The 72089-nt window shown below is 44.8% G+C and overlaps 1 long non-coding RNA gene across 1 annotated transcript; it reads right to left on the reverse strand.

Moving 5' to 3' along the window:
• Positions 1–33116: 33116 nt before the first annotated feature.
• LOC309648553 lies at positions 33117–50528 on the reverse strand. Its single transcript, XR_014256706.1, has 2 exons — positions 35264–50528; positions 33117–35229 (listed from the first exon to the last, which is right to left on the reverse strand). It is a non-coding gene; the product is annotated as an uncharacterized lncRNA (long non-coding RNA).
• Between the last annotated feature and the right edge of the window lie 21561 nt (positions 50529–72089).

Below are 72089 nucleotides of genomic sequence, written 5' to 3' on the forward strand. Positions count from 1 at the left end.
GATTGAAGAGTTAAGTTTACTGAGAGTAGATTCTGAGTCTGCCATTTACAGGTTCCGTGGCCCTGAGTCTTTGTGCCTCAGTTTCCTCATTTATAAAATGGTGATAAAAATAACACCTGTAGGGTGGTTGCTATGACTGAATCAGACAATAGAAGGAGAGCGTGCAACCGTGTCTGGCACCCAGTAATGACTCCACACTGTCAGCCATATACCCGGTCTAGAAACACAGGCTGGCAGAGAAGCCAGCTTCTTTAGTGTAATTCCCTCTGCCGTTTGGCCATCTGGCCACTAAATCGGTTCCATGTGTGTTCATCAGGGGCTCCCAGCCCAGGGAATTAAGATCTGAGCCTTGGGGACTTGGGTAGGGCCACACCCTTGAGCCTTACTCTTTTGATTGAAATAAAATTGCAAAATGAATGATAATCACAAGAGCAGATCATTATCCATCGTATGCAAGCTGGGCCATCACGAAGGATATTGATATAGCCACAAAAATGAGCCCAGGTCCAGAGGCCAGTCTCCTGAAAGAAGCCAGTCTGGGGAAGAGTGCGAACTGCCTTCGCAATGGAAAACATCACCGGTCGTACTAGGATCCTACAAGATCTGATGCTTTGCTACCATCACTGCTCCAGGGCGAAGGAGAGGCTGATCTGCGAGCACTCACTGGTGAAAAAGAGTGGCCAATTGGTTCTCTGTTGACACTTCTCATCCCTGGGATTTAACCGAACCCCACTTACTTTATTTTGGGTAGATTCATCTATGAATGGTGATTACTGGGCCCTGTAAAAGAGATCAATAAATATTTGTTGAAGAGTGTAGAATCAACTGGACTTTCATTTACTCTTTAATTCCCAAAGCTAAGTGCTAGTCCCTTTGTAAACACTACTTTGATATGCTAAAGAGTCTGAAACAATTAATAAGTTTGAAACTGGATACGTCAACATGGGAAGTTACGAATTTGCTGATCATTAATGAGTGGGAATTGGTTGACAAATATGAGTCATGACTATAGGGCTTGGTTGGAAAAAAGAAGCTGCATTCAGCTCTGGCTGACTGATTCCATCTTCTTCTGTGACTGATCTGAACGCTGGGTCCTGTGCATCTCTTAGAGAAGACTCTTTAACAGCCAGGGTACTGGGTTTCCCCGCCTGGCTCCTATTTTTACAGGGAAGCTTTTGATTAGTTTGCCAGTGCAAACCCTTTTGGGAGCCCATGAAAAGCTGTAAGTTCACGTGATTTCTATACTCTTTCATCCCTATTTCAAAACAGAACTAAATTTTGTTTGTTTTTGCCCGAATTAAAATGTGCCTTAATTCACTTTGCTGGTTATCATACATTAAAAATCAAAAGCACTTTCCTGCTGTTTAAAAAAAGGCCAAGAGGAGAGAAGAAACTTAATGGCAAGATCAAGTTCCGACTGTTACAGTTATTCATTTGCTGTAAGATAATCAGGCTATCAATTTCACAGAACCATGAAAGCATACAGCTAAAGGAGGGGAGAAAGAAAGCTGCATTATATAAATTCCATCGTACCTCTTAAGCAGCCTATAGAAGGAGAAGGTAGCAATCCTCTGTCAATCAGGATAGGCTAGGTTATGCTGCAGTAACAAACAACCACAAAATCTCAGCAAAAAGTTGATTTCATACTAATGCTACATATCAAACTCATGTCAGCATGGGGCTCTGCTTGTGGTTATCACTCACAGACCCACCGCAGTTGTGGGAAGAGAATATGGGAAGCAAGGATTGTACTTGTTCTTACATTTTTCTGCCAGAAGTCAACTTCTGCTCACATTTCACTGGCCAAAAAAAGCCACATGGCCAGCCTAACTTCAAAGGAGGCAAGGAAATACAGTCCTTTCTTGAATCAGGAAGGAGGAGAGGTGGAAATATTTGTTGAACAGCAGAAATGACTATCACAGATCCCAAGTCTACAGAACTCAACACAAAAGAGTCTGTAAAACCTCCACGTGAAGGGAAGCTGGCCTCCAGGAGAAGGAAAGCTGATTGTGGAACACAGCCTCCCGAGCTTAACTCCTTTCAACTTCTTTCTTGGGCCAATCTCCTCTTCCTCTCCTTCTCCTTTTCCCAGCTCTTTATCCTCTTACCCCGTCTATTTCCAAGGGTGCAGAGCATTTTTCAGCTTGGGGTGGGGAAGCGAGAGGGGATCTGACTCATGTCAACCTGAGTGTCTCCTACTGCAGAACGAAGAGTTTGAACACCCCAAGTCTCTTCATCCCCTCTGACCTCCTGAAGGTTTAAACCACACACTTTGAATTATCTATCTGTGTAAGGATTGGTACTGAGAATATGTAAAGTACTCCTCTGACTCAAAATCAAATAGACAAACAACGAAATATCTTTTAAAAGACAAAGATTTGAACAGATAGCTTACAAACGAAAGGGAATTTGTGAATGCCCATGAACACATGAAAAAGGGCTCAACATCATTAGTCACCAGGAAAATGCAAATGGAAAGCCACCTTGAGCTACCACTACACACCCACCAGAACGGTTAAAACTTGAAAAAAGGCAACACTAAAAGTTGGCAAGGATGTGGAAAACCTATAACTCACATACGTTGTTGATAGGAATGTAAAATGTTACAATCACTCTGGGGAAAGTGAGGTGGTTTTTTTATATAACGGAACACTCAGCTATCCCGTGGCCCAGCAATCCAGTCCTGGGTAGTTACACAAGAGAAATACAAGCATATGTTCACCAAAAGCTAAGTCTTTAACGATCATTTGTCTGTTACAAACTGGCACAGCCATTTAATTCATAATCGTCCAAAATCTGGGAACAGTCTAGATGGTCATAAACAAGAGAATGGATAAACAAACTGAGGTGCAGTCATATGATGGAATTCAGCAATAAAAGGGATTGCTGGAATACGTGCAACACCATGGATGCATCTCAAAAACATGACGTATGGTGAAAAGCCTTACACCTACGTATACACATACGTCATGAGTCCTTTTTTTAAAAAAAAGTTCTAGAACAGGCTAAATTCATTCATGATGGAAAACAAAATTGGAAGAGTTAGCTGCTTCTGTGGTATAGACTGGAAGACCTGGGAGGGAACTTTAGTGGGAGATGGTAATGTGGTCTATTTTGATAGGGAGGCGTGCGTTACAAAGGTATACGCATTTGCAAAACTCACGTACTGGCATTCTTAAGGTTTACACATTTCCTGGATGTAAATTGTATCTAAAAAACGCTGTGAACAAATATTAAACCCTAGTGACTGATGCGCAGGCTGATATGCTTGGGGACAAAGTGTACTGATGTCTGCAATTTACTAGGAAATGAACACACACGAAAGTAAATTAAATGGATTGATGGTTGGATAGAGGATGGATATGTGATAAAGCAAGGATTGCAAAACAGTAACTGTAGAATCTAGGTGGTGGCTATATGGATGTTTGCACATTATTCCTTCAGCCCTTTCCTATGGAAGAAAGACAAGCCCACAGGTTCTGGAACCCAGTCCTGCTGGGTCCTAAGCCAAGATCCTTCACTTTTCTTTCTGTGTGACCTTGGACAAGTTTCTTAAAACTTCTGGCCCTGGGTTTTCTCGGAAGCACCAACCTCCTAGGGAGATCCAGCTTGTAAAATCCTCATTCCTTTATAAATGCCCAGGACATATCAGCTATTGTGATTTTAATTATTATTCCCCATGTCTGCTCTTTGTTCTTTGTCTGGTTTTCTGAGGGTGAATCAGGAGCCTCTGTTCACTTAGCATGAAGCCTGGCACACAGTAGGTGTTCAGGAAGTGTGTGCAGAACAGAATAGATGGGGCTGCCCCGTCATGACAAGTACCTCCGAATCCTTCTCACTACCCACCAGAGAGGGACTCACAGGGTACAACCGAAACAGGAATTGGCTCTCACCAGAGGGCATTTCCCAAGTGCGAGGGCTCTGGCTCTTTCAGGGAAAGGAATACCCAAGACCACTTTCTTTCATTCTTTTCCTCTTTGGGGCGCCTACCGCTCTGTTGCTTAGTTTTCTGATGGGTAGTTCTCACTAGGGGCGATCTGGCCTCTCCCATCCTTCCCACTCCTCACCCACCTTGGGGACATCTGGCAACGTCTGAAGTCATTTTTGGTTGTCACACTGAGGAGGTGGTGGTTCGCTACCAGCATCTAGTGGATAGAGGCCAGGGATGATTCTAAACCTCCTACAAGGCACGGAACTGCCCTTCCCCACAACAGAAAACGAGCCAGCAAAAATCTCAAGAGTGCGAGGTTGAAGAACTCTGAGGAGATTGAAAAGAAAAACTGAACGGAGCGGCCTAGTAACATCTTCCATCTGGCAGTCGTTTCCTGAGCACTACACGGCAGACCTGAGTTCACCTGGATAAGGAGAACCACGGACCCTGGCGCAGTGGCAGCCGTGAGCGCAGCGAGGGCTGCATAGGGCTCCCTCCCATCCTCCCTCCCTCCTTCTTTGCATCCTAGAAACACAACGGCACTTTAGATGTTCGTGGGGTAACACTCCATAACTCTGCGCCTCTTCTACTTTTCTCAAAGCTGTAATGAGGCTGTCCAAGAATGTCTCACTGATTCATGTAATAGATTTCTTTAATATGCCCATTACCCTGAGGCCCTGGGGGAGAGAGAGGCCGGGGGCAGCTGAGGACAGGGCACGTGGCTGTAAAAACCACAGCTACATTAAATGCAATCGAAGGGCTCAACTCTGTCCCAGACCCACATTAAAGGAAGCGTGTCATAACCCTTGTGTCACAACATCCGATGTAGAAGGGGCGTCTAGAAATGGAGAGCGGGAGTCGGGCCAGCCTGCCATCCCGCAGTTTCCTGTGAGCTGTGCTGGGAAGGCCCCGAAAAGGCTTCTCTGGTCCGAATCTCTGCCCCCGCCCGACCCAAGCCACAGCGCCAGCCATCCCACCACTAGGTTCATTCTTGTGGGTTAAGCATTGTTCTCTCTACTCAGTCCTCTTTCAAAGTATAAACATCCTCAGAAAAACAGTCATTCATCAACACACTCCTGAGACTGTGTTCAGTGGTGGTGAAATGCAAGGATGTTAGAACCAGACGGGTCCCTCAGTTTGAGCCTGAGCCCTGTGGTTCAGTAGCTGTGTGATCTTGGATGAGTGACTGAACCTCTCTGAGCCTCAGTTTCCTCATCTATAAAAGGGGGATGGTAATGGTCCCTACTCTCAGGGTTCCTCTGCGAGTTAAATGTGAATAAAGCTAATAAAGCACTAAACACAGTGCCAAACTCCTAAGAAGCTCTCAAGGAGAATTATTAGCATGCCAATACTAGTAGTGGTAATAATAGCGCAGGGGGTGGGTACAAAGGTGAATGAGCCTTTGTTACAGTCTAGCAGGGAGGCCAAGATTCACTTGCAAATAGCTCTAATGCAAAGTAGAGAGTGGCCCGTGGTCTGAGAGATGTATAAACAGCAGGGAGAGAGGCCAAGGATTCAGAGGAGCCCGTGTGAAGCCAAAAAGACTTTCCGGAGGAAATTGCATTTGAGCTGGGCCTTAGAGGATGCGCGTGTGGTTTGGACGGGTGGGAGCACAGGATAAAAGGGCTGCCAAGAGCAGGGTGCCGTGCGATCCGCGCCAGGGCTGCCACATTCAGTGGGCAAGCATTCACTGCACCGGGACGCCAACAGAGGGGCCAGAGGGGGCCGGCGACCAACAGCACGCCGCTCACAAGTCTTGTCCCTTCTGGCCTGAAGCTGCCCAGGGGGGGCCCTTTTTTCTAATCCTTGGAGTCTTGGGCTAAATCTTGGCCCAAGGCAAGAGGCACGCTGAGGAAACATCAGGAAAGCTGTTCCAGATGCGTGGATCAGAGTGGACCTGGGAAGTTCTGCTGAGGGTACATTTAGGAAGGCCTAGAGCAATGGACACGTATTAAATGACCAGGACCCCATACCGTGGCATGGGCCCCGGCGTTCCACAGTCCTGAGTTAAAATCCCTGAGTGGCCACTTGTTAGCTGTGTGACTTGGAGCAGATCACTGCACCTCTCTGGGCTTCAACTACCTCTGTGCTAAACAGGGATAATAAATCCTGGCTCATGGGATATTTGGGGGATTAAATGAGATAATGCTTGTTGAGCCTTAAGTGTGGTGCCAGGCACAGAACAAGTGCCCCACAGAAGTGATCTTTTATATGTACGATATAACAATAACCCCTTACTGCCGTGTGTTGATCACATATGCTATCCATTATCAGGATGCTAATCAGACAGGTGACCCCAAGAAACTGCGAACTAGGAGGGCACTGGTGCCTCGTGCGGAGGGGCACAGAGAGACGGTAGGTAGCAGTGACAGCGAGGCAAATGTCTTCCTGAGGGTGCCAGAGCCCCTTGGTCTCCTGGGCAGCTGACCCAGGGCATGTCTGGCCTTGGGACTTGCAGGGAAGCTTCAGGGCACAGAGAGGGTGTCTGTTCAAGGTCTGGGTGCAGATGGGGCCCCAGCTGGGTTCCCAGAGCCCAGCTCAGGGCCTGACATTTCCAAGGTCTCCATAAATATTTGTGAAAGAGGAAAGGAATGAGGAAGATGGCAAGAGCCTGTCAAGAGAAACCCCGATACCAGATGCAGCCATCGTGTGGGCCCGGGGGTGCTGGGCACAGCTGCAGTCAAAGTCCTCATAACACATACGTGTGCAAGCACTCACTCAGGCACACACACGCACAGACACACAAACACACGTCCCGAGTTCACACGTAGCTCACACACACACACAGACACATATATCCCCAGATATCACACAACACCCTCATTCAAACGCAGACAGGCCTTCACAGGTATACAGACATTCACATTAAGACAGGCACATTGTTAGATACAGTCAAATTTTCCCAGTCTCCATATACACAGACGTGTACTCACCTACATGCACAAATACACACACAGCCCCCCCAATTCCGACACACAGGCGCACATATCGTACGTGGACACACAGTCTTCTTGTTCACACACACGGGGGCACATTCCCAAGTCTACACACATCCCCACGCAGATACTCACTGCATAGATGGATTCACGATTCCCCTGTTCATAGACATACAGACACACGCATTCACAGAGACACCCTCAGGCCCTCATGTTCCACCCAGATCCACACATCCACACACGTTCACAGATATACACACATTTCCGCCCACGCCAGACACACATCATAAGTCACACGTATTCACAGAAACACACTCATAAATATATTTAACTTCCCTATCTACACACACACAGATACACACATGTTCACAGATATACACATACAGATACACATATATTGTCCTAAGTTCTTACACAGCACACACATCTACAGATGTACACACATGTCCCCCGCATTCACACACACACATTCACTGATATGTACACAATTGTGCACAGGCACCCACATCCCCCCACATCCACACTGTCACACGTTCATCGTTACATCTGCTTGTCCCCACCTTCACACACATACACACTTGCTAAGTCCTGAACCATTAAACAAATTCAAAGCTCTTGGTACGTCCCAGCCTTGTCACTAACACCTCCAAGCTTTCTCCCATTACTTTTCAGGAAGGAGGCACCCGCATCCCATGGCAGAAACGCCAGCTGCCTTCTCCTCCCTTCCTTGCTCGGGAAGATGCTCCCATTCCCCGGGGGGCGCTGGGAGAAGCCCGGAACGTCCTGGGTCCTGGGTGTAGAGCTGCCACAATGTGTTTCCTTAGCCCCTTGACAAGCTTTTGATGGATGGCATTTGATCAAAATGTACCCTCCACTAATACGCTGCTGCCGCCTGCACAAGCACCCACATCCCCGCCCCCCAGATGAGAACCTGGGGCACCCACTCCTCTCTCCACTCACCTCAGGCCTCCAAACTCCAGATGAGAAACCACCTTTTTGCACTCAATTATAACAAGCTGCCTTAACCATAAATTAAGTTATAATGCCTTTGCCCACCAGATGAGCTGGGAAGGCACCCCTTGCCCTTGTCATAAATTAACTCCTTGATCAAATTTTAAATGAATTATAAAAGTTGAAAATTAAATCTGGCTAAATTAGGGCCTTCCCCTGGTGTTTTAATGAAGCAGGAGCCACCAGTGGCTTAGGGCAGAGCTGTGGCAGCTCCAGCCCAAACTTCAGCTGCAGACTTCTGCCAGCTGCTGAGGTGGAGTAGCTATTCTCAGCTCTCGACCTGACAATGGATGACTCCTCTACGTGGGATGGGCATATGTATTTTTACTTATTTATTTTTAACTCTTTATGATGGAAAAAAATTCCAACATACACAGAAGTAGGGAGAACGGTAAGATGAAACCCCACGCACCGTCACTCAGCTTCAACATAAAAATATTTTTAGATATAAAAAAAAAAAAGAGGCATTCCAGACTCCCCTCTGCATATCAAGAGCTGGCTTGGAGGTATGAACATAGAGCTTTATATACACGTAGCCTAGAGGGAATGGGGTTTGTTGATGTCACAGAGTTTCCCACCTGACAGGAAGCATGAACAGCCATTCAGCTGCTTGGGGTTGACCCAGTATGGTCATGCCCAACCTGGAACAACAGGATCCAAGGACGTTGTCAAGGTCAAGAGGCATGGGCAGAGCCCCTGCTTGCCCATAGCCAACACAAGGGGACCCCCAAATTCCCACATGCCAGACTGAAGGGATAGAGAAGTCGTGGGAAACAGTGAGCCAGGAGAAACTGGGGCTTAAGATGGGCCACAGCCCCAGAGAGTGGACTTCATAACTAGAGGCCATGATCAAAGGCCTCAGCAGTGGGCTCAAGCTCAACGTCCCTCAGACCAGAAGGAATGGGCCACACCGCTAGATACTAAGTCACTACGCGGTGGACTACAGGGCTCCTTAGTGAGGCCCCAGAGAATAACCCAAGGGTCATTTGTCCCTTCTCTTGGCTGCCATGTGGGAATGCAAGCTTCCCCTGTACCCAAACGCCATATTGGAAATGACAAAGGAGAAGAATGATTGTTGGAGAGGGAGGAAACAGCTCTGTCGGGAACTTTAAATAGATGTTCTATTTACCCAAAAGAGACTCTCTTAAACCCAGAAGACGCCAGGATTAATGAGAAGAGGCGCCCTACGGAAAGATGAAGGCAGTTATGGAAAATATATAAAGTGACATTTTTTAATATGTCTGAGTTTTAGTGTGTAGACTTTAATTACGCTGTTGAAGGTCACAGAAGAGCACGGGACACTTACAGTTTGCTGATCTTAAACAAAGCTCAAGGTGCATATTTTCTTGTTTCCCCTTGACCTGAAGTAGTTATGGCGATTTAACAGAGGTCAATGGTATTCTGGGCGGAGAAGCCTAGACGGTCGCTGTCACTGCTGTTTCGTGGATGCAAGAACCACATGAGATGGCAGGGGGCGGTGGTCACTATTCTTGAAACATCTGAATTCAAGTCCAAAGGGCTCTCATTCTCTATGAGTTACCTAGTGCCCCTGGGAAGGATTATTGGTGGGATTTTCCCAAAAGAATCTTTCTTCCTTGCCCTCTTCCTCCCCTCCCCGTCTTGCATGAGGAACGTTGAAGGGAAGAAAAAACAGTGTCTGGGTGAAGAGTGAGAGGCACCTCAAAGCAAGCAAGCAAGATGCTGGGAGACAGGCTATTTTAAATTCATTTAATTTTTAATGTAAATAGATTCAAATCAGAGGCAGGGAGGGACGAATATTGAACCCCAAATCCAGAACACCCCCATTTTAAAGGAGAAGGTATGGAGATCACCCGTTGTCTATCCCTCACATTCCAAGCAGCTCCCCACTCCTCAGAGGCCAGCAACCAAGTTATCTCAGGCCATCAGTCTGAGGTGCCGTGGAAGACAGAATCCAGGGAATTGTGACACCAAATGTGCTCCTGATAGCAGCAGCTCTAATTAACCAGAGCTGGCTTGCAGAGGTGCCAGGGCTGACTAGCCACTCAGCCCAATGAGACAGAGAGTGGCAGGAGGGTTATTTAGATTTCCGCAAAAAGCCCCCCTCAATCAGGCTTTCAAGATAATTAGGAAGCAGAAGGACAATTCATTAACAGCCTAAGTCGATGTAGCACCAGCCTTGCCTGCGTCCCAGGGCGGTTTCTGCCTCTACTTGCATTGCTCTTTCATTTCTGGACAAAGGGAATGTAGTGCTTTTTTCAAACCTGTTGACTGTGGCCCATACAGTAAGAAATACATTTTATATTGCAGTGTGGTACACACACACACACCACACACCCCTGCAACAAAGTTGCACAATTATACTGACCTTCCTGTCTGCAATGAGCTCTGACACTTTCTTTTCTATACTACTCTATTCCATAATTCTTTAATGCCGGTCATCACTAAATTGAATTTGCCACCCACTAACGGGCTGCAACTGAAAAATCCTGGTCTGTAAGTAGCATCTGTTTGTCTTGATATTTCATTTCCACCCAGAGAGTTTCCAGATAGGCAATTTGTTTGGGATTTTACACTTTGATTATTTTGAGCTTCTTATTTCTGAGATCTGAGACACCGAGCTATTTTGCAGGACTCTTGGGATTGAGTTATTGCTATTATTATCAGTAGCAGTCTTGCAGTTATGAATAGGCCCATGATTTCTGGTGACCAGGGCAGGAGGGATACAAATAACAATTTCTGGTCAGCTAAACAGAACTTGTGGAATTTCCAAAGAGCAAGTTCTTTTCCTGGGTTCATTCACAAGCTTCGTCTTTCTGGAAACACAGGCATTACAAAAAGCCTGACATATCTTAGTAAAATTAGATTGGTGCACCTATCAAAATACTTGAATCCTAGATTGACCCACTAGCTGCGTGACCTTGGGCAAGCCCTTGATCCGCTGTGGTGGACACCATTGGTTACCTAAATCAGCACTGGTTCCGCACACGCTCTTCTTGGCTGTCTCTCGCTATGCAGCTGGGAAGCTGATTACTCCCTCTCCCAGCATGCTTTGCAGCCAGAGGTGGCCACGTGACTCAGCTCTGGTCAGTGAAATGTAAGCAGAAGTCTAATGAGAAGAGGGTGTATCGGAGAGAGAGCTTTGATTGCCTGGTAAAAACTACAGGGGTGACTGGTTCCAAGCCTATTCTCCATTCTTCCTGCTTTGAGTGGACATGACCTGGGGAGCTGCAGAAACCCAATAACAACCATGTGGTGACACGCATGAAGATGACAGCCAGCCCAGTAGGGGTGACAGAGAAGAGGCATAGGACCAAGGTTTCTGGTGGCATCTTGAGCACATAAACATCAGCTACTGCCAGCCCCTGGATTTCTGGTTATTTGAGAAAAAGAAATGTCTGTTTATTTAAGGAACTGTTGGATTTTCTGTTACTTGGAGCCAAATACCTTCGTCGTGAGTTACAGCCTCTCTGGGCAATGTCAAACAAGGACACCATGTCCCCAGTTCTTCTTTCCCACAGACATGTTGTGAGGGTCAAAAAGAGGATTTCTCAACCTCATCACTATTGGCATTCGGGGGCGGATAATTCTCTGTTGGGGAGCTGTCCTGTGCACTGCTGGGTGTTTCACAGCATCCCGCCCTGGCCTCCACCCGGTAGATGCCGGGACAACTCCCCCCGAGTTGTAACAACCCAAAATGTCTTCAGATATCACCAAATACCACCTGGGGGATAAAAATGTCCCTGGTCAAGACCCACTGATCAAAAGTAATGATGGCTGTGACTGCCCTTTAAAGGTTAATATTTCCATGAGAGTGGAAAACATTAACATCAGTGTATGGTATTTCCTTTTAGACTTCTTAGTTGTTAAAACTAAAGGTTTTTTTAAAAAAAAATACGGTTTTACATTTTCAGATTAAGGTTTCCTTGCTAAGTGAAGAAAAAGCAACAGTTTCCTGAAATCAGAAGAAAAATCCAGCAAAATAAGCAACTTGTTCCATTTTTCAGGGGAACATGAATTAGTGGCTTAAGGTGGCCAATAAGGATGTTCTAGAAGGACATTTTGCATATTGATGCATATTTTGCATCCTTGCTTGCTTCTGAGCTTCTGCAGTAGAAGAATCTGGCAAACCTATTTCCTGAGATGGCAAAGTTCCATCTCTCTCACCATATCCCATCCTCTGAACATTTGGTTCAGAAATGGGCATATGACCCAATCTGAGCCAATTAGAGTCAGGCCCTGACTATTGGGAAAAGGACAGACGTGGATGCGGGAACATTCCAGGGGGTGCTGGAAGCCATTGCACACATTAAGGAGCGAGGTTGCCTGAAGAGGGAGCCAACAAAGAGGAGAGAAGAAGAGAGAGACCAGGTCCTGTTAACATCGTATGAGGAGAGGTTCAGCCTGGAGCTAGTGCTACCCAGGACTTCTTGGCCCTATGAGCCAATAAATAAATTTCCGTTTTTGCTTCAAGTAGTTCAGATTGGGGTTTTTGCCCCTCACATGTAAAGCCAAGGCCAGCCATTAAAAGTCAGAATGACCTCATTGAAGGTGGTGTATCTTATAGAACAGCCCCCGCCCCCAGGCAAGAACGATGTGCTGATATCTTGGTGCGATATATTTTGTTTTACAATATGGAACCTATAAAATACTGAAAATATTGAGGAGGAGGAGAAGAAGAAGAAAATAAGAAGAAGAAGAAGGAGAAGAAGAAGGAGAAGGAGAAGGAGAAGGAGGAGAAGGAGAAGATGAGGGGGAGGGGAAGAACGGAGAGGGGAAGGGAGGTGGAAGAGGAGGAGGAGAAAGAGGAGGAAGAAACAGCTCAAACCATAAAAAACAAACACAGAGGGCTTCCCTGGTGGCGCAGTGGTTGAGAATCTGCCTGCCAATGCAGGGGACACGGGTTCGAGCCCTGGTCCGGGAAGATCCCACATGCCACGGAGCAACTAAGCCCGTGAGCCACAACTACCGAGCCTGCGCGTCTGGAGCCTGTGCTCCGCAACAAGAGAGGCCGCGATAGTGAGAGGCCCGCACACCGCGATGAAGAGTGGCCCCCACTCGCTGCAACTAGAGAAAGCCCTCGCACAGAAACAAAGACCCAACACAGCCAAAAATAAATAAATAAATAAATAAAAATTTTTTAAAAAGTTAACACTATCTTAAAAACAACAACAAAAAACTATGCTGAAGCACCTTAGCTCCTTAAAATATATTTATAAAAAAAAAACACACACACAAAAAAAAACAAACACAGATAAACCCAGGAGTCTGTGTGCCTGTATCCCTCCTCTCCTTGTGGAATATATCGGACAGATATGGGAAACTGGACCCTAAGAAGCCACACTCTAGAGTCGGACATTAATAAAGATGTCTTTGGGGGACCTAGAAACTCATAAAACAGGATCTGGCTGAGTCCCGAGGTGTTGGTGGCAGCTTGCCCAGAGCGCTCTCAGGAGCCACTAAAGCTTCTGAAACTCCAGAAATACGGGTTCTGTCTCGTTCTCTCTCTCTCTGTCAGTGAGGAAAACTTGACCCATATAAATACCGTCTAATGACGTGTGCTGAGCTTGCTGGCAGAAGTTCCAGCCACGCCACCTGCCATATTTTTGCCACCATGACAAACAAGGGCAACCACAGTAACACAAAGCCAGGCCTAAGGCAGCAACTGCTCCAGAACATGGCCGTTTCCCTCCTTCTCAGAACCCCAGAGGTGTGTGCCGCCCTCGGGGGATGTGGCTGGATCAGAGGGGCCTCCAGGAGACCACGGTTCTGGCCCCTTCTCAGACTCACTGGCTGTTTTCTGGAGTTTTCCCTTGGGTCTTCACTGATCCTGCGATCCCACTTTGTCGTGTGGCTCCTGATAGGATGTGTGTCCTCTTAAGTTGCCACTGGTTGGTGATTTGTGCCCAAGTCATTAAAAATGTCACACAGACTGAGGGGATCTGTGGCCCTCTGGGCAATTAGACAGAGAAATGTCCTCTCTGCCCAAAGGAAACTGGTTTGTGAGCAAACCCCCTCCAAAAAAGAAACCACACCCACACACACACACACACACACACACACACACACACACACACATAAAACAACCCAGTCATGGCAACTAAGTGCCATAACATCCTCTGTCACACAGATTCAGGTTCCCACCTTGACCCTGAGACCCTGGGTAAGTGAACCTTGCGCACAGGGGGTTCTGAACTTCTTGGAGCCTCTGTTTCTTGATCGGAGGAAAGAGGCTAATAATCTCACTTTAATTAATATAAGAACTGTGTGCCCAGCATATAGAAATGTACTGTAGATGCCATCATTGTCATTACCGGCATTGTTATGACTCTGTCTGTGGAGCAAAGTTCTGGGTTCATTGCCAACCCCACTGCAGACCAGAGCTCAGAAGGCAGGCCCAGGGCCAAGAGTCTTCCCTTGGTGGCTACTTCCAGAGGACAGCCTGAGCGAAATCAAATGTGGGTTAGTGCCAGCTCGAAATATGCAAGAGTTTCTTCCAAATAGTCACCCCAAGATGACAAGGGATGACTTATTTTTGGCATCTCCCATCACACTTTACACAGCGTAGATGCTCAGCTGAACTTCTCCATCAAACGTTGTCGACCGGTTAGAAATGATCTGTGTAGCTGGTTCGGTCTCCTTTGGTTGGGAGTGGGCGGGGATGGCATTTGAGTGGGACTTAGAGGCCCCACCCCCGCCAGTGTCAAGGACTCATTGCCTTCTCAGACCTAATGTCGGGCCACAGATGCCAAAACAGCCCCAACCAGATCTCTGCTTCATAAATAATCGGGAAGACACAAGTTTGACTTAATCAAGAAAGGCTATGTAAAGCAGATTAATGACATTTTGATGAACTTTTCAACTCAATTTGAAAAGCCATGCTACGTTAACCACAGTTTCCAATTACCCTCTAGGAAAAACTCTGGGGAAAGTTGAGACCCCCTCTGAAGTACGGCATGTACTCGTAGAGAGATGGTGATAGAAACCACAGTCATCTCCTGAGATCCTTTCTACACCGACGGTCAAGGAAACAACCAAACAAACCAAACAAACGAAGTGAGTAATCTTTCTTCAGAGGAATGTTCCAGTTTGTTCAAACTGAAAACATAAGTTAGCACCATTCGGCTTGCACCTAAAAAGTGATTCAAGGTGGCCAAATCAGGATAAAGGACCAAGGCGTATCCTTCCCCAAGACATGCCTCAGTTTCCCCTCTTGAAAGCTCACTAACAGTGGACCTGTTGCCTTCAGATTCCCTTACCTGATGTGGTTACAGGCACCGTCGGTGGAGTCAGATGACCAGCCTCCCCACGAAAATCTAAAACTTCCCGAGGTCAGGCACCTTTGTCTGTTTTGTTCATCACTGTGAAGCCATCCAGCAGGAAAGGGATGCAACCTGAATTATGTTTTTAAATGGTAAAAAAACATATTTTGGTTGCTAGAAAAACAATAAAGCAATAATCAGGATTTTTTTTTCCTTCCTCTTTTTGGCCCTAGCTGAAATGGTAAACAGAGATTTTCATTATGTTAGTGGGTCCATGTGACTTGTCCGGTTAAGCTAATTTCTGATCACTCTTTGGCATCTTGACCTGTCCAAACTCATGTGTAAAGCAAACAGAGCTGTGGGCTGCCACATTTGGATGACGCTGTTATCAAGGGCGCAACCCACGTCCTCACTGCGCTAAGCTCAAGAACCAGTGTAGATACAGGCTTCTGCATAACCCACAGCCTGAAACGTGCTTCAGCAGACCCAGGCAGGACCACGAGAGGGACACGCTGCAGTTTTTACTCTGAAGGATTTTCTGAAGTGTGTTTCCCTTTCCCAAAATTGTCTTAAAGAAAATCTGTTTCATTCAACTTTGGCCAGCAAATACCTCTCTGAAATATACCTAACACTTTCCTGTCTCCAAGCCTTTGTGCTGAGAAGCTCTTCTTTCCCCCCAACACACACTGTCCCCTACTCTTCACCTGTTGAAGCGGAAGTTAAAAGCAGATGCTTGTCGGAGCCAGGTCAGAGCACAGGCCAGTGAAGCAGGCTGGGTGGGTGGAAGACAGGGCCAAACCCCTTGCTTAAAATTCCCAATTGCAGAGGCCCTGGACATTACAAGTTTGCTATAAATCATTTGTGGCAAAGCCTGCCCCGATGCCATCTTATTTGGCAGCAGAAACTGATCAGAACAGATGAGAGGCTACTTAAAGCCTTTATTTATCCCACTTAGTGTGAATATATTTTATTACAGAAATATTAGTTGATTGATTAGGGAGGTGGTGCCCCAGATTGAATTGCGGGTATAAGGTAATAGAGTATATGTACTGCATTAGCGCTCTAAAATCTAAAAAATTCTGAATTCAGAGATGCATCTGACCCCTAAAGTTTTGGATGAGAAATCGTGGGCCTGTACAATAGGGAGTGGTGGGGACTTTGGAAAAGTGAACTTGGTGCCTATACGAAGCACCAACCAGCCAGCTACTGCTGTTTAGGAAGGCTGGCCCAGAGTTGCCAGAGCTTTCAGTTTCTCAAAGGAAGTTGAAAATGCAGGTATTGATGTGCTTTCTCGCTCTGTTTTTAAAACAGTGTGCAGACCAAACAAAACCAGTTTACCTATTTGTAGTTTCTTTGTTAGAATCATTCATTCAGCCTCAGATGCTGCCCTCTCTAATAAGTGTTCCCAGAACCCCTATTTATTATGGACTGAATTGTGTCACCCCAAAATTCATATGTTGAAGACCTAATCCCCAATGTGACTGTATTTGGAGACAGGGGCTTTACGGAGGTGATTAAGGTTGAATGAGGTTACCAGGGCGGGGCTCTGATCTGAGTGGTGTCCTTACAAGAAAAGGAAGAGACCCCAGAATGCTCTCTCCTTCTCTGTCTCTCTCTCTCTCTCTGTGAGCACACACAGGAAAGGTCATGTGGGGGACAAAGTGAGAAGGTAGCTGTCTGCAAGCCGGGAAGAGATGCCTCGTGAGAAAGCAGCCCTGATGGCACCTTGATCTGGATGTCCACCCTCCAGAACCATGAGGAAATAAATCTGTTGTTTAAGTCTGTGGTATTTGTTACGGGAGTAGAAGCAGATTAATTCACCATTCGTCATTCACTTTCCCCTACCCCATCCTATGTTCCCAACAACTGCTTATTTTATTTCATGTTTGCGGTATTTTCTTCCTTTGCATTGTCCTATCTAGGGCTAGTGAATTAACCACACATTAGCACAGTGCCGGGGGCATGGTAAAGCATCTATAATTAGTGCCTTTTATTATTATCTTTTATTGTTATTACTGCTGTAATTATCATTATACTGATATTATTCTGGGAAGCATAGATATGTCTCATCCTTTTGTTATTTAATTCTTTAAGGTAACAAACCTTTAAGGTCCTAAGTCTGGGGTGGGGATGTCTCTTGCCCGAGGGTATCTTGGAGGGGTTGACCCAGATCCAAGACCCTGAGCAAGTTCTTTGCCTCTGGTTACTTCAGGCTCCCTGATGGTCAATCATTCTGTTTCTTCTCTCCCTCCTCCTCCCCACAATCATCCTCCACACCAAACACACACACACACACACACAATGTGGGGAATGCAAGGCTATAATATAACGAACCAAAAACTCTTACAGAGAGAGGTGGGGAGCAAAGGGGCAAGAAATCGGACGAAAACTGACTTTGGGTGTGGGGAAGGCGAATTCGGATAAACCGGTGGGAGTGGCAAGGTCAGGGCAGATCAAGGGAGAACGCAGCCACTGTACCCAGGGTGGGTCCCAGGGTGGCTGGACCATCTGGGCTGACATGTAGCAGAGTGACTGAGGGTTGAGCCAGATGTCTTGGGTTCAAATCCCAGCTTCTTGACCTTGGACAAATTACTGAACCTATCTGGGTCTCAATTTTCTCAGCTGTAAAATGGAAATCATAAACCTCCCTTCTTGCCAATGTGAGGATAAGGAATAAATGAGTTGATACTCAGTAAATAAATGAGTAAAAAATGCACAAATAGAAAATGTCTGCTGTTGCCATTAATGATAATACCACACAATCTGTCACTTCCTGTTAAGCAACATAACTGACTTTCAGTGTGTAATGTCCCATCTCAGTGTATTTAACTTCCCTGTGGCCTTCGAATTCAGTTCTAGATGCAATGGTAGTGCTCTGATATAAAGGAGCATGACTATTAAATTTATATTCTCCTTTAAAATATTTTTATAAATGCAAATTTATCATATAACAGCGTCAAAGGGGAAAGAACACTTTATAGGGGCCAACTGGCCAAATACCCTTATACTGGTTAGGCCACCCAGCTCACGGGGTTTGGGGGGAATCGGGGGTGGGGGGTGGGAAGCAGATTCTTCTGGAGAGAAAAGTCATCATGGGGGAATTACCATTTCCCAGTGGAATTAGTTGATGGGCGTGCAGCACATTTTTCCCTAGAGGGCTTAATTACCTCTCAGTGCCTGGGCAAAGAGCTTAACCGCTTTCCTCGTTTTTCTCATCCGTAAAATGGGGCTAAAAATGGTAGTTACTTCATAGGGTATTTGTGAAAATTAAACAAGTTGATATGTGTAAAAGACTACAAACAGAGTAAAAATGCCTGGCACATTTTGGTGCCACAGAAACGTTACTATCCTTCTGTGATCTTGCCTGGGGATAGGTAGAGGTTACCAGAACTTGGTTTTCTTTGCGATCTTTGAAAACTCTCCAACTGCTGTTTTAGGGACTCTTGAGAACTGATTCCATCTGATCGTGGGTAATCTCAAGAACTGGCTATTTTCATTTCTCAAAAATTTGCCTTTACTGCCCTTTGCCAACCTTACCAACACCACTGAAATCCAGCCGGCTGATTATCCTAGGATAAAAGCTTTTATCATGAAAAGTTTTGTTTGAGAAAACAAGAACTGTGCTTCTCACTGACGGCTTTCCTGCACGCCGGGATTCTGTCCACACTCCTACAAAGGCCAAGATTATCTCTCTCTGTTAAGGGTTTAAAATCCTACAAGCCGGCCATGCAAGTGACCAGTATCAGATTATGATAACAAGATCATGTCCAGTTATAAAAACAAGTGTCTAAACTTTTCTCATGTCACTTTCTCCCGGGGTCCCTTCTGAGAGGGGGGATCAGCTCATTTCGAAGGCAGCTCTTTGAACTGAATTCATGGGGTATTTGCATAAGAAGATTTGAGGCTGAAGAATGGCTGCTATTGCATCTGCCCATTAATATGCCTGCTAATTCAGCACATTGTAAGCCTATTGACGACCCACAAAGGGCTCAAATTCAAGGACAGTTATCCTATGGCCATTGTGAGCGCTTCAATTCAAGGAATATGTTCACGCTCGGAATACAGTTGTTACAATTAGATATTTTTCATGAAACATTATAAAGAACTAATGACAACGAGAAGCACAATACTACAACAACCACTAAAAAACATTCAGAACTCCATGCGTGAACCTGCAGCTTGCTAGCTCTCTCTCCCTTGCCCATAATCTCCCACTCACTTATTTTCCCAGATGCAGCCGACCGGTGATGGATGGAGATCTCCAAATGCGAAAGCACATTTATCTTGCTCCCTAAATTGAAATAAAAAGCACAATGAAATAAACAGATCCCAGCAGAAGAGGAGGAACCCACGTTGCTGGCATAAATAGTGGTTAATTTAATCCCGTTTATGGAAAAACGTCACACTGTCACCTTCAAGGGATACACAAGGCAATGAATTATTGGAAGGGAGAGAGCTTCCCTCTTTTCAGAGGTTGAGAAAGGATGTTTATGCAGATCTAGGAAAATTTAAAGCAGGTGGAAAAATGATGCTCTGGGTGCCTGTGTTGCAGGGACTGGACTGGGGGCGGGTGGTGGCATTTTAGTGAGAAAGTCGCCTCTCTCAGGAGGGACCTTGTCAAAGGGTCGCGTTTGGAAGGGAGGAGGTTTAGCTGGGCTGCGGAGGCAGGCAGGAACTTTCTAAGAAACTGGGGGCTAAAAGGCTGTTTCCAGCAGGGTGTTTGTGAAGGAACAGCACAGCCGGGGACGCCTGGCATTGGGGACATTGTCTGGGCATTGTACTGAACTCCCAATCGGCCGGCCATTGTCACAGGGGCCCCATCCAGCCCCTGGCCTGAGCACCGGTTGTATTTTTCTCACTTTACATCCCTCAGAAAAGACATCAAAGCCCAGGGAGATGTGCTTTTTGCTTTGTTTGGTGTCTGATTCTCAACAGTGGTTTCCCGGGCCAAAATTCGGCACCTTTTAACCTATTCTGTTCAGCTTAGGCTTGAGCTGTATTTGAGCATTAGGGAAACTATAGTAACCGATAATCTGCCTGTTGCTGAAAAGAAACTATGTATCTTGTCACACAAGAGCTGTCGGACGATCACCGTCCTAGGCGAGACCCTTTACAGGCGCCTGGCTTTCTTTCCTGGGCTCAGCCTGTGCCGCTGAAAAGGCCTCAAACCCTTTGCCTTTCTGGCACTGAGGACCCGTGTTCATGTTCATTTATATTTAACAAATAAGGCATTGTCCCCTGCAACATATCAGCATTTGATTATCTATTACAAATGTTTTCATCAAGTCAGAAATGAGGCCTCTTAACAAAAGAGGGAAAAAAAAACTGGTGCAGCCCAGGGATGGGGCAGAGACTGGGATTTTCTTGGCGGGGTATTTGGTTGCATACGGCTCCACCAGAAAAAAAAAAGTGCCAGGGGTCCCCAAAGCAGGATAGTTGAAGATGTAATTATATGGATAAATCTGGGCTGAGTAGAGCAGGGTCCCGTATCTGTTGAAAGTACAGGCTCCAGAGTCCGACTCCAAGGGCTTAAATCCCACCTCTCTCTCTTAATAGCTGTGCAACCCCAAGCTAGTCTCTTGAGGTCTCTGAACTTCCTATTTTCTCATTTCAAAATGGGGATATTTACAGACCCTACACAGAAGACCAGTAGGAGAGTTAGCTGAGCTAATCCCTGTGACAGCACAGGACCTGGCACACAGCAAGAGCTCCAAAAGGACTGGATGCCGGTGTTATTTTGCACCACGGGCCAGGGATGGGGGCCAGCAACTCTATACCTGGGATCCAAATGGATAAATGACAGCAGTAAATATGATTAGAATTATTGCATTAACATCTTTACGGATACCCCACCCTGTTAAAGAAATCCACAATATTTCTTTAACAGAAATCAAATAAACATGAAATAAAATAGAAACAAACAGAAGTAAAGAATAATTGTCAAAACAGTTACTATATTGTTTAAATAAACAATTCTTTGTTATTATAAAGAATAATACCCAACAGAGAAATAAAGACTAATTGTCAAAATAACTAAAAGAATACAGAAGTGTAAGAGTGTAGTAAATGAAAGCTCGTAGACTCTCGCCCTGCTGGGCAGGCATGGGATTGGGTGAAGCAAGTGTGGCACGTAGGACGCTAGTGCAGATTCCGTGCTCCGGCTGCCTCGCCGGCCTCCCTCCAATCCCAATCTCGCTCCTGAAGTGATCACCGTGAGAGGGTGATCTATTGGCCTTCAGAGATGTCTCACCGTGCATACCGACATTTCATTATTACTGGCAACAGGAGTTCCCCCCACGCGGCCTGTTAGAGAGCTCGCTTTTTCTCTTACCCCATTGCTTTTGGCCATCTTTCCATACTAAAAGGATATACGCCCTGTCCCATCCTTGTGTTATTTTTCTTCCTGAAGAAAAAAAAAAAAATTGTTTGCCTGGCAATTATGTAATACAGAAGTGCTTGGTGACCATGGGTGTCATTTGGGTGACCTCCTGTCTGACTTTAAAAAAAAAATGCTTCTACGTAACTAAGAACGGCTCACATTTCACTGGGTATCTGTTAGGAGCCTGTGCTGAGAATCTTACTTGGGATTGACTCACTCAATCTTTTTTTTTTTTTTTTCATTCAATCTTTATAACATCCATATGAGGCTAATAGGCGTCCGTATCATCCCAATCTTACAGGTAAGGAAATGGAGGCAAGAGTGAAGTTAATTAATTGCCCACTTCTTGAAGCTACTACGTGGGAGTCCAGATTAGAACTCAGTCCGCTTCCCAGAGCCCATGCTTCTATAGATATTTAACATATAAATGTGACGTGACGTGAACACACGTGTGCACTACGCACACATTTTACAAAAACAGCATTATGCTCTGTATACTGGTTTTCGAGTTCTTTTTTAACCTAACCTTACATCAGAGGCATCTTCATTTGATGGATGCAAAGTGGTCCATTGCCCTTACAGAGAAGCAGCCCTCACAAGCAAACCAGCACCTGCCCTAGGAGAGGCAAATGTTATTCATGCTCCTTTCAAAGATAAAGACACTAAGGCTCAGAGAGTCGATATGACTGGTCCAAGGTCACGAGTGAGTGAGTGGCAGGCAAGGCTGGTTGGATAGGAGCATATCCAGGAAGCATTCCTGGCTCCCCAGGGAGGCCTGGTAGAAATCCCCGAGCTGGGGCACCCCTTCACTGAGCCAGTTAACAAGGCAGGGCTTAGGGCTGGGTCACAGGGATTTAACAAGCACCCCTCCTTCTGGTGTTTCCATATTCACGGCTGTTGAAAACCACCCAACTACATGGACAGCCATATCTGTTTTGGCCGACTCTGCACTTAGGACTCCGGAAGGTTTGCACTCTTACCTTGCCCTCCTGAGCTCTGGACAGGAGGCTCCACACCCCTTCCCCAGCCCCACAGGGCAGACGGGAACCAGAGCTTCGAGCCCCACCAAGTAAGACCTGTGTTTGAACAGTCCTGAGCCTGCATCCTCCTGACCCCCCAACTCAAGCTGCCTAAGGAACCGTCTTGGCAACTTTCTGCTAGTTCAATGTCATCTCCAAGCATTCTCCTGATGCCTGGGGTGGGGGAAGTCAGCAGCCTCTTTCTAAGATTCACCATCCCTGTTACCTTGCTCTTCCCACCTTAGTCTTTGATTAAAGGCAGAATCTCACAGTCTCTGAGATCCTAGAAATCATCCCACCCAACCCGATGGGAAGACTGAGGCACAGAGATGGTGAGTGACTTGTCGAAGGTCACAGCGTAGAAGTGGCCAGAGTGGGACAAGAAAAGGCCCAGGGCTCTCTTGTCACACAAAACTGTGTTCCCCCGTTTATGTATTTAGCAGGTACTTCTTGATCACCCACTGTATACCCGGCACAGTGCTAAGCCCCCAGTATACAAAGCCAGATGAGTCATGGGGTCAACCTTCGAAGAATTTAAGAGTCTCATTAAGGAGATATACACATAAATAACAAGAATAGAGAACTCTAATAGGTTGGTGCATCACTCAGTAGGGCTGCCATAACAAAATACCATAGACAGGGTGACTTAAACAACCGAAACTTATTTTCTTACAGTCCTGGAGGCTGGGAAGTCCAAGATCAAGGTGTCGGCTGACTGAATTTCTGGCAAGAGCTCTCTTCTTGGCTTGCAGATGGCTGCCATCTTGCTGTGTCCTTGCATGGCTTTTTCTCAGCGTGTTCAAGTGCAAAAAGAGAGATCTCTCTTTCTTCCGGTAAGTCCCCCAATCCTATTAGATTTGTACCCCACCCTTATCATCTCATTTAACTTTGAGTACCTCCTAGAAGCCCATGTCCAAATATAATCACATTGGAGGTTGGGCTTCAACATATGAATTCGGGGGGGGGGGCACAATTTAGTCCATAGGAGTCAGTAACCAATATAGTAATAATAACAATAGGCTGCAGTTATTGAGAACTTCCAGTGTACCAAACATCCTGCTCAGCCCTCTAAATACATTATAGCATTTAATCCTCATAGCAACCAATGAGGTCAAAACGATTGATATAATCATCCCCATTTTACAGATGAGTTAACTGAGACCCCTAGAGAAGTTAAGTAACTTGCCCAAACACACAGAGAGTGAGCCCAGAGTCCTCTCCTTCTTCACCAGTACTGGGGAGAGGGTGGGAAAAACTTCCAGGAAGAAGTGATACCCGAGAGAAATTCCGAAGGCCCGGAGAAGCAAGTGTCAACCCATGCTCCCTCCTTCTGAATCCTTTCCCCAACCCACCTTTTTCTTTCCAAAGGTCCTAACTGCAGGCTGGCTGGGGAAAATGCTGCATTTGCCACAAAGTCCCTGGGCTCCAAACCTAAGTTTGCCCGCATTAAGTGCTTTCTCAGTGACCCAACACCGCCTGGCAACTGGCCGCCTTCTGCTTCTGACAGCTTGCCATATTTGGTCATTTACTGGGTGCATGTGAAGATCAAATGGGTTAAGATTCTTCTCTTTAAACAGCAGGGAAAAGAACATCAAAAAGGTGTACATTTCATTTCCCCAGTTTTGATTAAGTCAAGCATGAAATGAAATGTAATACCCTCAAGTGGCCGGGGTTTACACCATTGATGGCGTTACTTCTGCTTCAGGAGGCCTAATCAGCCCTGGGCAAGGGGGACAAGCTAACAGAGTTTTAGGGTGGCCAGATGGACGGGGTTTACCGTGGTTGAAAAGGCAGCTTAGCGCTTGCCTCTTCCAGCCAACTGTGTGAAATCCTGGTGCGGCCCCCTCTCCTCTGGTTGGTCCTCCTGCAGCCCCTCCTCCCTCTCTCTGTCTATTCTGGACAGAGTGACCAGCTCACGGATGGATGCCACAGCATCCAGGGCTGCCCTGTCTGTCCTTCCTGTCGTAACAGACAAGAACGGGACCGCCCACCACCCCCCGGCCCGCACCGGAGTGTCTGTGGGGCAGGGTGGCGTCAAGAGGGAAATAGCATTCAAGGATCCCTGGATGGCTTTCTCAAGAACTCATTAATAAATGATCCTCTGGTGGGAAGCAGAGGGCACCCCTGTGTGCCAGGTATGGTCCTAGGCCCTGAAAAGGGGAACCTAGCCATCCGGCTCTATTTGGTTTCCCCAAATCCTAGGAGGTAAGCTTGAAGCATCAAGTAAAGATCAAAAGGCTGGGGCTTCCCTGGTGGCGAGTGGTTGAGAATCTGCCTGCCAGTGCAAGGGACACGGGTTCGAGCCCTGGTCTGGGAAGATCCCACATACCACGGAGCAACTAAGCCCGTGAGCCACAGCTACTGAGCCTGCACGTCTGGAGCTTGTGCTCCGCAACAAGAGAGGCCGCGATAGTGAGAGGCCCGCGCACCGCGATGAAGAGTGGCCCCCACTCGCCGCAACTAGAGAAAGCCCTAGCACAGAAACGAAGACCCAACACAGCCATTAAATAAATAAATAGGTTAAAAAAAAAAAAAAGATCAAAAGGCTGACTTAATTCAGGCTGAGAATAATGTGGAGTCAGTCTCGGGCAAAACTTTTTGCCAGTAGGGTAGAAGCCATTTCACCATCAGCCCAAGGCCCACCGTGTTTCCTATCTAAAAATGAAGTTAGAGTATTGGTATCCAAACATAAAAAGACAAACTGCATGATCAAATTTATAAAATGTTTAATTAGATTTCTAAAGAGGTAGGATTATGTCAACATGTCTGAAATTGAACTCTTGTCCGATTGTACCTAAACAATAAAGAATAAATCAGAACAAAGCGGGTTATTTATTCTCACTAAAGCAGAACTGAAAAATGATGAAAATATTCTAAAAATGTTTTCAGAGATGTTTGGAGTGAAAAAGATTATATTAAATATGAGATGTGGAAGCATTTTGCAGATTTGATAGAATGTGAAAGGGGGCCCCCAAATTCAAATTTGGGGCCTGGTGGGATTTGAAAACAGCTCTGCTTAGCCACAGGCCGATGTTTCTGAGCTGGGCTCTGGTCTGAAATCCAGTGTGGTCTTTCTGAGCCTGAAGAAGACCCATTTTGCAGAGGTGCTTTTTGGGAAGGTTCTATCCCAGCCTCAGCTGAAAGCCTCAGGCTCTCAACAGCTGGAGGAGAATAGCAGGGCTTTGGGAAGAACTTAATAGAATCTTTAATGCCACTAACAATCCACCGCTATTGAACTGCATTAAGTAGATATTATGGGAGGACAAAGAACTAAATAGCTCGACATCACCCTCATTGGGCATGCGGGCCCCCGGCGGGGACCATTTTATGGGCAGCGCCATTGTTCCCCGCACTCCCCAGGTTAGCTTTATATTGCAAATGATACCCTGAAAAGGAAAAGAGAAGTGGTTTTCTTTTCTTCTCTCTCTCTCTCTTTCCCTCTTTTCCTCTCTCTTTTTCTGTCTCTGCTTCTCTCTCTCTCTCTCTCTCTCTCAAAATGGCCCTCACAAAAAGAAAATCATCTTAGGCCAGAAGAAAATGAAAGGCATTGTTACCATGGCTGGACCGTAGCAAATGAAATACATCATGGGCTCGGGAGCGGAAAGCTACATTCGAGCTGTTTTATTTTGGTGCTTTGGAATGTGGTCCACATGAGAACATAAACAATGCCAAATCTGTGCGAATTAATAGGCCGGGCTTGACATATTTTCCTTTGTTTGAGGCCAAGCAGGCTGGGGTTGGGGGTTGGGAGGAAAAGGAGAAGATGAAGGGAGAGGGGGAATCTTACTTGATTAAAAAAAAAAAAAAAAATCCAATAATCCGGCTGAATAGGAGCGTGTGGCCACCCTTCTGAAGACGGGCCTTCAGAATCAGTGGCGAGCCAGCCGTCCACCACTTGAAGTCTCGTCACTTGCTAGGATCAAAATGCTTTTTTGAAAAAAAAAAAAAAAAGGTCTCCATAGAATTGTTTGCAAACTGCAAAGTGCTTCAGCGACTGACATGAAAATGTTAGAAGCTGGAAACCTATTCCCAGGCAGAGGCCTCCTCTGTCACCTTGGTGGGTGAATAATTGTGCCTTTTGCATACGCCTTGTCATCGGCAGCAGGAATGAGGGGGCCCCAAGGACCGCCCTGGCAGCACGGGTGTTGAACCAGCAGAGTAAATTAAAACACGGATTAGAGCAAGTATGATTGGGGATGACAAGCAGGGCGGGTGTAGCCACAGAACAGGCCGAGTTGCCCATATGGTCCTCAGAAAGACCACGCAGCGCTGCTTTCTCCCCAGCCTACTCCAGCTGCCCGTCTGAAGGGGGCATTCAGGAGGCCTCAAGCCATTTTCTGGAACTGGGAAAATGAGTCTCCTTTCTTTGCAAGTTTAGAAATACCGACAGCTGCTACCAGGTACATGGAAACGTAAGTGGTAATATCCATCCTCCAGACACCGACATGTCCTCTGTGGAAGGGCGGGGAGGCTCTTGGTTGGGTATTCTGATGGGCAGGGCTACTCCTTTTGGCTACCTTGTTTGAATTCAGAGAAGAAACTTTCTGGGCCATGGAAAGCAGGGTATAAAGGCCATGACCACGGTTGGGGAGGAGCCCGGGCTGCCTTGAGAACAGCACTTAGCAAACTGGCGAGTATATATCAAGCGCGTATCATGTTCTAAAAGTTGTAGCTTTATTTCCAGGACCTGTATGACTGGTTTGGGCAGACAATACCCTGTCAGAGATGCCCAGGAGGGATGAGGTAGGGCTGACATCTAGTTCACATTCTGTTCACCAAGCAGGATAGTGCCCCTGGGAGGAAGGGGCGTCTTTCCCATTTTGCATAAATGCACCCTATGAGTGGCAGTGGCCCCGGGTTTATCACAGCTTTGCTACAGTTCTCTGGATAGGTCTGAGCGCCATCATTCCCGTTTTACTGACAAGGAAGCTGAGGCTCAGAGAAGTTTGGCAATTTGTCTAAGGCCACACAACTAAGAAGGGGAGAGCTGGGACCCCGACCTGTGACTTCTGAGTCCAGAGCCTGTGCCCCTCTTAATCACTGTGTGGGAAGAAGGACAGGGTGAGATTAGGAGAACTGGGAAACTACCCCTCGCCCAGAAGCTTTGTCAGCACAGGGACCTAGAAACCCAAAAGGATGTGGTGATGGTTTCTGGAATTGGGACAGACTGGGGAAAGGGGGTGGGGCTGGGGACCGGAAGGGGTTGAAAATGCTCCAAGTGGACAAAGCAGGGTGAACTCTGCCAGGACAATAAAGCAGAGGGTCGCTTCTATCAAAATCTAGGAACGTCTCCCATCCCTGTTTGATAAAATACAGTTGACCCTTGAACAACACGGGTTTGACTTTCGTGAGTCCACTTATACGTGGATGTTTTTCAGCAAATAAATTGGAAAAACTTTTGGAGATTTGCAGCAATTTGAAAAAAAAAGTCGCAGATGATCCACATAGCCTAGAAATATCAAAAAAAGGAAGAAAAAGTTATGTCATGAATGCACAAAATATGTATGTAGATGTACGTATAACATACAAAATATGTGTTAATCTACCATTTATGTTACCAGTGAAGTTTCTGGTCAACAGTAGGCTATCAGTAGTTAAGTTTGGGGGAAGTCAAAAGTTATATGTGGATTTTCAACTGCCCCGGGGGTGGGTCGGCGACCCTAAACCCCATGTTGTTCAAGGCTTGACTGACCTCAAATATCAGAGTCTGGGAGGAAGGTTCATTTCCATTGACAGACACTTGGATGTCTAATGGGGGTTTCGTGTGTTCAAAGATGAACTTCTGATGTTCACTCATATCTCATCCTCTCCCCAAAACTGTCTCCGGCACCTTCCTCATCTCTGTCTATGAGAAGTCTGTCCTCCCCGTTGCTCGGGCCTGACATGTTGGAGCTATCTTTGACCCTTTTCTCTCTCTCATACCCACATCCCATCCATCAGCAAAGCGTGGCAGTTCTCCCATCAACACATAGCCATCCCACTGCTACTGGTCCGAGCCACCACCACCACGATTGTCTGGATTGTTCTAACAGCCTTCTAATAGCTTCCTGGTTTCTACCTGCTTCTACATCACAACCTTTAAAAAGATTCTTCTGTTCAGGACTCTGTGATGGTTTCTCATGTCACTCAGAATAAAAGCCCAAGTCCTCACTATGACCTACAAGCCCTCACCCTGGCTGTTCCATGCCACCTTTGTTCTTCCCTCTCCCATCCTTCTCTTCCCAGGTCACTGTGCTCCAGCCTCGGGTGGGCTCCCCCCCGTGCCTGACGCACACCAAGCCTGGTCCTGCTGCAGGGCCTTTGCACTTGCTGATTCCTCTGCCTACGCTGCTCTTCCCCCAGGTACCCACAGGCATCACACTTTCATTTCCTGCCTTCAGGGCTCTTTTCCATTGCCACCCATAAGAGAGGTCTTCCCTGACTTCCCTAAATGAAATAGACTTCCCACTCCCATCCCATCTGACTTTCTTTCCCCGACCCTGCTTTATTTTTCGTCCTAGCACGTGTCCCCTCAACCTTGTCTGTTTCATCTACTAGTTAGAGTTAAAGACCTGGGGTGTTGGACCTCCTTCATGGCCTGCACGACCCCAGGTCTGAATCGCAGAAGTGGGATTCAAATGCTGAGATTCTTAGAAGGGGTGAGAAGGGGGGATCCTGAACATTCCTGGAAGCCCCGTCATTCTGTGTTGGGAAAGAGAAAAGGAAGCCTTGATAGAACGGACAATCACACAGATAGTCCATATAAATCACTTAGCAGAGCTCCTGGCACATAGTAAGCCATCAATAAAGGTTTACTGTCATTGCTGTTCTTTTTTTTTAATTAATTAATTTATTTATTTATTTTTGGCTGTGTTGGGTCTTCGTTTCTGTGCGAGGGCTTTCTCTAGTTGCGGCAAGCGGGGGCCACTCTTCATTGCGGTGTGCGGGCCTCTCACTATCGTGGCCCCTCTTGTTGCGGAGCACAGGCTCCAGACGCGCAGGCTCAGTAGTTGTGGCTCACGGGCCCAGCTGCTCCGCGGCACGTGGGATCTTCCCAGACCAGGGCTCGAACCCGTGTCCCCTGCACTGGCAGGCAGATTCTCAACCACTGCGCCACCAGGGAAGCCCCCAGTCATTGCTGTTCTTATTGTTATTCCCTGATTCTTGGGTTCCACGTACATCAATGACAAATGTTGGCAAAAACTTAAACTTTAGGTGTCTAAATTAAATAATGCAGTCATTTATTTGAATCTAACCATTTTTTACTAAAAATATCTGAATGCTTAAAATTTATATAATTTTAAAAACATTGTTCAAACTAAAAAAAGGTATGACAACCAAATGTAACACCTGATCCTACATCAGGTCTTGTACTGCAAGAGGGAAAATGCTATCAAGAACATTATTGGATCCACTGACAAAATTGAAACACAAATGATCAACTAGATAAAAGTTACTGTATCAAGGTTAAGTTTACTGAAGTGGATGACTATATTGTGGTTATGTAAGAAGATATTCTTGTTCTTAGGGAATCCCCACAGGAGCATCTGAGGGTATGTAACTTGAGGTGTGTAATGTACTCTCAAGTCGTTTAAAGAAGCAAATTTGGTGTGTGTGTGTGTGTGATATGCACAAGTGATACAGCAATGGGAAAAAATGCTAATGGTAGGTGAATCTAGGCCAAGGGGAAAGGGTGTTCTTTATAATGTTTTTAGTTTTGTAACTTTTCTGTGAATTTAAAGTTATTTCCAAATAAATATTTTAAAAAACCAAAACACTGCTTGTAGTTCAGGGTTATGATTTGCATCTTAAATCAAAAAGAGGAATGTAGGGAACATGACCAAACTGGAAGTAAAAATAGGAGATTTACTTATCAACCTTAAGCCCAACAAAAAGAAGATAAGCTTCTGGCCTGTAAGGCAGAAGACGGGGTGCTTTGTTTGTTTGTTTGGTGGTGGGGAAGGTGGTTTTTTCTTTCTTTGAGCGCTTGTAAGGCCTTCAAGACTCTGAGATTTCGTTTTAAAGTATCAGAAAACTTTGGAAGATGATGAAATGTAGCATGCTTGATAATTCGAGATGCTTCTAGACCAGGAGGTTTCTTTGAAGTCGGTTAGCATTTCAGAGCTTCGAATGTTAATTGTATGCAAAGAAATAAAACACTTAAGCAAACTTCAATCTAAGGAGATTTGCATAAAGGATTAGGACCCCTTGGCCTTCCAAAATACTCTTCCATCTGAAAATGGGTGCGCTGTGCTCTCAGATCCCCCAAATTTCTTTGTGTTCTCATTGAAGTTCGATTTAATCCTCCTCTCTTCATTCACACCTTCTCTCTAAACCTCCCAGGCCTGTGCTTTGAGAGCCAGGGATCATTCTTCTCCCCAGTTGAGGGGGGTTTGCTGTTCATTAATTTCTCTAAGAAGATTACCAAGTGCTTGTTTGTTGTTGTTGAAGCAACTAATTTCCCTAAAGCTCTTTGTTTTTCCAACTGGTTTACACTTTAATGCCCTTGATTGCATTTCAACAACAAGGGATCCACTTGACCAACCAACTTCTCTTTAGGAAGAAAACAAAAAGCGAGAATTTGGTGCAAACTATTTTAACCACAGGCCTGCTCTAAAAATATCTATTCAGCCATTTAGACAGTTTCCAAAGGGATGTGTCCTAATTAGCATATCATTCAGGCCTTGTTTCCTTCCTAAAGTCAAGGTGACCTTCACTGAAACAGAATTTCTTTAATTACGAAGTGATGGGAAAAGTAACGTCCCATAACATCCTTGTCAGTGTAGCAGGATTTTACAAATTTGGTTTATGTTTTCTTTTTCTCCCTTTGTTTGTTTGTTTCTTTCTAATATTTCTTGTCTTTAACGCTCTAAGGCTGGAGCAGAACGGCAGATCTTTCTTAAGAACTTCAACACATAGATTTTGAAAGTGATCAGAATGTTTAGTACACTCTTGTTTAGAAATCCGTTTTTACCAGGATAATTGTGTGGAGGCTAAGTGGGAACCCCCTTCCCTCTGATTCACAGCCATTTAAACATTTGTGCCAGTTAATTACCATAATTGGTTTGTTTAATTAGCATGAGGAACACTGGCGCTTTCACACGGGGATGCTTCTATTGACTTGGAGATGCCTTCGCTGTCAGGCACCCCAAGGACACCAGCCTGGCTATTGAGGACTGAGTTTGGCTTCAAGTCTCTGGGGAGTTTTCCCCCTGCCTTAAGCACCTTGAAGATTGACCCTTGAACTTTCTAAGCCTAAAATGCTATTGATATTCTGTACTTTGTCAGAAGAAAGGAGATGGGGGGGTGTGGGGCCGGCAGAGGGCCCCTGTGGGATACGATGCCCTGTGGGAAGGCGGAGCCCAGCGTGGCAGCTGCTTGCAGATCTGTGGGCTCCCCAGACAGAAGCAGGGTTCCTGGGGCCACGTCTGAAGGCTGGATCTGGGGGGACCCCGTGCTGTTCTGTTGAAGGACTCTTAGCACACATGTGATGAGTTTCTTTTACTACTAGCACAGTGGATGGAAAATGAATAGCCAGATGATAAACCCCGGGAACAATTATTGAGGGCCTACTATGTGTGGAGTAATCTACTCAATGGAGCATCACACGTTGGGAGAGATTGTCAATGAGGGATTCGAATCCTCCAGGCATAAGACCCAGCGTCAACCCCTCCGTGGGGAAGAACGGCAGGAAAAGCTGTCATCAGAGAATCCAATTAAAAACATGCAGTTCTGTGTCCTGTTAACGTCAAGATTTAATTGCAGGACTCGGCTGGTCCATGGCCTGTTAGGATTTTAAAAGGCTGTGAGCACTTGTTTCTACATTGTGATGGATTTTGGACGAAGTTCCTCTTTAAAAACCCTGAAAATGTACAGAGGAGAGGATTCTTTTAAACCAGTCCAACAAAAGGAATCCCACATTCCAAAGGTGAAATATCATAGATTCCAAATAGATGACGTTTGGCTTACCATAAAATATGCCGAAGGAGAATGCAGAAGTGCTCGGAATTCCAAATGGCTGAAATGTAAGTCGAGGACAGAGTCCCTTATTAGGTTTCCACCAGGCAGAACCTGCAAATGCATATACTTAAGAAGCACTTCGAGGACCTTTAGAAAAATAACCTCAAACAATTTGAAACCTATTTATAGTAATTTTGGTTAATAAAAAAATTGAGATCATTCAGTTTAGGAAATTTTTGTTTCTTGGCATGCGACTGAAATCACACACTCAGATTTTTTTCCTGTGTTTACAATTTTGTTTTTTTTTTGAATTGTATGCTTTATTTTATTTATTTATTTATTTATTTTTGGCTGTGTTGGGTCTTCGTTTCGTGCGAGGGCTTTCTCTAGTTGCGGCGAGCGGGGGCCACTCTTCATCGCGGTGCGGGGGCCTCTCACTGTCGCGGCCTCTCTTGTTGCGGAGCGCAGGCTCCAGACGCGCAGGCTCAGTAGTTGTGGCTCACGAGTTTAGTTGCTCCGTGGCATGTGGGATCTTCCCAGACCAGGGCTCGAACCCGTGTCCCCTGCATTGGCAGGCAGATTCTCAACCACTGCGCCACCAGGGAAGCCCTACAATTTTTATTTGTTATTATTATTTTTAAAAAGTAATCCAAAAAAAAAAAAAAGTAATCCACCCTCCTAATGTTGGCTCTAATGTGACTTAGTTGAAGTCTCATAGCTGAGCAATAACCCACCCTACACAATCGTATAATTTAATGAATGTGGATGCACTCCATCTTTCAAAAACTGCACCAGCACCCAGCTATTGATCTGACGTGTATCTAGGCGTGTCTTCTTGTCCGAGTGTTTTAATAATCTAATTTAAAAATAGGATTCTTCTTTGAAAATATCTGAGTCTGACACCCACGCTTCCTGCCACCTATAGTAATGTTGGGCTAATATGATTAGGAGGTAAGCTAGCCTACGCCTGGTTTGATGAGGAAGTGGAAGGGGGGATGAGGCCTCATTATTTGACAATTACTCTAACTTTAGAAAGAGTCTCTGTGTACTGGAGCTGTAATGAATAATTAAAAGAAGTGTGGCCCTCCACTTTAGTTAGATCTCAGTGCATTTTCAAATAGGTATGCGGAGGGCTGTGTAAAACCAGTGGCCGCATTGTGTGTGAGAACCAGAAATCTCTTAGAGAAGACCCTTGTCCCAAGAATCCTGCCGTTATTACTATGCAGTGATGAACTGCCCATTGCTGAAAAGGTGCCGCCAGGGAAGGTAACATCCACCTTTGCACATCTTTTCCCAGCCTCACTGCCTTGTCAGCACGCGTCATTCTCGGCATCTCACCACCCTTCTGTCTGGACCAACGTGAGGATGTGTCTGCTTCTCCAATCATCATCGTTACGAACCCCGAGCAAATTCCGTGTGAAAAGCAGCTGCTAATAGAACAGTGTTTGACATCACATCTTGAACCCGAATAAGCAAACAGGCAAGTCGCATCTTTAGGGTCAAGCTTCATAGTCACGTTTTATGACCCAGGAAATCATTTTCAGTGACAGTAATGACAAGTGCTGAACACAGGCCCTGTATAAATACATCCGTGCATGTGGCCTTACAAACACTCGGGGTCACTCTACTCAGGGCCTTCCCACCAAGACACCGACTGCTTGGCAGGCACCTACCCCACTGGAGAAAAGAAGGTAAGAAGGGCTAGCGTGTTGACTCGAAGTTTCTAACATGACGCTAAGAGTGTGAGAACGCCCTGCTTAATGGGACAGTTAATGAGGTGGCGACACCTTTGAGTTTTCCTGAGATTGTTATTAGCAGAGAATAGCTGGTGACAAAAGTTCTCAAACTTGGCTCCACCTTGGAATCCTCTTTTAAAAGAATCTTGAGAAATTAAAAAAAAAAAAAAGTTAAAAATGAACATCATCATAATCATCAAGCTTTACAAATCTTCTTTCTGCCTAGGTCACACCCCTGAACTATTAAATCCACATTTCTTGGGGGGTAGGACCCAAGCATCCGAGTTTTAAAAAATTCCCCATGTGGTTCAACATGCAGGCAAGTTGGAGTACCAGTGGTTTAAGAGACATTTTGAAATAGGATGCGGAGGGAACAGTTTTCTTTTAGGACTTCCAGTTTTGATGGTTATGCTGGAGGTCTCCAGAAACAAACAAAAAAATAACAGTAATCAGTTAAACGTGTCGAAGTGGAATAGTCTAATTACACAAATATTGTTGGTGACCTCACACATTTGCTTAGCCTCCTGCTTCCCTAGGAGAGTCTGGTTGTGTTGCTTATAATGGAAGCCCCCTGCCCCCCGAAACCATCTATTGAACTAGCTGGCACGAGGCGCTGCCCTTTATCTCGTATTTAAAACACAAGCAATGCCTGAAATTCATTTTCAATTTATTTTCCAATCATAGGAAAGGAAGAAAGAAAAAGATTATTCTATTGAATCTTCTTCGGGCTGGTAAACTGTTGGTAAGGCTCGTTCTGGACGCGTGGCGGAGAGCTCCCGGGAATAGTCTATGGGGAGCAGAGTTAATCGAATAAACTAATCTGGGCTGTGGAGATTAACTCTCGGTGGTTGCAGGAGATGGGGTGAGGCAGAATGCAAATAGCAGAGACCTCAAGGTGCTGGGGGGAAGCAGTTTGGAATCTCCCTCCCTCACTCCAACGCTGGATCCCCTCTACCCAGTCTTAATTTTGGTGGTACGGAGCACACAGGCCAAAAGGGGATGTTTTTTGGGTTTTCTGAAGGGGGCGGGCTACTGCCCTGTGGGGCCAGACATTTTGCAGCTTCAGGGAACCCAGGCTGTGCGCTGGAGGTGGATACTAGCTGGAGGTGGGGATTTGGTTCAAAGCAGCCCCTGACGGTGGGTAACCGTCTGACTCTCTGGGCGCGTTCTTTCCAGCAGCCTTTGATTCCCTTTGCCAAGGCACACAGGCCACGCTGGGGTGGAAGCAGTTGTGTCAGAATGCAGGATAAAGCCTCAGCCCCCAGGGCGGGGCGTGGCCTGCGAGCATCCTTTGGGTCTGGAGAGGGCTTCCTGCCCCGTGGGAGAGCTGTCTCCCTGTTTGCTTGGTTCTTGGGGAATCAAGCTGAGGGCGGGTCCCCCAGGAGCAACCCCCAGCTTCAGGAGCAGGAGTTCCCAGCCCTTCACCTTGACAGGAGAGGCAGTGGGAAGTGACAGCCGGGTCCCTGGAACGGCTGCTGAGGCTCTCTGGTGAGTTGACACCTCCCCCCGCCCCCCAGACCCCCAGTGCTGAGCCAGTAGGAGCTAATTCTTCCCCAAATAAAATTAGGGTAAAGCACAGTGGTGAGAATACCCAACATCTTTAAAATTCCCCCCCTTCTCTCCCACCTCCCTCAACACCAGTCCAGCCACGGCCCCTAATCTCAGTCGTCGGGAATACCTTCAGGGGCTCTGCGGTGGGTAGCCTCTGGATTTTTCTCTTGGCCTCCTCAAATCTGTTCCCCGCCAGCAGCCAGAGGAATCTTGTCACAAGATGCAGATGAGGTAATGGGCTGCTCCTACGGAGTTCCTATTGCTCTTAGGATAAGGCCTGGTACCTTTAATAAACACCCACCCTGTGGCTGGGGCAGTAGACAGAATGATTAGCGGGGTCCTGTGGATGCCGGGGGGGCTGGCTTTAAATCCTGGCTGTATGACGTTGGGCAGGTCACAGAAACCCTCCCTTTTGCACAATCTATAAAAGGGGAGGAAGGTGCTAGCACTGACCACAGGGGCTTGTTGTGAGGCCTGAATGGGTCAATAGAGGCTTCGAGGAGTGCCTGGCACCCTGCAAGGCTGCTCTCCCTGCCGCCTTCTCCTGCCACCCTTTCGCTAGCTTTCTCGTCTTCAGCCAGGCAGGCTTGCTTTCTTTTCCTCCAGTGTGCCAGAGTCTTTGCACACGCTGTTCCCTCTTCCACACCTTGCCCCTTCCACAGTTAGAGGAGGCACCTTGAAGCTTGCTTGGCTTCCCCATCATCAGCCCTGATGGATGATGAAAGGAGGATGGATTCTTCCCTGCCCCCAAAGGAGAAGTGGCTCTCTCTCCTCCCAGAGCCCCGTAGCTGCCATCTGTGGACGTGGCTAAACCTGTGCCCGAGATCACAGCAGGCTGACTGCAGCTTGAGAGAAGCCTGGCAAGTCACGAGTTTTCATTATCTGTAGAGGAGCAGGGCTCTAGGGGGAACAGGGTTACATGTGAAAGGTAGCAGGAGCATTTGCAGCACTGGATCCAACCCAGGTCTGTGTCTCTATCTGTACACGATTCTCATTCATCCTCAGAAGAATTTTATTAAGGTTGGTGTTATTGTCTTCTTTTTATAGAGAGACTGAAGGAGTTCAGAGAGGCTAAGTGACTTACCCAAAGTCACACAGCAGAGCTTTTCTGATGGTGGAGCCCGTGCTCTCAAACTCCACTCTCTCAATATTGGCGCTCATGCTAGAGTATGGTCCTGCTAGCATGGCCTGACCCTCACAACTGAGCTAGAAGACTCCGCATTAAATGCAAAGTCTTATCTTTCACCACGGAGACCCTCAGTTCTCGGTGTTTTAGGGGAAAAATGAAACCCAGCCATGTCTTCAGGTTTTCACTGTAGCCTCTCTTTCAAGTCCCAACTCTGATGGCACCTCTTCCAGGAGATGGTCCAGGAAACGGCAAGGCTCTCACTAAGAGACTTCTCTAAGCTTCCAGTCTACCGGACAATATAAGGGAAACTCCCCACGACCTTAATATTTTGGTTCAAACAAGCATCTCGCATTCTCCCTCCTCTTATTGCTGAAGTGAGAGTGTTTCATACATGTCTGTGGATCCAAATCACATAGCAGGTGTGTCCTCCCTCACTTCTCCATAGCAAGCTGGCAATGTAGCAGGGATGTCCTTCGTAGCCACAAACTCAGATGTATGAAAACGGACCTTTATTTTTTGTTAACTGAACCAAACTTTGCTTTCCAGCCCAGATTCTACCCAAGAGCAGAAAATGTGATTTAGGAAAGAGAGATAAACCCAGTCCAGATTTTCCCCTTAGTCCCTTTCGGATAAATAATCCAGGCAAATGCAGAGCCTCCCCTCTCTTCTCTTCTCCCCTTCTTGCCAAGGTTGATTTCAGTTCTGGGAGCCAGGGGGGCTTTGTCAATCACCCAGGCATCCAGCAGAGGCCCCTGGTCCCTCCTTATCAGTAGCTGTCCATGTTGGGTTCTGCCATCGGCCCCGGTCATTGGCAGTCAAGCCTGGTGGCCCCCCCGGAAATGAGCTTGTCTTCTCGAGGGCCACACAAGAGAGAGATGGGGCAGCCATTTGAATGGTGCTGGAGATTCTGCCTTCTCCGAGAATGTATGCTCAAGAGTGGGTGGGATGGGAGATAGGAATCTGTCTTTTACTCTGTAGGTCTTTTTCTTGCATATTTTCCAGAATAGGAACACATATTTTGGGGATCTAACTTGGCCTTTAAACACAAAGCAACTGCTTCATCTGACACTCAATTGAAATGACCAGTGATCTTTTCCAGCACTGTTAATCCAGTGCTAGGCACTGAACATACAGAGTCATTGGATTTTCAACAGCCCCTTGAGGAATGTTGAATCATCATGCCCCCCATTTTACAGATGAGGAAACTGAGGATCAGTGAGGAAGGCTGAGGCTTACGTCCAAGGCCCACCATGGATAAGTGGTATCACAGAGATTAACTATTGCTTCTCAACACTGAAGGGCATGTTGGCAGCTCAAGCATAACATGCCTAAAACTTACCCTGGAAGCAACTCATCTGCTTGAAATAGTTCTTAGAGGGGCATCCTCAGCTCCTCTCCAACTCACATTAAAAACCTGGAGTGCTTTGTGACGTTCCTTGTCCTTCCTTTGATCACCAGTCTCCACCCATTTCCACTCTGCCTAACCTGCTGACCTAGTTCACAGGGGATCTCCAGGATCTGGGACAGAAGCTGGTACATAGTAGGTGTGGTAAAATATGAATAACATATTTATCATTTTAACCATTTGTAAGCATACAATTCAGTGGCATTAAACATATTCATACCGTGTGCAACCATCACCACTGTCTATACCTAAAACTTGTTTACCATCTCCAGCAAAAACTGTACTCATTGAACGATAACTCAGTCCCTGGTAATCTCTATTGTACTTTCTGTCTCTATGAATTTGCATATTTTGGGTTCCTCACATAACTGGAATCATACATATTTGTCCTTCCATATCTGGCTTATTTCACTTAGTGTAATGTTTTCAAGGTCCATCCACGTTGTAGCACGTATCAACATTTCATCATTCCTTTTTATGGTTGAATGACATTCCATTGAATCTATAGCCCACATTTTATTTATCCATTCATCTGTCGATGGAAACTTGGATTGTTCCCACCTTTTGGCTGTTGTGAATAATGCTGCTATGAATATTGGTGTACAAATATCTGCTTCATTCCCTGCTTTCAATTATTTTGGATATGTGCCTACTGTCACATGGTAGAGTCCTATATTTAAGCTTTTGAGAAACTATCAAGCTGTTTTCCATAGCAGCTATGCCATTTTACATTCCTACTAGCAATGCATGGGGATTCTCCTCACCAACACTTGTTATCTTTCAGTATAAAAAAAAAACTGTGGTCATTCTAGTCGGCGTGATGTGGTATCTCATTGCAGTTTTGATTTGCATTTCCCTAATGATTAATGATGTTGAGCATCTTTCCATGTGCTTGTTGGCCATTTGTATATCTTCTTTGGAGAAGTGCCTATTCAAGTCCTTTCTCTACTCTTAAATTGGGTTGTTTGTTATTTTGATGTTCAGTTGTAAGAGTTCTTTATATATTCTGGATATTAATACCTTATCAGATATACTATTTACAAATATTATTTCCATGCAGTATGTTATCTTTTTGCTTTCTTGATAGTCTCCTTTGATGCACAAAAGTTCTTAATTTTGATGGAGTCCAATTTATCTTTTTTAAATTTTGTGTCTGCTTTCAGTGTCATATCCATGACGTCATTGCCAAATCCAATGTCATGATGATTTTCCCCCAATGTTTTCCTCTAAGAGTTTTACAGTTTTAGCAATTAAGCTTAGGTCTTTGATCCATTTTGAATTAATTTTTGTATATGGTTTAGGGTAAGTGTCTAACTTCATCGTTTTGCCTTGGGGATATCCAATTTTTCCAACATTTGTTGAAAAGACTGCTTTTCCTCATTGAATGGTCTTGGCACACTTGTCAAAAATCAACTGACCATATGTCTGAGTTTGAGATGCTATACCAAAATACCATAGATTGGGTGGCTTAAACAACAAGTGGTTATTTCTCAGTTATAGAGGATGGAAGTCTGAGATCAGTGTGACAGTATGGTCGGGTTCTTGGTGACGGCTGTTTTCCTGGTTTGAAGATGGATGCCTTCTGCTATATTCTCACATGGCAGAGAGAGAAATCATCTCTCTCTTACCCGTTCTTTTAAGGGTACTAATCCCTTTCATGAAGACTCCACCTTCATGGCTTAATTACCTCCCAAAGGCCCCACCTTCAAATACCATCACATTGGGGATTAGAGCTTCAATCTATGAATTTTGATACAAACATTCAGTCCATAGCACCATATATGTGAGGGTTTATTACTAGGATCTCTATTATATTCCATTGGTCTATATGCCTGTTCTGATGCGAGTTCCATACTGTTTTTATTACTGTAGTAAGTTTCAATGTCAGGTAATGTGAGCCCTCCAACTTTATTCTTCTTTTTCAAGATTGTGTTGGCTATTTGGAGCCCTTTGCAATCCCATATAAATTTGAGGATCGGCTTTTTTATTCTTGTAAAAAAGGCTGTTGGAATTTTGATAGGGATTGTGTTGAATCTGCAGATCATTTTAGGTCCTATTGACATCATAAGAATGTTACATCTTCCTATCCATGAACAAAGGATGTCTTTCCATTTATTTAGACCTTCTTTAATTTCTTCCAGCAATTTTTGTAGTTTTCATCATACAAGTCCTTCTCTTCCTTGGTTAGATTTATTCTTAAGTATTGAATTATTTTAGGTGTTAATGTAAATGGGATTGTTTTCCTAATTGCATTAGGATTTTTTAAAGCTCCTTAAAATATGCTTATGTGCAGTTGGAGTTGCAAACCACTGTCTTAGTCAAAGCTTGACAAGGTAGGCGGGAAGGCCATGTCTCTCTAACCTCCCTGTTTCTGTGCCTGGCAAGGACCCTCACCTTGAGTCACTGCTCAATAACTTTTTTTTTTTTAATTTTATTGAAGTATAGTTGGTTTATAATGTTGTGTTTAATTTCTGCTGTACAGCAAAGTGGCTCATTTATATGTGTTTCTTTTTCATATTCTTTTCCATTATGGTTTATCACAGGATATTGAATATAGTTCCCTGTGTTATACAGTAGGACCTTGTTGTTTATCCATCCTGTATATAATAGTTTACATCTGCTAATCCCAAACTCCCAATCCATCCCTCCCCATCCCCTGCCCTTGGCAACCACAAGTCTGTTCTCTACGTCTGTGAGTCTGTTTTTGTTTCGTAGATAGGTTCATTTGTGTCATATTTTAGATTCCACAGATAAGTGATATCATATGATATTTGTCTTTTACTTTCTGACTTACTTCACTTAGTATGATAATCTCTAGGTCCATCCACGTTGCTGCAGATGGCATTATTTCATTCCTTTTAACGGCCATCAGTAACTGTTTTCTAATGCACGCATGCGTAGCTTCCTTCTTGGCAAATACATTTATAAATTTGTTAGGTTTCAAATAGGCTACACCTGCATCCTGATAATTCTGGTCCTCTTCCTACGCCCCAGCATTTTCCATTTTCCCCGATCGGTTCCCAGAAGGAAGGCCTGTTTATCACTGATTCCTCTGAAAGACTGGACTCATCCAGAAAGGGAGATGACATCGGCTACAGAGCATCTCCTACTGGGATGGGACTGGGGACCCACCCCCTACTGAAGGAAGCAATGATACTTGATTTCAACCAAATAGCACTGGCTGGGAAATGACCCCCTCGGTACCAGTAGTAGCATTCAGACCCACAGGGTTGTGGCCAGCTGATGAATGGGTCAGCTGGAGAAAGGAGGGGGTCTGCTTTGATTGAGGAGACCAGCACAGACACCCCACGATGGCCATATATGCAGCTCCTGCCATCACCTGATCATGCCCACCTTCCTTAACATGTATTACGAGCACTCATTATGACTGGTATCCAGGGGCCCCCAGCCCCAGACACACTCACTCAGGGACAGGTGGCCTTCCGCCGCAGGGTTTCTGGTCAGAAATTCACAACAAGGAGGACTCCGAGTTCACCAGCCTGATTGGCACTGCTTTCTGAGAAACCTAACAGATGGGCTCTAATTGCAGACCTGTTGTGGGGACATTGTTAACAAACACACAAGTAGCTGTATACAGGGCTTTTTGGAACCGAATGTGACTTGGCAGCTGGGGACGGAGATCTAATTACCAACATCTGAGTTTCTTGTTTAATGAAGGGGAATGTGGAAAACGGCCGTGCTTGAGGCAGCTGGGATGGAGAAGGCGGCCAAGGCTGTGATTGTGCTGTGCCTGCACACTCTCTGGTGGCCAGGTGCCTTCGTGTCATCCAGGGGCCTCCTCTGTCCTCTCCCTGAAGTCCAGACATCACTTTTGGGAGAGAGGGTGGGATTCTTGGGATCCTTAGGTATCAACCACGGACTGTTAGAGAACAGCATAGCTGGGGGCACGTTGGTCCATATTCATTAGGCTTTTCTTCTTAAATTGTCAAGTTGACATTCCAGGAAAATTTACCATCTTTAACATATGGCTTCCTATATCTCCTCGCACAATGCAATTTAACCTTGAAATACATTTACCCCAGTTTCACAGTTCATAATTTCTAGTAATAACTTGCTCAGACTTCTGCAGACTTGCCTTGTCCAAGTGCTATTTTAAGCACTTTACCTGATTAGCTCATTGAATCATTTTTCTAAGTTATTTTTTAATTTTTAAAATTTTATTTTTTCTAACTCTATTGAGGTATGATTGACTAATAAAAATTGTATCTATTTAGGTTGTACGATGTGATTATTTAAAGGTGTACCACATGATGATTTAATATACATTGTGAAATGATCACCATAATCAAGTTAATATTGCCTCATATAGTGACCATTTTGTGTGTGTGTGGTGAGAACACTTAAGATCTATTTTCTTAGCAAATTTCAAGTGTACAAGACAGTATCGTTAACTGTAATCAACAAGCTGTACATGAGATCCCGGAACTTACTTAACTTATAAACGGAAGTTTGCACCCTTTAACCAATAGCTCCCCATTTCTCTCACTCCTAATTTAATCTTTTAAGTAACCCTAAGAGATAGATACCATTCTGGTTTCCAGCTTACAGATGAGGAAACTGAGGCACAGAGAAGTTAGGTTACCTCTTGGGGAGAGGTTGGCCTCAGCCTAGGTTCTGGTCTCAGACTGACTTATCTGATATTAGTAATAATTGGCACTCAAGGATGGGTTGCTGAGTCCCAGCTACTGTGCTTTATAGGCTTGATCTCACTCAGTTAAGCCCCCCAATAACTTTATGAGGTAGACACTATTATTGTCTCTGAGACTTGGAACTGAGGGTTGGAAGATGGAGTGACTTGCTCAAGTCACAAAGCTTGTGCTGTGCTGAGCTGGGATTCAAACTCAGGGTACCTTCTCTGAACCTCACTGTTCTGCCACTGTATTAGAAAAGGCCCTGACATTTAGCATCACTGCAGGGATTCTTTTTCTTTTTGAGGTCATTGACCTTGTGGTCACAATGTCCATTTAAGAGGGTCCATGGAAGAAGTTGCTCTTCAGTTTCAAGACCAGGGAAAAATGAACCATCTCTGGAGAGATCAAATTGGTTTTACTGTATGGACACTGTGAAACTTATGAAACCAACCTCTCCAACCAGGGGTCAGGTTCCCTGTGGGGGATATGCAGGTGTGTCTGAAGCTTCTAAGGGTCTACCTCTTACGGTTGTTACAAAAGCACACAGTAAGCATCTTCACATGCTCCCAGGGTGTCATTATTCCTTGAGAAGGAAAAACCACTCAGGTTCTGCTCCCAGCCTCCCCAGGGGTATACTCCTGGATACATATGAGAAGCACTATTGTAAAGAATCATGCTTCTCACCTTCCCTTAGTTACTAGGCTGCTCTGAAAGCATAAGGAGCAGAGTAGCAAGTATGCAGGACCTTGGGGCCCATGTTTTGTATACAACAGCCTTACCCTGAGCTTCTCCATACTTCCCTTTTGATCTAATTTCTTTCTTCCTCGTTACTATTTGTGGCAGATTATATTTTCCAAAATTCACTACAACAATATTTCTGGTCCCACATGTGCCTTCAGAACCTTGTCACTCCCCTCCCATTGAACCAGGATGAGCCTGTGTAGCTGCCTTGACTAATAGAGTGTGGCAGCAGTGATACCATGTGACTTGGCAAGGCCTCACCGTCACTGTCATAAAAGATGATATAGGTCGGTACTGATGTTAGCTAAGGTAGAGTAAGCGCACAGCCCCTGTCTCTTTCACTGAATACAGCTATAAAACTGTGTATAAAATTCCTGGAGCAGATATTTGAGGACTCTGAAAAGTAAGGGTAATGGGCAGATTCAGGAAGACCGGAACTTGAAATATCACTGAACTGGGGGTGAGTTTATCATTTTTCCCCTGCTCCTTCCACCACTTGGCCCTGCATAGTCATGGAAATACGTGGCAGATTGGGGTAACTAAAGCCCCGACTTCCTGGATAGAGAACAGAAAAGGGACTCCTTACTGTGTTGAAAAGTACCAGGGAGATAGCAGAGAGAGAAGAGTTCAGGAAAGCAACCGCATAAAGTGGTTTATGAATTCCTGGGCTCACCTCTGAGCTGCACACGCATGGATCTGATTCAAATTAGCATACCAAAGACTTTGAGAACTGAACTGACACAAAGACCACTGCCCATGTGCCAGACTGGCGACGGGCGGTGTGCATGCAGACCAGAGTCAAATAACACTACAAAGACTTTAAAAACTGAACTGACCCTAGCCTGCAGAAGACAGGTTGAAACTTGCAACTTGAACAGGACAAGTCAATTGCCTGCTAAAATAAAAATGTCAACCTTCTCTATAGGATTTATATAAGACCTAGTATTTCGTAATCTAATAATCAAAATGTCCATGATAGCATCTCAAATTACTTGGCATATGAAAAACCAGGAGAATCTCAACTTGCATGAGAAAAGACAATCAACAGATGCCAACCCTGAGATAAGAAAGATGTTGGAACTATCTGACAAAGCAGCAATTAAACAAATGTTCTAGTAAGTAACTGTGAACACTCTTGATATAAATGACAAAATAAAAAGTTCATAATCTAATTTTAGAATTAAAAGAAAAGGAAATGAAATGAAAAACTCACTGAATGGGCTCAATAGCAGAATGAGATGACAGAGAAGTGAGTGAGGATGAAAGACATAAACCTACAGATTCAGGAAGCTCAGTGACCCTTAAACAGGCAAACCTAAAATAATCACAATCAAACTGCTGAAAACTAGATCAAAGAAAAAATATTTAAATGAGCCAGATGAAAATGATACATTCCCTGTAGGGGGACAACAATTAGAATGATTGTGAATTTCTCATCAGAAACCAAGGATGCCAGAAAAAAGAAGAATGACATTTTTAAAGTGCTAAAAGAAAAGAAATACCAACCCAGAATTCCATAACCAGCAAAAATATCCTTCAGAAATGAAGGTGAAATAAACATTTTCAAATGAAGCAAAATAAAAGAATTCATTGCCAGCAGACAAGCTCTAAAATAATTGCAAAAGGAAATTTTTCAGACAGAAAGGAAATGACTCTAGAAGGAGACCTAGAACATCAGGAATGAAGGAGGAGCAACAAAAACGGTAAGTATCTGGGAAAATATAATAGATTACTCTTCTCTTAAATTCTTTAAAATGTGTCCGGTTGTTGAAAGCAAAAATCATAACATTGTTTGATGGAGTTGTCAATGCATGTAGATATAATATATAAAACACCTATGATATAAAGGAAGGTGGGTAAAAGTACCTATACAGTGGTAAGGTTTCTACCACTGTAAGTGGTAAGCTATCAATCCTAAGGAAACTATAAAAGTTAAGTATGCATATTGTAATCTCTAGAGAAACAAATAAACTAAACAAAGAGGTGTGATAAAAAAACACAATAGAAAAATTAAAATGAAATGTGAAAATATTCAAACAACCCAAAAGAGGGCAGGAAAAGAGAAACAAAGGAACAAGAACAGAAGTTAATCATGAATAACAGGAAGATCTTGGACTAAACACTTGGAAATGAAACAACACAGTCCTAAATAACCCACAAGTCAAAGAGGAAGTCTCAAGGGAAATTAGAAAAGATTTTGAACTGAACAGAAACAAAAACACCTTATTTCAAAATTTGTAAGATGCAGATACAGCAGTGCTTAGAGGGAAATTTATAGCATTAAATGTTTATATTAAGAAAAGGAGAAAGTTCTCAAATTAAGAATCTAAGCCTCTGCCTGAAGAAACTAAAAAAAAGAAAAAGAAAAAGAAAACGAAAGCAAGCAAGCAGAAAGAGGCAGAAGTCAATGAAATCAAAAACAGAAAAGCTGTTTCTTTGAAAAGACCAAAAATGGCTATACCTATACCAAGACTGACTAAAATTATAGAAGACACAAATTACCAATATTAGTAATGAAAAGGGGGATACTATTACAACTCCCATAGTAGATAGTAAGAGGGAGTTTTGGCGGTGATGAAATTGTTCTGTGTCCTGATTGTAATGGTGGTTAGATGAACCCATACATTAAAAAAGTTAATTCTACTGTATGATAATTTTTTAAAAAAGAATATTCAGATAAAAATTAAAATTAAATTAGGAGTTTGGGATTAGCAGATACACACTACTATACATAAAATAGAGAAACAACAAGGACCTATTGTATAGCCCAAAGAACTATATTCAATATCTTGTAATGGAAAAGAATCTGAAAAAGAATATATTTTTATATATATGTAAATATACATAGCACTGAATCACTTTGCTGTATACCTGAAACTAACACAACACTGTAAATCAACTATATTTCAATAAAAAAAGAAAAAAAAATTAAAAGGTGATACAGCTTCTGCTGTATGCCTGTGTATATATATACACACAGAAATCATATTGATACATATGTATGTATGTGCATGTATATATGCAAATGCGTGTGTGTATACACACCCACATAATATATATATTTACATATATAGCTGTGGAAGAGCTAGAGCTAAGACACCAAACAGGTGCAGTGAGAAAACACAGAGATTAGCACTAAGAAGTTATTACTGCCCCAAGGGCTAAGGGACAAGGGGGAAGATGGCATTTCAGAGTCCAGGATTCAGGGCCATCTCATGGGAGCCAGTACCTTGGAGGAGGCAAGGAAGTCTGAGAAACCGTTTATCGAGTTCAGTTCCCTGAATGCAGAGCAGAACAGGGGAAGAAGGGTGGGGTCAGAGAGCAGATCTTCAAGCAGACCCGCAAGTGGCCAGCCTTAGGACGAATTATAGTACCTATCTCCTGGAATTGGGACAAGGACAACATTTAATAGTAAGAAAAATGCCTGGAACTTAGTTACTTAAGAGACAGCTGCTATTACTGAAACCTAGGAATTGCAACACTCCACGTAAAGAGACAAGTGAGGCTTGGAGAAGCTGATGGACTTGTTTAAACATCACACCGTTAAGAATGTCTTTCTAATGAGATAAACCAGATAGGATAGACAGAAGTAAAAATTCTAATTCATTTTGGGGTTCAGATGTGAAGTTTTAAAGACCTTTCTATAGGATTTAAATCCAGACTGGACTGACTCTGAAGGTCTTGATCATCTGGCTGCCTTGAAGGATGAGATGTACTTGCATTTCCCACAAACACATTTAACAGGAAAGGGCTCATGTTTACGAGAACGTATGCTCCATGAGAGCACGGGATTCGTGTGCTTTATTCATTGCTGTATCCGCAGCACCTAGAATAGCACTTGGCATACAGTAGGTGCTCAATGAATGTTTGTTGAATGAATGAAATACAATTGGTGACATGGTGATTGTTCTTGGTGTTAATCAGTTTGGCTGATGGAACACAAATGTTTTATAGGAAAGGTATAAGGGTTACAAAATTGATGGGAGATGAAGGGGGTGGGTCTTGGGGCTAGCAGGAACCAAGGAAACTCTGGAGGCCTACGAAACAGCTGGGACGCAGAAACTTCTCATTCCAAGAGCAGCCTGGTCTAGACATGCCTCATTCACCACCATTGCCCTCGTGAAAATAGCTCCCAACCTTCCTACTATTCTAGATACAGGGGAGAAAAATTAACTTGCTGACCTCAGGTCATACACCGGAAGTGATTAGGAAGAAGATCTTCACCACTGCTCATCCCCTCCCTGGCTTCCTTACGAAGAGGCCACCCTGGAGTCAGGAATGTGGGACCTGGGAATTGCTCTCCTGTCAAATCTATTGATAACTTCAGTAGAAGAGAAATAATTCATCTTAAGCAATAACAGAAAAGCACCATAGAGTATGATCAAAGAACATGGGTTCTAGAACCAGACTGCCTAAGTTCCAATCTTGATTCTTTTAGCAAACACACTATGCAACCCTGGGCAAGTCACACATTCTCTTTGCCTCAGGTTCTTGATCTGAAAAATGCGAATAGAATAGTTAAATGAGCTAATACATTCAAAGTGCTTAACAGTATCCGGCCAGAGTAAACCGTTCAATGAATAAAATCAATGTGGGTTAATGTTATCTGCCATAATATGCCACATACTAAACAAACACAAACCCAGTGGCTTAAAAGCTCATGGGTCTGCTTGGTGGATAGGTGGTTCTGCTGGGCCGGGCTAGGCACACTCAGGTGTCTCTGGTCAGCTGGCTGGTCACCTGTGGGTCTATTTTGTGGCTCTTGGCTGTGTTCACTCACATATTGGGAGTTAGCTGGCTATTGGCCGATCTAGGATGGCCTTCCCCCTCTGCTCCATGTGGCCAATAGGTTTGTCCGGGCGTGTTCACTGGTGGTGGCACTGAGAGTTCTAAGAAGCATGCAAGGTCTTATGAGGCCTAGGCTTGGAGCTGGCACCATCGCTTCTGCCATATTCTGTTGGCCAAAGCCAGTCACAATTTCAGCCCCTATTCATATATTGAAGTCCTAACCCCTAGTACCTTAAAATGTGACTGTATCTGGAGAGAGGGCCTTTAAAAAGATGATTAAAGTAAAATGAAGTCATGTAGGTAGGGCCCTAATCCATTTTGACTGGTGTCTTTATAAGAAGAGGAGACTAGGACACAGACATGCAAGAGGGAAGCCCATGTGAGGACTCAGGGAGAAGGTGGCCGTCTGCAAGGCAAGAAGAGAGGCCTCAGAGGAAACCAACCCTGCCCACGCTTTGATCTTGGACTTCTGGCCTACAGAAATATGAGAGCTTACTTTTCTGTTGTTGAAACCTCCCAGTCTATATGGTTCTTTGTTATGGCAGCCCTACAAACTAATACGGATTTTGGTGGGGAAACAGACTTTACTTCTCGATGTGAGGAGCTGCAATGACATTGCAAATAATGTGTTTATAGAAAGGCATGAAAAATTGGGGACTTTTTTGCCATCAATTTACTGCCCCTAGAGATGGGGGTGAAAAGCTGAGCTAATCAACGTGGCAGAGAGAGAGAGCAATGGGTTGGAAATCAGGAAGCTTGGCTGTGCTCCCAGCTCTGCCTTCTCGGGGCCTCCGTTTCCTCATCTGTGTCTTGAGGGGGCTGGACCAGCTCTTGCTATGTTTCCCCCCAGCTCTGATAGCCCAGGATCAAACCCCAAGCTCCTGCCCACCTCGCCAATGTCAAAGTCCAAGTGTGCATCAGGAAAAGACGCCCCTCCACTCGTCCTCTGGGCACTGCCCTCGGAAGACTTCACCCTCAGCCTCACCAGTAACTGCTTCCTACCCATGGACAGAGGGCACCTGCCTGGGAACATTTACCTAACAGTGGCTAACAGAGAGGAGAGAAGCCCTGCTCCAAAGCCCTGAAAAAAGGAAAAGCCAACAGTGGTATCTTTCTTGTTATCTCCCGGACTAGTCTCCATCCCCTCGAGAGGGCAATGTAATTGAGTATGGATTTGGGGGATCTTTGCTTGTGGCCTTCGGAGAATTTGGCTGACAGTAACGACAAGAAGGGAAAACTCAGACAAGTAAGAATGAATGAGATCCCCGCGAAAAAGAGCTATTAAAGGAGGAGGGGTAGCTATGGAGAGGGGATACTTGGCAAATCTGGAAGCACAATCATCAGGTGACCTGGGTGAGATGAGCACCGGGGTTATGAGAATTCCCCTGGTGAACATGGCAGAATCCTTGAGCCTGTGAAATCGTTGTGGAGAGAGGCAATGAAACGGCCAGAACTTTTGAAAAAGTCATGAATGGATGTCACAGATATCTGAGAATCAACAGATAAATCCTCCCATAGACCTTAATATCTGCCAGGCACTGATGTATATATTTTAAGTGTATGAGTTCATTGCATCCTTACCAAAGTTTTACAAGGTAAATACTGAAGTACTGTTATCACTATTTGTACAGACAAGGCAGGAGGAGCACAGGGAGATTGACTGTCTGCCCAAGGAGCTGCACTTGAACTTGGGCAGGCTGTGTCAAAAGCCCAGGGTCTTGGGACTTCCCTGGTGGTGCAGTAGTTAAGAATCCGCCTGCCAGTGCAGGGTTCACTGCATTGTTCTTGGTGGCTTGAACATGGGTTCAAGCCCTAGTCCGGGAAGATCTCACATGCAACTAAGCAACTAAGCCCATGCGCCACAACTACTGAGCCTGTGCCTTAGGGCCCATGAGCCACAACTACTGAAGCCCATGTGCCTAGAGCCTGTGCTCCAGAACAAGAGAAGCCACTGCAACGAGAAGGCTGTGCACCGCAACGAAGAATAGCCCCCGCTCGCTGCAACTAGAGAAAGCCCGCGTGCAGCAATGAAGACCCAGTGCAGCCAAAAATAATTAAATAAATAAATAAATAAATAAATAAATAAATAAAAATTGTTAAAAAGCCCAGGATCGGGGCTTCCCTGGTGGCACAGTGGTTGGGAATCCGCCTGCCAATGCAGGGGACATGGGTTCAAGCCCTGGTCCGGGAAGATCCCACATGCTGCAGAGCAACTAAGCCCGTGCACCACAACTACTGAGCCTGCGCTCTAGAGCCCACGAGCCACAACTACTGGGCCCATGTGCGCCTAGAGCCTGTGCTCCGCAACAAGAGAAGCCACCGCAATGAGAAGCCCGCGCACCGCAACGAAGAGTAGCCCCCCCACTTGCCACAATCAGAGAAAAGCCCGTACGTCGCAACGAAGACCCAACGCAGCCACAAACAATAAATACATAAAATAAAATAAATAAATTTAAAAAAAAAAAAAAAAAAAAAAAAGCCCAGGATCTTCACTGCTTTTGCTAAATTTAGTGTCCATATTTTCTGGAGCCTGGTATGTGAAAGATGGAAAATGGCCCATTTTACAGATTGGGAAAATGAGGCCCATATGGGTCTTCTAGTAGCACTAGTTGTCTGCAATCTACTCATACTGCTATATTCTTTTCCACTCGATTGCCTCATCCTCTGCATCTATCTGGTGAACTTCTACTTATCTGCCAAGATTCTGTTCAAGTGGCACCTCCTCTGGAAACCTTCTCTGCTCACCTCAGGCAAATCATGTTCTTCCTCTTTTGGCTCCCACAGAACTCAGCCTGGGTCCTTATTAGTGTTTTTTTCATATGCAGTAAGTAGTTTCTTTTTTCTTTTCAGAATTCTTGAAAAAGAAAATTGTGTAATGGATACATTTTAAATATCCATGTTCCCATGAACTAGAATTTATGTTTGTTAAGATTTGGCCATATTTGCTACAAGTCTTTTAAACAAAAGAACTCAAACATAAAAACTAAACTGGAGGGGTTTTTTTGAAATAAAAGAAATAAAACATTACAGTACCACATTGCCAAACATTACCAAAGTACCACATCTTCAGTCTACTTTCCCTTCTTGCCATGAATTTGTCGAGCATCTATTTTTAAATTCATATATATATATATATATATATATATTTACCAGTATGTGTGTGCATGTGTGAAAGATAACCTACATTCAGAAAAAAAACCAAGAAACATATATGTACAGTGGGGCAAACAGTTGATAACCACCACCACTGACAAAAAATAAAACTAAAACATTGCAAATACCCCAAAGACTCACTGCACTTCCTCCCTGATTATAATCCTTCCTCTCCTTGGACCACCTATAGATTCTTAGACAATGTAATTTAGCTTTCCTTGACTTTGGGCTTGATGTAAATGGAATCACTCAGTAAATATTCTTTCGTGTCTTGCTGCTTGGGCTAATGTTGTGACTGTGAAAGTTTATGTGTGCGTAGTATGCCATTGAAAGATATACCTCAATTTATTTATCCATTTTTCAGGTGATGGGCATTTGGACTGTTCCCAGTTTTCAGCAGCTATAAGAACCTTGTTGCTATGAGTGTTTTTGCCTATGTCTGCTGGTGTACATTGCACATGTTTTTCTAGGATGCATGCCTAGTGGAAGAATTGCTAGGTCAGAGGGTGTGTGTAACTCCAGTTGCCCTGGACGATGCTAAATTGTTTTCTAAGAGCCTGAACTCTTAACCATAATATCAAACTCCCTTACCAAAAGGATGTGTTGAAGGAATAAATGGGTTTTCGAAAAAGCAAAATAGTGAATACAAGGAGGGGGTTACATTAACTAGTATCAGAGGCTGGGAATCCAAGCATCTGTCTATTGACATAGCATCTCTCTGTGGCACCTGCAGGCTCTGGACCCTGGAATTAGCTGAAATCAGCTGCCCCGGAGGGTTGTAAGGAGCACATCGCTCCCATCCAACTCTGCCTGGACGGTATCTGCTGACAAAGCAGAAGGATAGATGTTAGCAGTGATTTGGACTTTATCTCTTGACTGCTTCATTACATCCTACCCATAGCAGTGCTGACGGGCAGTCGTGAGGAGGCGGCCAGAGCTCTCAGGGCTGCCCGAGCTGCACTGGGGGGCCCTGCCTCAGTTTCCCTTTTGCTTTTCTGGTACTCCTTGGGACTTGGAATTATCGCTGTGAGCCAGACCCAAGGTCCTCTTGGGGACTGCTCTGGTATATACCCTTCCACCTTTATCCACAATATCCTCAAGTGGACCCCACCAGGGTCCCTCTGAATGACCGGGAAGCCCCTTCATTATTCTGCCCAATATGTCAGCTAGGGCTGTTTACAAATCCAAGGATTCTCTTGCCAAATGTACAGCCTGTTCCCCAGGCTTTCATGTTATAATGAAATGAAGAACAAGCAAGACATCTTAATATCCTATTCTGCTAGAAAGTGAGATCTTTTTCCCCTCCCTCTCTCTTAATAGATAAATTAATATCATCAAACATTCTGAAAAGATCCTTTATGAAAACATCTCTCTTGCCAAAACAGAAAAGTTTATTATAAAACTGGAGAAATTTGTTCCAACTTGTTAAAAGCCCTATGCTCAGCCGTGAATTCGGTCCTCCCCCCTTCTTTTTCCTTCTTCAATTAATTTCACACTAATCCATTTCTTTATCAGGCATTGGAGTGAATGCGAGTGGAGTGAGTGATGAAGATGAGGGGGCAATGGAGGTGTTTGGCTCTGTAATTTCATCCTTGAATTTTGTGATTACTAACAGGACAACTTTTTTAATTTGCTCTTTTGTCTGGATTCCCTGGCTGGCAATCTGCTTGGTGAGCTCGGCTTTTTAATCAATCACCTAGATAATCAAATGTCACTGGCTATCTGCTCCGTGTAATTACTTTTGCAATTAAAAATCAACCTCAAGTTGCCTCATCTAATTAGAGGGATGGGCAGATTTTCATCTAGATTGATTTTTTAATAAATATTGACTTAAAATGCCATAATCTCATCATATTCTTTCATTTTCTTTGTACCAAAAATCAAACAAATGGAAGAATTAGCAAGCAGAAGGAATCGTGGGACTTCAAAAGCTTCTGCTGGTTCAGACACACAAAACTATGCTGTACAGAAGCCCAGCTTAACTCGCCTAATAACAATACTCAAAAGCTTCCACCTTTTATTGGAAAAAAGAACAAAGCAATCCAACGATTATATTTCACACTAACATTGTTGCAAGCCCACAATTCTAAGAGCTTCTAATTTCATTTATCGTGCTGCCAGGGACAATCATTTCTATTAATGTTATTATTTCCTTTAAAGCAATCCCATAGAATTTTTAGCATTAGCAGAAAAAATTATATATATGCGTCGTGCTAGAACCGCCACTGTGAGTTTTCTTAAACATACAAATGCCACGTCAGGCAGATAATTTTCTCGTCTTTGCTGTCTTGGATCTTTTATATATTGTAATTAAAACATTGTCAATAACACAGTTCGTTGCTTTTTGGTTGTCGCGGCTGATGTTAAACATGGAAAATCCACAATCTGGTAAGGGGATTACCTACAGGAAAATAACACACTTTGCTCAGAGAACAATTGTCCTAAGATGAAATGTAATGGTATCTTGTGTGCCTGTTTAAAAAAAAATCATGTCGGTGACCCTGACAGAATTCCATTTAAACCTCATGTGATTGGGGGATGATGAAGAAGGACTAATGCTTCTAGTATCCCCGCTTTATTCCATCACAAAGAAGGGACCTCTGCCTTCTTGGGCGTTCACACTACCAGGGAGGAGTAACGAATTGCCCGCATCTGCCTGCACAATTCACTCTAAGAAGAGAAAAAAACAAACAAACCCATAACCAAGGGAAGTCAAACTTTCAGCTCTTATTGGTGGCCAAACAAACAGGGGAGTAAGGAGAGACCCAAACAAAAGAGCCAGGGACGGTAAGAGGGAGAACAGTGACTGCACCCCGCGTCTCCCACGAGGCAGAGAAGTACCTGCCGGTGGGGATGGCTCGTCTGCGATGGCAGCCGCGCTACCAACTTGGAGTTCGAGTCTCCGTTTCCCAAAAGGATATTCCACGGGCTATTGGTCTCACTCCAAAATGGAGGGCTGTGTGGTCAAATCACTTTTTAAAAAACACAACATTCTCTACCTCGTTGCTGGAGAGAAATAATACACATTATCCTTGAATGTCTCTGAGAAGTCCTTCCACAAAGTCTGTTTGGCTCAGAATTTATCAAAGTTATTTTTCCTTGGATTGTCCTATTTTTATCTATCATCTATTTATTATCTATCTATCTATGTATCTATGTATCTATCTATCTATCATCTATTATCTATCTATCTATCTATCTATCTATCATTTATTTCTTTAGGGGGTACCATGGAGAAACATTCTGTCAGTGCACACTTTGGGAAGCACTGGTGTTTACACCACACAAAGAATCTCATTTTTCTGCACCATCAGCCTCTCTTGGGGACAAACCTTGACTTCTAGATGTGTTGCTGATTATGTTTCCTAAGTGCAAAGTGATGTCTGGCATGTCAGAGTGTGCTTATGGCCATCTTCAGCGACCTACTGAAAATGAGGAAGGCGGTGGGGAATCCCAGGCTCATGGTAACTAGGCGTTGTCTGTGGTTCTTGCCACAGGGAAATTCTGCAGGTGTGTGCTCTGACATCACCACACTCAGTACAGGTTGAAAGCGTTGACTGGGTGCCCACTGCTGTGTGGAGAAAGGATGAAACTCCACCAAGAGTTTGAGAAAATTATTAGAAAGAAGAAAGGGGAAGGGGTGGGAGTGAGACTGGTTTGATTACTATTGAACATGTACCACATGGTAGGCACTGGGCTGAATGTTCTTTCTACTTGCCTTTTTCATTTAATCATCACAACAGCTCTATAAAGCCAGCACTGTTTGTATTACTATTCTTCCCATTAAACAGATGAGGAAACTGAGGCTTCAAAAAATAAAGTGCTGGTGAAAGGCAATAGAGTTGGGAATGGGCAGAGTTAAACCCCAGACCCACCTCTGAAAGACACCACTTTGGGCTCTGGACCCACTTCATCTTCTAGGAGTCAGCCTGGGGACAAGAGGTAGGGGCTGCTGACATGGTGGAAGGATTGCGCTGTTGGGGAAGAAACATCCTTGTGGGGAGGGTCTATCAGTCATCTGTTGCCATAAGAATCCTGTGTTACAAGCCACTCCAAAAACGGCTTAAGCAATAAGCATTTCCTCAGCTTCTGAGTTTGCTAGTTGATGGGGAGTTTCTTCTGCTCTCATCTGTCCCAAGTCATGAGTATGGGGTCAGCTGTGGGTTGGCTAAGGGTGATTTGGGCTGGCTTTCTCCCAGGTTTCAGTGTAGGCTGGATGTCATGGGCCTAGGAAGGCTTTGGCTGGGACAACTGGAGATCTGGGCTCTGTTCCATGAGTCACATCTTCCAGCAGGTTGGCCTGGGTGTGTTCTCGTGGAGAAGGCAGAAGGGCAAGAGGAGAAGAGAAGACGCATAAGCACATTTCAAGCCTCTGCTTGCCTTGTGTTTGCTAACATCTTAGTGACCAACGCAAGTCACACAGAGTCAAGGGGCAGGCACCACAAGGTTACAGAGACAAGGGCATAGATCCAGGGAAGTTGAAGGTTCACAGGGGAGAAGTGTACTGATTGGCAAATCAAAGCTATAGTTTACCAGAGCTCACCTCAGCAGACCATGTGTCACACAGGATGCTTCACCTGTGCCATTCCAAGGTCCCTGCCATGTCTTTCTTCCTGGGCTGCTGGGGGTTGGGTGCCAGGTGCCAGTGGATGAAGGATTCCTTCTTCCAGTAGGGTCAGTTGGTAGCTGGAGGCTCTCCCCACCCAAGTGACTTACACACCTCTCAATAAAGCCAGAGAGGGTTCATGCATAATGGGCCACATTGGGAGGTGGACAAAGTGACTGGCAATCTGCTTCTCGCCCTGGCCCTCTGGTAGGGCCATATTGCTGGCCGAACCCCAACTCCAGGGCTCCACAGCAGGTTTCCTCAGGACCCAGAGTGAAGTTTTATAGACATACGAAGCCCAGGGTTCAGACTCAGATGCCAGCAGGAACATTGAATGAATACAACTGAATTCTTTCAACCCAGGCACACCTTTGTTTGTCTAGAAAATATACAGAAATCTTCTTTAATTCAATATGAAAATATGAATATTTTTCTTAAAATGTGGTCCTTTCTTGGACTAGATTTTGTTTCCCACTTTTGTTAGCATCATGGTTATAGAGGTATATTTCCTCTAAGAAAAAACACTAATCAACAATACCAGCGTGAGGACACATGACCATATTTAGTTGGCCTTGGTGTTGGGCATATGATAGGGAGTGGCGGAGACTGTGGCAAACTGGAAAGCACTCCGTTCACCTGAGCAATGCATCTGCTTCTTCACTCCAGCCACTTCTGGCTGCGTGGGAAAGTAGGTGCCATCTGTTCTGGCTTTATTTTCAAAAGTAGCTAGAGACCTGGATTTTGATGTGAACTCTTGAATGGTGGCTCTCTGTTAAAGAAAGAAACATGCAGACCAAAGAAAACTCATGTGTGGCCCAGATCTAGCCATGGGTCACTGGTTTGCAATCTCTCGTCTAAGCTAATGACTGCATTGTAGAGATAGGGAAACTGAGGCCCAGAGATGGGAAGGGACTTGCCTGAGATCACAAACAGTCCATTTCAGAGATTAAACTAGCGTCAGACTCCTTAGTAAGCCTCATGGTCTGGCCTTCGATACTTTCCCAGTCTTAGTTTCCGGTGGATCTGTCCTCTCGGTTACTCAAGGACCGCACAAACTACCCTCACCAGGCTTACTTACTTCTTTAGTCTTTGCCCAGATGGTTCTCTCTGCCTGGAAGGCCCTTCCAGGCTCAGGTCAAATGTCAGTCCCTCTTGCAAACCTCCCCATTCCCTCAGGCAAAATTTGTCACTCTTATGCATCTGTATTATAGCATTTCTTGCTCTGGGTTTTAAGTTTTAGCCATTTGTTAGAGTGAGCTTCCTGAGGGCAAGTACCTTGGGGATTTTATCTGGGGATCCCTCGAGCCTAGTAAAACATCTAGCACCATAAGTGCTCAATAAATGTTTAGGGAACAAATAGAGACATAAATGAGAGAATCATGATGGAGTATGCGAATAAAATAGCAAATCCTGTTTATCCAGCCAGTATTCTTCACCCCACACACTATCATCAGGGCTTTTGCAAAAGTTAAAAGAGAGAAATAGGAGACAGCAGAGCAGAGAGGTTGAAAGAATGACAGTCTTGGGGTCAAACGCTGGCTCTGTCTTTTACTAGCTACGTGATCCCAGGCAAGACATTTAACTTTGATGCCCGAGTGTTCCTGTCTGTAAAATGGGTTCATAATGGTACCAACGTCAAGTGGACTGCACAGACCACGTGGGATAAGGTACATAATTAGCACAGTGCCCTCACGTAGTGCTCACTAAATACATGCTAGTATTGTTATTCAAAAAAAAAACAAGTTAAATAGCTCTTTCTCTTTCAGCAATTCCCAGCCTGCTCCCCATCCCGCCAAAGATAAACAAACAAAGCGGCAGCAGCAGACAGGCAGAATTCAGAAGCCAGTGCAGGGCTGTGGCAGGAACCCAGGGCCTCGGGCCTCCAGCCCTGCCCTCAGCGCTCTCAGCTTTTTCTCTTGCACCCCTGCTTTGAAGTCAGACTCCTTGAGCAAGCAGTAGCCCCCTCGGCAGCAGCCCGGGACGTAGAAAAATGCCGCTGTGACTTGCTCAATGGAGCTTTTCCTGGGTGAGCTTCAGTAAACATGTCCTGAGAGTCCCTGAACTCTGTATCAGCCCAGGCCTGAGGATCGGCAGGCAGAAGGGGCTGCAGAAGTGGGATCCTTTATACATTTTCATATCTCTCCTCTCCAGGAAAACAAACAGCCTCTGCTGAGTCTCAATTGTCCATTCCAGCAGAGTCTGTGATCATCCTAGGGAGAGAGCCAGCCCACCAGCCATGTAAGCTGTCATGTGCTGAGGCAAGAGGCCCCTGGAAACCGACACATTATAATTCAGGTGTTTGGTCCGCTTAGAAAAATGTTCTCTTTCCAAATTCAATTATGGTTCTTTAATAATAATTATTATTAACATCGTTATTATTATTGTTCTCATTTCAGTATTGTATACAATAAGGCAATCCCTCAAGTTGAATTTATGACCAAATAAATGCGCTGGTGAAGAAGAATGGCCCTGCATCTCTCGGTATAATATTTTAGTTGCATTTGCATTTGGAGGAGGATTTGTGGTGAGCTGGGGGATTAAATCCCGTGAAATCATTATACAAATTTCCAAATGTCAAGTACTCTGATAGAGATTATGATTTTATCTTCTTATTTTGACAGGAAACCGTGTGTGGCCATCTCTGTTTTCGAACAAGTGAGGAAGGGAGGCCAGGGGAGACCAAATAAAGATAGAGGAGTTTGCAAGTTTCCTGATCGGCTGTCTTTTTATTCTTCTCGCTTGTACGACAGACCGTGATAGACATTTTCCTTTGCACAAAATAATAAGAGCAGTACTTATCGCACGGTGCCTCCAGCCAGTGGCAAAAGGAAATTAGAAAAGTCCAATGAAGCTGAGAAGTAATTAATCATCATACAGTGGGGCCTGTCAAATCAGAAGGGTCCTTCCAGCTGATAATGTTCCCCAACTCAATTTAGACTGATAGAAATTAGAATTTTTTTCTTCCTCTGGCAAAAACAAAAAGACTGGATTTAGCACAAATGCGGCCAACTGTTGGCTTTCTTGACTGCCTGACCCATTTACAGCGATGTTTGCATCGAGTTTAACTCATGCCAAAATTGAAGCAACACGGTTTCTTCCTCTAGGCAAAGGGAAATCATAACGATACTGTTTTAAGACTTCTTCCCTCTCCCTTCTCTACTCCCCTCCACCCACCCTATAGCTTTAGCTGTATAAGAAAAATTAAAGTTTGGGTCTCTTGATCAAGTTAGCAGATCTCCCTATAGAGCTGGCGGGGGGAAAGCATTTACCAGGGTCTATAATGAGTCTGGACTCTTTGTAGATCAAGTGAAATAAATAAAATGGGTTCAATAGGAGCCACTGAGGGCTTCTGGCCAAGGGAAGTGGGATAACAAGCTGCTTTAAGAGATTCTTGAGCCCCTGGGGCGGTGGGGTGGGGTGTGGGGGGGAGGGCAAGATGGTGCTCACTCAAGAAAAGACTTCTGCCTGTTGGAACAAACTGTGTCACTTATCCACAGTGCAGTACTTCCTCCACCCACCATTCCCATCTCCGCGTGCTCTAAAGGGCAAGACGATACTGCTATTGCTTCCTTGAGGTAGGGACCTCAAGAGTCTAGGGCAGGGATCTTGAACTCAAATACCCACAGGGACCAGGAAGGAAAGAAAATGAGTGACCATGGCAGAGACTAGACAATAGGGAATGGTGAGGACTGTGGCTAATTGGTTCTTGTTTGTCTTTCCTGTAGGGAGCAGCCTCTACTTGGTTCCAGGCAGTCATTGTTGAGGGGCAATTCATACACTATGTTGTCAGATCTTCTGACTGGCCACAATAAGCCCCATGTCTAGAATTCAACATAAAGTCTCCTAGTTTTTAAATACGGGTAACTAATTAAATTTTTTAAAATGTGTGAGTGTATCCACCATTGCCTACTATTTGTGGCTTTGGATCATAGAGAGGTGCAGGCCCTAGAAAATACTATATTTTAGACAAGGCTGTGGGTCCTAGAGTCCTACAGACCAGGGTTTGAATCCAGACCCCACCATTATCAGTTGTTTGTTCCAAATCAAGCAACGTCCCTTCTCCTAGTTTCAGTTTCCTCATCTGTAGAAGGTGGAGAATAATCAGTACCTACCTTGTATGTTGGCTAAAAATTCAGAGTACCCACTGCAGCTCCTAGAACACGTCTGTGTTCAGCAAAGGACAGCTAATTGGATCATCACGCTATACCACTCAAAGTGCATCTATTTCAACAAATCTGCCCCTGATGACACCTGCCCCGGATGCCCTGTCTTCTCAACACTTACACGCACTTCTTGTCATCTCCTTACTTGGAACTTGCTATTACGACACTTAGTAACTTCTTCCCACTGGAGAGGCCAAGCAGAAACCCACCTAGCTTTCAGAATCATAGAATTTCAGGCTTCATTCTAGCTACTCAAAGCAACACATTCTTACATAACAAAGCAAGCACTTTCTTACGTAGGAAATATAACTGACACCCCCTGAGTTAATATGGCTGTCCTAGTAGTTGCGCCATCTTGCTTATCATTTGAGGCCTGTGGGTACAAATTAATTTAGAGGATAACATGATGACTCAGAGGACGATAATCTCTTGTAAGTGGTATTTACTTCCAGGACTTTGCGAAAGTTCTTAGGGGTACGTGTTTTTTTCCACTTCCTTCGTGGCTGATGGCAGAGAAACTACCACGTTGTGGACAACCATAATGTCCGACAACCACAGCCAAGACTTCTACATTATGCCTTCTACTCTTGTTATCTCTAATCCTGACGACAACACTGCATGATTCAGTCTTTCCATCCCCTTTTTACAGATGGAGAAAGTAAGGCTCAGAGAGGTAAAATGACTTGCTGAAGGCCGCGCAGCTTGTGTGTACCAGACCAAGGTGTCACTGCATTCAAAACCCATCTGCTGGGCTTCCCTGGTGGCGCAGTGGTTGAGAATCTGCCTGCTAATGCAGGGGACTCGGGTTCGAGCCCTGGTCTGGGAAGATCCCACATGCCGCGGAGCAACTGGGCCCATGAGCCACAACTACTGAGCCTGCACGTCTGGAGCCTGTGCTCCGCAACAAGAGAGGCCGCGACGGTGAGAGGCCCGCGCACCGCGATGAAGAGTGGCCCCCGCTTGCTGCAACTAGAGAAAGCCCTCGCACAGAAACGAAGACCCAACACAGCCAAAAATAAATAAATAAATAAATAAATAAATAAAGTAGCTATTAATTAAAAAAAAAAAAAAAAAACTCATCTGCTGTTCTACATTGGCAAGAGTGCCCTGGTGTCCCTTTCTCTTCTCTTGACCTTCTTTCTTTTACTCTCCAGCTCGTTGATTCATTCAATACATTTTTTTCAATGAAAATATATTTGACACATAACATTGTGAGAATTTAAGGTGTGCGGCATGTTAACTTGATCCATTTATGTATTGTGATATGATTGCCATTGTAGCTATAATTAGCTCCTCTATACGTTCCGTAATTATCATTTCTTTTTAGTGGTTGGAATAATTAAGTTCTAGCCTCTTAGCAAGTTTGATGATTATAATACAATATTGTCATCGATATTCACTCTACCGTGCATGAGACCTCTAGGGCTTATTTACTACTCATTGCAAGTTTGTATGCTTAAACCACATCTGTCCTATTCCCCCAAACCCATGCCCTGGCAACCACCATTTTTCTCTCTGTTTTTATGGGTTTAGCTTTTTTTATTTTTATTTATTTATTTAGTTTTAAAAATTTATTTATATGATTGACCTAATTATAAATTGGTAAATAACAATTTTTTCATCTTTGGTTTTTCATCTTAAACTAGCTTTTTTTTTTTTTAATTTATTTATTTTTGGCTGTGTTGGGTCTTCGTTTCTGTGCGAGGGCTTTCTCTAGTTGTGGCGAGCGGGGGCCACTCTTCATCGCGGTGCGCGGGCCTCTCACTATCGCGGCCTCTCTTGTTGCGGAGCACAGGCTCCAGACGAGCAGGCTCAGTAGTTGTGGCTCACGGGCCCAGTTGCTCCAGGGCATGTGGGATCTTCCCAGACCAGGGCTCGAACCCGAGTCCCTTGCATTAGCAGGCAGATTCTCAACCACTGCGCCACCAGGGAAGCCCTGGCTTTTTTTAGATTCCACATATGAGTGATATCATACAGTACTTTTCTTTCTCTGTCTGACTTACCTCACTTAGCATAAGGCCGTCAGGGTCCATTCATGTTGTCTCATTTGACAGAACTTCCTTTTTTCTCACAGATGAATAAGTTCCATTGTATATGTATAAAGCATATCTTCTTTATCCATACACCTCTTGATGGCCACTTAGGCTGTTTCCATATCTTGGCTTTTGTGAATAATGCTGCTCTAAACACAGGAGTGCAGATATCTCTTCCATATCCAGGTCTCATTTCCTTTGGGTATATCCCCAGAAGTGGGATTGCTGTATCTCCACATTTTACAGAGTGCCTACGGTGTGCCAGGCTTCTCCTTAGGGTGTCCTGATATGGTTTCCAGCAACAGTGCCGAATAGACTGTAGGGCCTGGGTGGGCAGAGGAGGTGGGAGCCAGCACTTACAGTTCTCTGAGACCATTCCCAGAGAAGATGACCGGAGCTGGTACCGGCCCTATGCAGCTGCGACGGACGCTCAACACCGCAGAGGCTTAGTGAGCTAAGCACACCCATTTCCTCATCTCACAATGGCCCTGATGTGGATAATCCCTCTGTTCCATGTGTGTGCTCAGGGACTCAGCTCCTTTTTCGTGGCCTTGCCATCCCCCGAGGTTGGGATCAGCAAACTTTCTCTGTAAAGGGAGATCATAAATATTTTTGGCTTGCCGGTCATAATGTTTCTGTTACAAGTACTCAACTCCGGGGCTGTGGCCCAAAAGCAACCCTAGGCAGTGTTCATGTGATGGACGTGGCCAGAACTGGCCCACTCTGGGCTGGATCTGGGGTGGAGGTCACTGGCCCTCCCCTGGGGCATTGTCACTGTCTGATGGGTCTCTGCCTTGTCCAGATTCCAGCCAGTCTGAAGGGGCAAGAGAACATGCAGGAGGCGCACCAGGATGTGTTAGAGCCTGGAACTGAAAGTGGCCCATGTGGCTTGGCTCACATTTTATTGGCAAAAACTTAAGTCAACTGGCCACAATCAACTGCAAGGGTGATACAGTCCAGCTGGGCCAAAGGGGAGAATGCACTTTGTGGGCACAGGCAGTTTCCAGCACAAAGGTTAACTAAAGCAAGGGAATCTTCGAGGACAGTGGTTCCCTTTCCTCAGTGACCTTTGCCTCCTGTTACCCCAGATCCCAAGATCTGCTTAGGGCTTGGGAAGCCCATTTGGAGGTTGCAGGTGTCGCAGTGCAGCTCTCATTTAAGAAATCCTCCTGGGCTTCCCTGGTGGCGAAGTGGTTGACAATCTGCCTGCTAATGCAGGGGACACGGGTTCGAGCCCTGGTCTGGGAGGATCCCACATGCCGCGGAGCAACTGGGCCCATGAGCCACAACTACTGAGCCTGCACGTCTGGAGCCTGTGCTCTGCAACAAGAGAGGCCACAATGGTGAGAGGCCTGCGCACCGTGATGAAGAGTGGCCCCCGCTTGCCGCAACTAGAGAAAGCCCTAGCACAGAAACGAAGACCCAACATAGCAATCAATCAATCAATAAAAATCTTAAAAAAGAAAAAAAAAAGAAATCCTCTTGATTCTGGTAATCTGAGCTGCAAATTATATCCTGAAAGATTATCAGTTTACTATAGGTCCTTTCAAAAAGCCAGCTACCCTTGAGCATTTAGGAAGAAAAATGATGTTTAAAATTTCCGTTTGTACACAACCCGTGAGGGATGCTTCTTTCAGATTCAGCTGGTCTGCTCCTGCACTGCAGAAAGGGCTCCACAGAGTCTGCAGAAGAGGTTCTCTGTTCTTTGCCCCAGCATCTTGGGTCAGCCACCTCTGCTGGCTCCACCTCTCTGAGAAATGGGTTCAGGGCTTTCCTCTAATCACGTGATGGACCCGTGAGGGGAGACAACAGAATCCATCCAAACTGCCCTGGGCTGTCAGAGAATCTGGAGGCCTCAGGGTGGACTCAGAAAAGAGAGGGGAGGACTTGGGGTTCTATTTTCTGCTGGCTCCACCCACGTGGTCCAGGAGAGCTGGCGGTGGGGGGGGGGGGGGGCGGTTCCAGCATTCTCTTGCGACGGACACAGCATGGCCAGGAGATGATTACATTCCCTCCCAGTGATGAGACCCAAAAGCTCTCAACAGGGTTTGATACATCAGCCTAATCACAGCATCTCCCCTCATTTGAAATATTGCCACCAGATAGGCCCTCCATCCCTCGAATGCTGGGGGATGGAAGTGTGGAAGGAGAGGCTTGGTCAGGCAACACTGTCAGCTTCTTGAGCACAGGGCAGGAGATCCGCTGCCTTCTTCCTTCATCTCTCCTGGAGGGGATGAGAGCACAGGCACAGCTGTGGGAAATCCGGTCTGCAGAGGGGCTCACATCCTTGTCATGGAGCTATTTGTCCAAGGTCTCTCAGTGGAGGACAACTCTTTCAGAGACTACTGGTGATGCCATGAATACCGCCTCCAAGCTTTCTGCACATTAATAATAATAATAATATAGTAATAACTAACTGGCCAAGACTTAGTGTGTACTATGTGCCAAGCCCTGTTCTAAGTTTTAGTTCCCACAACCACCCCATGGGGAAGGTGCTGTTATTGTCCCCACTTTACTGATGAGAAAACTGAGGCACAGAGAAGTTATGTAAATTGCCTAAGGTCACACATCGAGAACCCACTCTGCCAGAAGTCAAGTCCAGGCTCTGAGTCTGGGCTCTTAGCCACCAAGCTTTTACTATTTCTTGATACAGGAACTTAAAGCCTACATCAAAAGTACAGCCCATCTATTCGATTTTTCTTTTGTTATCTGCAAGCAGCTGAAGGAAAAGGAAGGGAGGCAGGGAAGGAAAGGAGAAAGGAAGGGAGGGTCGAGGAGGAGAGGGCAGGGAAGAGGGGATCCAGGGAGCAAGCGAGAGAGAAATAAGGAGCTAGAGGGAGAAATCAGCCCGCCTGAGAATGAACTGCCCGCCTACCACTGCCGAAATCTACATTTTCTCCTCGTTTATTTACAGATCGGTTGTTAGCTAATAAATGGGAGGATTTTTAAAAGGTCCTCAGGATAGCAGAGCCAAGCTAAGCAAACGGCTCGTGTACACAGCCGAGGTGAGATGAAAGGCCCCCGCCGCCCGGGACCACTCAGGCCCCTTATCAGCTGCTGGCCCTCTGTGGGGTTAAGAAAGCCCGAGTGGGCGGCACTGGCGGAAAGTTCAAAGTCATTTTTCGAACAGATAGCGCAATCAAAAGTTTGTCTATCTGTTGAAATATTTAGGAGAACAAGATATGGCTTTGACCCACCTACACCTGGGACTTTTGGAATGCTGTTAAGATGTGTTTAAGCTTGTTTGTAGTCTTAATCTCTAATGGGCTTCTGCATTTTTCAAAGGGTAGAATTCGGCACAACCAAACCAAACCAAAAAAAAAAAAAAAAAAGTCTCTCCCCCATCGAAAGAGGTGTGTTTGGTAACCTTAGCCGTTCCCATGTCTTCAGGAAATCAAAAGAGAAAAAGGTGTGTGGTTAGACCTCAACCTCAGAGTGGTGGCAGAGGTATGCAGCCGCCTTTCTTAACCAAGGTGCTACCGAATGGAGCTGAAGCCACTACCTCACTCCCCAGACACCGGTCCTTAAAGGAGACGGGGGATCCAGACATGGCGCTTCAAGTTCGTGGCGAACTTGTTTTTGTCCTGGGGCCCTGGGTGTTTGAAGGCCAAACAGGACTAGTTTACAGAATGCACGAATGACTCTGCAGAAGAAAACGAATCTAGTAATTTAAAGAAGGGAGAGAGTTTGGGGCACAGAAACCCTTAGGTAAAAATGGAATATATTGACTCCCTCTTCCCCCCAAACCAGGCTGTCCTGAGTCTGCTTGTTCATGTTTCTTAGACTCCTACTGGGACTGTAAAGTGGAGATAACACTGCCTCCTTAACAGAGTTATCACGAGCTCCAAATATGACAGAGAATATATGTAAGATGTCCATATGGCGCTTGGCATGTAGAAGGAGCAAATTGCATGGTAGCCAAAAAAAAAAAAACAACTTAGCTTCTTTCCTCTTTCTCCTCCTCCTCTTTCTCTTCCTCTTTTTCATCACCATCTTCATCATCAATATCATCACCACCAGTCATCTAGATGACACATATATGCCCCGCAAAACATGGCTTCTTCCAGCTTCCTGGTAGGAAGGAGGACTCAATTCTAGCCTTTCAAGGCCAGTAAAGAAGTCCATGGTCTCCAGGGCTGCTTTTTAGGGGGCAGGCTGGATGTGGGGAAGGGGACCCCCAAAGGTCTGACTCAGTTGATTCTGTGGAGACCCCTGCTGCCCAGGTGGTATTTCCTCCACCACAAGGGTGAAGCAAGGGCCACCTGTCCTCTCCCCAAGCCATGAGCCAAAAAAAGAGAGCCCGATCTTTGACCTTCACATTCCCACTTTGAGTCTTGACTCAGAGCAGGTGTGAAAGTAGTTAGAAAAGATGGCAAGCGTCGTTCAAGATGGCAGTCCCGACCACACTACCACGGTCTTTCCATGGGGTAGTGATACCGGCAAGTCAGTCATGGATCACAGGCTACTGCCCACCACCATCATCTCCTCTGCTTATGTTTCTCTGGATCTATCCTGTTAGAGCTAGTATGTTTCCAGATCCTGGACACTCATCTATACAATGATTGCTCAGTAAAATAATCACAACAGTAACGTTTCATTAATAGAATATTTACTATGTGCCAGGCTCTGTGATAAGTAATATTACTTTATGCCATTTCATTTCAACTTTGTTAGTAAGCAAATAGCTGCAAATGAAAACCGCTGCATGATACCATTACAGTCCTATCAGTTGGCAAAAATTAAAAATGTCTGGCAACACTAAGCACTGACAAGAGTGTAAAATCAAACAGCCGTGTCGGGAAAGAGTTTGGCAATATTTACTAAAATCGAGCAGTGTGTATCCTGTGAGTCAGCCATTCCCGCTCAGTGAAGAGCCTAGAGAAACTCTCACACACGCACCCTGGGAGACATACAGAAGAATTTTCATAAAGCATTGACTGTTCTTTATAGCAAGAAAGTTGAAATAATGTAAATGTTCATCATAAAATGGAACATTCTACGACAATGCAAATGACTGCTTAGCGCTGCACATATCAACGTGGATGAAGAAAGCATGTAGCAGAAATATATGAAAAATCTTGTGTAGAAGAACATACATAAGGAGTTAAAGTATAAAGAAATACCCAGAAACGCGTACCCTCAATTCAGAGCGGCAGTTCTCTCTGAGGAGCAGTGAGAAGGATATAGTAAAGGAGAGAGACACGAGGGCCTTCTACTGTATTTGTAATATTTTATTTCTTAAGCTGGGTGGTGGGTACATGAATGTTTATTATATGGTTTTTTAAAACACCTTTTGGGTGTCAAACATTTCAGAATTCAGCGGTAAAAATAAATTAACTTTATTAAAATAAAATAAGCAGATGAAATTGAATTCAAACCTCTTGCAAGGCAGAACCTGCTGGAAAGGAATCCACAGGAGCTGCATGGACAGCCTGCCCTGGTCGGCACGGCCCCCCTGGTCCCCCTCCAGATCAGACCAATAGGACAGGAAAGCTGGTTCCAGGTCCAGCCACGGACCCCAGCAGAAGCACCGTGTTCACAGCCATGTGCCCTGGCATGAATTCCTTGCAAAGGAAGGGTCAAGATGATGGGACACGGGCAGACAGGGAGCTCGAAGCCCTTGGGTCAACAGAAGTCCTGCCACGAAGTGAGGGGAAATGATGGATTTATATATTTAATGACAAGTCACCTTTGGAAGAGTAATAAAAATATGGTCATGTAGGTAGGTATGTTCGGTGGGATTTTTTTTTTTTTTTTTTTTTTTTTTAAATCTACACTCTGGAGCTCTTGCTCTGGTACAATTCTTTTGTTAGCTCAGGTAATATTTTTGAAAAACAGCATTACAAAAGGTTAAATGTAGAACAGATGTAAGTTATAAAATACAAGCTGATCAAAGCTGAGATTTTGAGACAGATATGTTAGCAAATGATGATAAATCCGTCCCAGTAGGGCTGTAAGAAGCAGACAAATGTAACTATGGAAGAGTGAAAGTCAAGGGTTGAAAATGGGGGGAGGGGAGAAAGAGTGAAAACAAATGTTGGAGTTAATTCCGGTGAACCCACGCAGAACATCAATGAATCTATGCCAAGATAGGACAAACGTGATGGACACAATGTACGCCATTTTCTTTAAAAGAATAATCAAATTCCTGGGTTTTGAATAATCCAATTATGGATTCAGATCCCAGAGCCTCAGCAATCTCTCCTTAGACCAGTTTCTGACTCTGGGTTTCAACCTCTTGGAGCAACAGATGCCGGGTTCTGGTTTAAAGCCTTTAAAAATCGGCTTTCAAATTTGGGCATCTAAACTTCTCATTAAAAAGCCAGATAATTTATAGTCACATCATTAAACCGCTTCCTCAGCCTACCATGATAAACTTATCATTGGAGTGGGGGTGGGTGTGGGGAGATTTCAACAAAGCATTACGACTCCTTTCTGGGAAGGCAGCAGAGAAACAAAATTAAATAAATCAGCCTCTCTGTGTCAATAAATGAAGCCCATGAGAAGTAAACTATTTACTGAGGCTTAAGTGAAACAGAAAACATTTAAAGATCAAGAAAAAAGGAGGTAATTGTTCAGGCTGTCAGCAGGGGACCGCTGTGATAATTTGATCTGAACTCTGCTAACAAATGACTGAGCCGTTCTTCCAACTTTAGTATCTGTTTATGCTCCTACAAATTGAAACCCCACTGCTCAACTGCACAGAACAGGACCCGGTACAATAGCACATCAGCCCGCCGATTAGTTCAAGGTGGGGATGGATTAGCTGCCCATCCCAGGCCTCCAAGCCCTCCAGAATATTTTGTCTTTCCCTGCTGGGGTAAAAGGGTGCAGACATATGTAACTAATAAAGAAACAGGCTTCTATGGGCTGGAGGTTGAATGAAAGGAATGCAGAACAAAACTATAAAATAATAATAGACAAAGGGGCAGTGAGGACTGGGGGAACTCAATACCTCCTCTGCTTTACCCAGGCGGGGCTCTGGAGCACCAGCAACCCCACAAGTTTTTAAAAGGAAAGGGGGTCTGTTGTGCCTGTGATCTCCTAGCACGCGGTTCCTGGCCAGGCAAGCCAACGTTCAGGACTGACGTGAGATCAAAAGCCTGATAAATGAGAGGAAAGGGAATGTTTGACCCACTAAGCCATATTCTACAAGAATCCCAGGCTTTTAAAGTAATAAGCGAGGCCATAAATTACAAGGCCTTGGATGTATTCTGATGTATTCTGATGCATATGAATGTTATTCGAATATAATATTTTTAGAGAGATTCATGAGCCCTTGAATGCTTAAGAATCTAGTTCGCTATTAGAATTCTGTGTCTAGAGTTCACATTGGGAGAAAAGCAACTTATCTTCCTGCGGTTTCAGAAGCTAAAAGGGATAATTAGGTGAAAAATATGCTTTAAATAAATGGGAGCAAATTCAAAATGACACCAGACATGCATACACTGCTTCCTTAGATCAATAATGAGTCACATTTAGAAAGGAAACTTTGGGATTGAATGAAAAAGAGAAGATGAATAAAGGAAGGTAGCAGCATAGCATAGGGTTAAAGACATGGGCTCTGGAATTGAGGCCTTCCTCCACCATTATGAGCTGTGTGACCTTGGTCAGGTCACTTGGCCTCTTCAAGTCTTGGTTTCCTCATGTGTGAATAATAATAGTAATAATACCCCCTGTCCCAGAGAGCTACTAAGAAGACCAAAGGAGGAAGCATACAGGGGACGCAGTGACTGAACACATGGTTAGCTCTGCAGTAAATCTTTGTTGATGTGGTTATTATAATTATCAGTGAAAGACCGTATGGGCGTATAGATGAAAGGATGGAAAGAAAGTTTTGGTTCATCTACCAAAAAAAAAAAAAAAAAAACCTCTGCTGAGAAATTAGAAAGCTTGTGGAAACAATGACTAAATACAAAGGAAGCTACTGCAAAAGTTTCCTACTCGTTAGGTTGTTTCATTTATTCTTTTGTACTTCTGCTGTTTTCCAAATTTTCAAACCATGTGTCCCGACCTCCTCTGAGGCAACGCTGACAAAATTTCCAGCAGAGGGCACTGGCCCCATTGAGAGTTGGGGGGACCATTTAGAAGATGGCCGCCTTAAGTGTCCCGAAGAAAGCATGCCTGCTAGCCACGGAGGCAAAAACATGTATTTCCGTCCAGGCAAATTTGCCTTCAGACCAAAAGCATCTCACGGTGGCCAGTGTTTTGCCTGCTAGGATGTTGCCAGATAAAACAATCGCTTACCAGAACCTAAATAACTCCAAAAGCCATGCAATGAAGGAGGCAAAGGCAGAATGAAAAGAATACTTAAGCTTAAGCTTTTCATCCTTTTAGCTAGCCCAGTGGTTCTCAACCAACGGGGATTTTTGCTCCCGAGGGGATATTTGGCAACGTCTGGAGACATTTTTGATTGTCACTCTAGAGAGTGGGAGGGGTTGCTACTGGCATCTAGTAGGTGGAGGCCAGGAATGCTGCTAAATGTTCTCCAGGATGTTCAGGACGGCCCCCACAATGAAGAACTGTTGGCCCCAAATGTCAATAGTGACAAAGTTGGGAAACTCTGATCTAGACTCAGGCATGACACTGGTTTCCCACTCGGCTCAGCTTGGCCGGGGTACACATTAGTGCTGGCGATGTGATGTTATTGAGCCTGAATCTCGGCAAATTAAAACCAAAAAATAATCATGAACAAAAGCTGCTCTTGGCCAACTCAGCTTCAGGGAGGGAGGAGAGAAAGCAGGTGTTGAGAACAGGACTTGGGTTTCCTAGTCCTAAACTCCAGAGAAACCAGCATGATCAGAATATGGTCCAGCTCTTCCTGTTTTCCCAGAGTGGAGAAGTCAATGGCCACAGACTTGAATACTTAGAGCTGTATTGAGAATCCCTGAGGGATGCTGAACGCACTGGAAATTAACCAGAGGTGGTAGATGGATAGATTGGGTGGGAGGGAAGCCCATAATGGAGTCAGTCAGGATCTGAGTTTAAATCCTGGCTTTGTCTCTTAATGGTTGTGTCACTCTGGGCTATTTAATCTCTCTGGGTCTCAGTTTCTTATCTGCAAATCAAAGTTAACTCCATCTACCTTGCAAAACTGTGGTGAGGATTAAGTTAAACAATGTATCTAAAGTGTGATATTCTTAACTTCAAGAATGAAATCCATTTTTCAAACTGCCCAGTAGATGTTACATTAATTTCTAAAGTTAACCAACATTTATTGAGCACTCCCTAGGTACCACAATTTGCATTGATTACCTCCCTTTAGCGTTCTATTATTACCCCATTTTTCAGATGCGGAAACTGAGTGGTAGAGGCAGGGATTGAGCCCTGGTGGTCCAATGCCAGAGCCCACACTCTTAACCACTCCTCTCTCCCACCTACCACATTTAAAGAGGTCAGGGCTAGAAGGAACATTAGAGATCGTTGAGGTAACCCTCCTAATTTCTCAGATGGACAACTGAGTCCCACAGGGACTAGCAGTTTGCTCGTGGTAGAGCCGGCATGGAAACTGGGGGTGGGGTAAGGTCCTGACTCCCATTTCTTTCAACAAAGAACAACTCTGAGTTTTGTTTTTTTGTTTTCAAGATCAGATACCATTTTCCCAGCACAGGGTAAACACAGGACAAATCACTTAGCATGTGTATCTTAATAACCCGACTTGACTGAGATGAATGAA

This window comes from Balaenoptera physalus, assembly GCF_965194825.1.
Source record: "Balaenoptera physalus genome assembly, chromosome: 19".
In the NCBI taxonomy this organism is placed as follows: domain Eukaryota; kingdom Metazoa; phylum Chordata; class Mammalia; order Artiodactyla; family Balaenopteridae; genus Balaenoptera; species Balaenoptera physalus.